The following is a 72,089-nucleotide window of genomic DNA, read 5'->3' as shown; positions in this document are numbered from 1 at the left end:
ACATAACAAGACATTTTTCCCCATCAGAAGATTGAACAAAGGGCAAATCCCTGAAGAAAGAACAAAGGGAAGACAGACGACAAAGAGACAACAAAGTAAACAACTCAGCTGGGCCAGTGGGCGTGGTTTCCACTTACAATGGCCAGGAAATTCCCCATCAACTCACAAAATATCAGAGTTGGGAAAGAACACAGAAACCATCTAAGCCTGCCTCATTATTTTATAGGTTGAGAATTGGATACTCAGAAAGAGTTAAATAAATTGTCCAAGGTTATTTATCTTTGGACTATTTCTGGTATTTACCAAGGAAGATCTCATTACATACTTTGTTCAACCCTAAAGCAGTGGATGAAGTATACATAGTTCACAATCAAACTGTCGTACTTTGAAGTAGAGGAAATGGACATTTTTTTCTCCTACAGGACAGGAATCAGCACATTCCAGCCTGTGGGCCAAACACAGCCCACCGTGTGTTTATATGTGCCTCCCCCTCACCAACCCCCAACCCTACACCCAAGAATGGTTTTCAAAGAGAGAAGGAAAGGGAGAGAGAGAAAGGAAGGCAGGGAGAAGAATATGCATCAGACTCTATGTGGCCTGCAGTGCCTAACATATTCACTATCTGACATTTACAGAAAAAATGTGCCAATCTCTGCTACGAACACTCAATATTGAGGCACAAAGAACACCATGCAATAAAACCCTGAGACCTATTTCTGGATCTATATCCATTCTATTTATGGATCTATAGCCTGACTCGTGCCAAAAGAAAATGTGAAGCAGATCTGTTTCACCCTGTAAAAGACTTAGTGTGGTGAACATTACTAATATGCAACATTATGCAGTTCTCTCCCACTCTGAGTATGCAGAATTTGCTTTCTTGCCCTCTTGAAGTTAGGCACGGACATGGGACCAGCTCTGATCAGAGTAAAGTGGTAAATATTACATTGAGGCTGAAGCTTCTAATTGCCAGCACTGAATACGCCAGCCGTCGGTCCCCAGGCTGACAAGCCTGGGGCATCTGGTGAGATGGTGAGATGGTGGCTGAAACAAAGACTGCTGTGCCCCCTGCTGACAACACACAATGGAAATGCAGCTTGAGCACAAGAGAAACTTGCAGATAATAAACTACTGAGATGTAGAGGATTGTTGTTACCACCACACACCTTGTCTAACCCTACTGATACAACTAGTCTTTTTCTGAGTGAAAAATGAAACTGAAGATAGTACAAGGAAACTAATCATCCAAAATCAGCCACACAGAGATTTCATGCTGGAGCAAACTCTGGATGTTCATGACTTAATCCCATCACTGTGTTTTTCACAAAAAATAACCTTAAAGAAACTACACTGAATTAACACAAAGTTCATGTTGACTGTGTCTGATTAAAAAAAGAACTATGTTACAATCACCCTGTATTTCTAACCAATTTTTCTTGCCAGCTGCACTATTATCATAAAGTATTTTATTGCAGCTTTTCCCACCAAAAAAGAGGATTTATGACTTATCTTCTCTAAATAAAAACACCTGATTTATTATGGTTTTAAAACCAGTTTTTAAAGGGAGAATCTCTTTTAAAGCCATGGTATGGGAAAAGCAGCTTCCAAGTTGATACACAGGCACTTCCATCAATTTCATGGCCATCATGACCTAGTGAGAGCCCATTCTGTGACATGTATCTGTTCCATTAGCAAAAACACTTACCACGTGCTCCCAGAAGGGTCACCATCCCCAAAAGCACTGAAAGAGCCATCTTCCTTCTGATAGAGAAGTTCTCTCTGGTAACCTGAAGACATCAAAATAGACAATTAATGTATCAACTTGCAATGAATGGAAGCTTCTCATCATGACATCATATGGGGAAACATGGGCAGAGAATGAGAAAGAAAAAAGACATCAAATCAACTAATATTGAGTATTTTCTATATTATGTGCTGTGGGAGATTAAAAGCATTAATAAGACTTTTCAGACAGAATGCATAAAATAAGAACTGCAATATCCCCAAATTAGAATAAATTCAGAAGAATACAACATAGACAACTATTCTAGCCATTCCAAAGCAAGTAAATTAAAGGCAGAGTACTTAACTCTGTAGAGCTAACTACGATGGTTTCAAATGCTACCTATGAAAAATGCTAGCTATAGTATCATAATTAAATTTTAAGGCTAAAACAGGAAGTAAAAATACTTTCTATTCTTAGGAGAGCAATAAAGAGGAGAAAGTTGCTAAATAATCTAAGACAATGGCTCTAGGACTTTTTGGTTATGGCCAACTGAGGTAAACCCCAAAACCAACTGGTCTGCTCAAACATCAACTCAAAGTTCTCACTAAAAAAAAGGAACATGGTGGTGGTAATGAAATCTCACTACAGAACTAAATTGGGGAGGGGTTTAAGGCACCTGTATCTGCTTTAATAAAACCAGATGCTTCATATCTGCAAAGATGGTTGCAAATAAGCAGATGCTTCATATTTGCAAAGCAATGCATGCAGATCTCAAAGTCCAGTGACTGGGAAGTCACAGGCCAAAGACTGAAAGATTTACCAATCTCAACAAACCAACCTGCTAAAAATGAAATGAAAATAAAATGAAATTAAAATTTAATTTATCATTAAAAAGCAAGCATAAGCAGGAGCAAAAATATTTCCAACTCAAGGCTTTACCAATGATTCTCTGATCACCAAGAATTCTTCCTGCAAACTACAGGATTCCACCACAGGAGGTGAGTGCACACAGAATGCACCCTGCAGCCCAGCCATGGAGCACCTGGCACCAGGATTATTTGTAAAATGTTGAATTCAATCCCTAATAAACTCTAGTAACAAAAAAAAAATTTACTGTATGAATACCTCATTTTAGAGGCATCAATAACTATAATTAATTATTCATATTTGACTAACAAAACATGAGCATTAATAGTTGAAAATTACAGTGCATCTGCTCTTGCCATGTCCAAAACTTTTCTCCTTCAGCCTTTCCACCAGAAGCCGCAGATCTGAGTATCTGACTTAAGCTACTATAAGACAAAATGGACAAAAAACAAGACCCTGTTTCATGGTGGATCTTTAAGACTGGTGGTAAAAGAAATGTAAGCAGCATTTAAGTGGTGACAGAATTTTCTTAATTGAAGAATGGGGTGTTGGGTTATCATCTTTACATTTAAAACTGAAATATCATGGCACAAACTTAAATAGCCAACCTGTATCCAACATTATGTTATCAGGAACTGGTCATAGCCCTTTTCCACTATGAACTCAAGTGACTCTCACAACTCTATGAGGTGGAAGCTATTGTTATTCCCTTTCTAGAGATGAAGAGACTGAAACTCAGAATACACCCATGTGCAAGGTCATACGGCTGGTAGGGACTGAAGATAGGCACCTGCCAAGGCCCACCTGTCTCTTTCAATGATTAATATGTGAGAAGTCCTTCACTGAGTAACTTTTACACACTCTCAATAAACAATAGGTATCACTCCATAACATGGGTGTAGAAAAAGGCTTTCTAACCATCCAATTTTTAAGAAAAAAAATTGACTACATAAATTTTGTTTTAAACTTTTCCATGGCAAAACACTATAAGAAAAGCTAAAAGACAGATGACAAATTAGGAGAAAATACTTGCAACTATGTAAGACAGATAAATGGCTAATCTCCTTAATATTAATATTATATAGATTTTATGTATATGTTTATGTATATATTTAAATACAATGTCTACATATAGATTATATAAAGAATTATTTTTTAATTTAGGGGAAAAGAAAAAATAGAAAGAGAAAAAAATGGACAAAAGACAAGTACAGACATTTCACAAAAAACAAAGACAGAAAGATAGACATTAAAGTAGGAGAAAATGTTCAACTTCATAACGGGTGAAACACAAATTAAAACTACATATTGAGATACCATTTCTCACCCATCACATTATTAGCAAAGATTCAAAAGCTTGACCATACACTCTGCTGGGGAGGCTATAAGAAAACCAGTACTTATCCACTGCTAAAGGGAATTCCAAATAGTACAGCTCCTATGTAGGAAAATGTCTATAACTTTTGACCCAGTAATCCCACTTCTAAGGATCTAACCTGAAGATACACCTCCAACATGACAAAAACACGTATACATTTGCTATACTTCTAACATGACAAAAATGATGGCAACGTTATTCATAACTGCAGAAATAATTTGTAAACTACTTAAATGCCCCTAAACTGGAGACTGGTTGAATAAACTGTGGTACAAGTATACAGTGGAATACTATGCAGCTGTGAAAACAAGAATGAGGACTATCTTTCTGAAATCATGCAGAGCCATTTCCTGGATATACCATTAAATGAAAAAGGCAAAGTCTAAAATAGCACACACAGTATACTATCTTTTGTGTACAAACAAGAGAAAATAAGAAAACACATGTTAATTTCTGCTGAGAGAGGAAGAGAGGGAGAAACTAGAAACTCATGCAGAAAGTTACACAAAGGGCACAGAGAAGGGATCCGAGAGGGAGAGATACCCCTTTGCATACACATTTTAGAATACGTTTGACTTTTGGAAGCATGTTAATGTTCTACACATTCAAAAAATAAACAAGAATGGAAAAGGATTAAATGGCAGGCACTATTAACGTGATCTTAGTTCACTCTAACATGTTTTAGTTTTCATATAACCTTAAAAAACTCAATATATAATCTCTTCCTTTGTCAGAGCTGGTTAAGGATCACAGAAAAGCAGACTAATTTTCTAATGTTCACAAAGGAAATGAGCGAAAGAGTCCAAGACATTCTCCCTTAATTTCCAATTCAGGACTAAATCCACCAGGTAGCAGAGTTTAACAGTGAACTCAATCTGATACAGGCAGGAAGAGGAGGGGAAGGGAAAAAAGAGAAGGGAAGTTGTTGAGCTCCAGGGCCCTCCATCCCCAGAGGAGTTGCTTCTGTGAGAAGATGGACCAACCCCGAGGAAAGGACCAAATGTCCCCAAGGCCCTGAATCACATCAGCAACTGCAATTCCAAGTGTGAGTAATTTTAAAACCAGTCAGAGAGATAAGATCAAGGAGATGAGATCAGTGCTCACGGAAATTACCCCTCAGGTGGCTGACCTCCAAGAGTCTCAGTTAATACCAACAACAAGCACAGTTCTCCCACTGGGCAGCCAGCCCAGAGGAGGGGGAGGGCTCGCAGGCAGTCTCCAGGTATGGAGTGCATTTCTTGAGCTAGTTTAGATAAGACTGAAAATCCTAACCTCCAGCTCTGCTCTCTGGGTAACACAAGGAGGGACTCAGAACTGAGCGAGGGGGCCTATACAACTCTCCCCATGAGTCTCCTGGGAGGCTTCCTTCCTCATCGTAAGCCAGCCACGCATGTCAGTGACTTGAGAAGGTTTCTAGGAACATGACACACTAGTAAGAGTATCAAGCTGCTTCTGCTACAGTGGAAGGTAGAAGAAGGTTCCTAGAAAAGGTAAAGGACACAAAAGTATTACTACGAATAGAATGAGTATTGCTGTGGGCATCAGGGTTCGGGAAGTAAACACGAACCAAGGTGAGTAAAGGCTGAACCTGACAGAGAGAGAGTGGGAAGGCTGTCTAGGAGAGATGATTACATGAGGACAGCTAAATGGGCCACACGTCTTTTAATACATGCATGATATCACAGAGTCTTTATAAAATTGTTCTTTTAATTTCAGGACAGACACTCAGCTGTCCAGTGGTGGCAAGAACCAACCTAAAGCTGGAGAGCCTGGGGCTCAGTATGCAGTAACTGGGAACATCTAACAGAATCAGGGAACTCATGGATAGAAACTAGGAGAGTTCTAGAGCCTTTCAAGATGACATTCGTATAATTTTACCTAAAAGAAAAGAGAACAACTTCTAGAATTAACCTTTCTCATTGATACATTTCCTTCAATCAAACCTTTGCATGACTTCTTCCTAAAAGCACACTTACTATTGTTAGTTGGGTGGTCATCTCCACTTACCAATCCAGGGAACTAGGATGTACAAATGTGACCCTGCCCAGGAAGAACTCAGATTGATGGAACAGTGTGTGTGTGTTTAATTCCAAAATTACAGCATAGTTTGTAATACAAATTGGAGGCAAAGGATCTTACAATAGGTCCAAAAATACAACCACATCAAGAAATAACAGAGCACATGGAAAGCATTCATTACAAAGATCTAGACAGTAGCCAAAAACACTCCATGTCACGGCCTGGATGTACTTCCAAGTACAGTAAACTCCACACACTGTAGGATCAGAGAACAGAAAGTGACAATCACAGTATCCATGTTCAACCAGGAAGTACTCACACCTGCATAAGTAACTTTAATACCTGAGATGAAAGACCTAAAGACTTTAAGTCACATTGCCAGGTTTGACTTACAAACACCATCAATGTCACCCTTCGCAAGGTTTGCATCTGTCAATACCCAGGGCCACACTCCTAGAAAGAATAATTTTAATTTCCTTTTAAAATATGTTTAAATGTTCTCTAAATTATTAGTCACCCATACTCCTAACTCACTGCTGATCACTTGTTTTTGTGCAAAACGTGAAGATATTTCCCCCCTTTTTTTTTTACAGTTGCTCAGTTTTGAGAGTTTAGGCACACACATGAGCATACATTCACTCTTACCCAAAGACACAGACACACATCCTCTCACTCTCATAAGCAGAAAAAGCCATTTCATAAAAGTTTAATAAATAAATAAACTGTACATCAACAACTGACTTTTTAATCTTAAATGAAGGATACAGTTCACTTCAAAATAGAAGACAAACATAACTAGCTCCCTCCCTCCTGCCTAAAGTGCCCACTCCCAAGGGCACTGTCTGGACCCCACCGAGGAGGGAGCGCTGGGGGCTGCGCTCCCCACCGCCGAGCCCTCCCCCAAGAAGCCCGGCCGGTTCCCAGCTCGCCCACCTCCCCCCGGGCCCCACTCCCGCCGCACCACACGCACCACTCACACCTCTCGGGCGACTTCTGCCGCCAGCCCGGCCCGCCCGCCCGCGGCCCCCTCGCCCGCGGCCCCCTCGCCGCCCCGGGAGCCCGCGGCGCCCTCCACCCCAACCCGGCCTGTGGCGCCTTCCCGCCCGCGCCTCGCGCCGCCCGCGGGGTCCTCGCCCCACATCTTGGCGGCCGCCGCCGGCGGCGCTGCCCCCCCGCCGCACCGCACCCAGCCCGGGACCCCAGCCCGCCTGGCCCCACCCGGGCAGGGGCGAGCCGGCGCCGCGAGGCTGCCGCCGAGCCGGGCCGACCAACCCCAACGTGGAGCGAACTTTACCTCAGAGGCGCGGCCGCCAGCAGCGGGGTCGGTCCTGGGCGCGAGCGGAGCTCCTCAGCCCGATCGTCAGTCACCGACGGCGGCGGGGGCAGAGGCGACGGCGGCGGGGGCAGAGGCGGCGGCGAGCGGCGGCTGCAGCAGCGACGGTGGGGGCATCGGTAGCAGCGGGGGCTGCTGCATCGGCGGCGGCGGTGAAGGCAGCGGGAGCAGCGGCAGGGGCAGCAGCGGGTCTGTATCAACGGCGGGGGCTCCATCAGCGGCGGCGAGAGCAGCGGCGGCGGCACATCGCACTCGCCGGCGGCGGGAGGCGGCAACCGAGCCAGGCAGGGAGGGCGCGCCCCCAGTCCCCTCAGCAGCCTGCGGCTTCGGCCGGCAGAGCCCGCACTCGGGCGATGCGGCGGCGCGCTGCTCCGGGTGGGCTGGGAGCTCGGAGAGCAGCCCGAGCGCCGGGGCCCACTGCGCGGGGCTCGACAGAAGAGCGAGGCCTTGGCGGGGACCCGGGAGGGGGCTGGGCCGAGGGGCGAGACAGAGCCCGAGCCGTTGGGCGCGCAACCGCCGCCTCTCCCGCGAGGCCGCTGACCTTCCACCTGCGGGGAACGCTTTAGGGGTGGGGGAGGGGCTCTGCCACCCGCCGGGAGCGCAGCGCGCGGTCCCGCGCCTGAGGGACGTGGGAGGGGCCGGCTTGGCCTTGAGTGGCCACGTGCCAAGGCCCGATCCCCTCACCGAGCGCCTCTTGCTAGTTCTCCTGCTTACACAGGGGCCCTGCCCTCAGCTTTCCTGGTGAATGGGGTGGGGGTGGGCTGCCTTTGGACATGAATCTTTTTTTTTTTTTTGGTCTCACATTGCAGGTTCATCATAAAAAGAATTAAAAGATAAATCACATATTTTAAGAAGACAATTCTATCACACATAACAAACACAGGATTAATATCAGGAATATATAATAAAATTTGTAGATACTGACAGGCATACACAGACTAGACAAACAAGACTATACTGTAAAGCACAGGGAAATATATACAAGATTTTGCGGTTTATGTCAATGAATACATGTATGTTGATGTATAACTGAAAAATTGTGCTCTACACTGGAGACTGACACATGGTAAACTGACTATAACTCAATAAAATAAAATTTTTAAAAAACATTATAAAAAGATAAAAATTATTAAAAATGTTATCACTTATATGTGGAATCATCGTGTGTCAGCATGACAGTGGAGGAGGAGCGTGCCCAGCCCTAAGACCCCGCATCAGGCCACTGGAGCCACCACTGACTTGGCTGAGCGGTGTGTTTTATGCAACCACCGTTTAGACAGTTTTCTGTCACGCGTGTATTTCTGTATTTACAAAAAAAAAGGAGAATGAAATAAGGTAGTGTTTGGAGTAAACCTTCCTGGGTTCAGCTGTCACCCCCACCACTTACTAGCTGTGTCACTAAGTTACTCGCTCACTCTGGGTCTCACTTTCCTCATTAATGAGGCAGCACATATCGGAAGTTCCCTCTGTGATGGTCTCTATTCAGGCTTCAGTGATATGCCCTGCTTGCTACCATGCCTGGCACAGGATGATTCAATAAATGCTTGTCATTTTTATGACTATCTAAATAATTTGCACTTTCAAAGCACATAAGGAAAATCAAAGACACTGTGTGTGATTTCCCATAATAATGTCCTACAATAAGTAAGATTCTTGGTATCGCACGTGGAGCATGTAATAGGGATTCCATAAATGTTGTGAATTAAATTGGAAGCACAGTTATTTTGAGGTATAAAGTAAGTGAAGGCAATTTTAGCTTCAGAAACAAAAGCATTAAAACAAAGAATCATGTTGGAAAAAATCTGATAAATGCTATAATATTAATGGCAATGATATATTGCACAGCTTTGTCAAAAACTTCATGAAATATAAATGACATTTCCATTAAATTCAAAGTATATCATGTAGGTTTGCTGAACTGGCTGATGGTTGACAATTTCTGGAATATATCAAGGTAAATCAGAAATGTCTGAAGGGGGAAAACCAAAACATATTGGGTGCTATGAAAATGCTTAAGAGAGAACGTCCTGGCAATCTTCTTTTGTTTAACCTTGATTTCTAATTCCTAAATTTAAAAAACACTTTGGGTATCAAATAAAAATGATTCAAGACATGTTTTTAATGTGTTTTTACATGACAACAAGCTAAATAATCTCAATATTATGGTTTTATTCTCCACCCCACCCTGGGCATTAAACACTTAACCTATACTTTCAAATTTCTCACTTTATTTAGCAAGTGGAAACCAAAGAAGTCCTGCTTAAGATGCTCTAATAAAAAAAATTGATAAACCATTCTCTGGTATCTAATGCAAATCAGACCTGCTACTTAATTACTGTGCTTGCATGTAAGCTTCTATTGCTAGGTCTTGTTTAGTGTGTGTGTGTTTGTGTGTGTGTGTGTGTGTGTGTGTAAAGCCTTAATGTCGATCTGTTTCTATGTGTTGCTTTGTTTGTTTGGTCTCGGCTCCTTCTAGTCCAGTATTAAACTACAGGAACACCCCTCAGAGCCCAGGGTGGTTCGCAGCGGGTGCACCTGGAGGCAGTGCCGGGGTAGCCAAGCCCGTTTTATAGACTTGAGGAACCCAGCCTGCTTGATGGGAAGGCAATCTCTGGAGCTGGGCTGTTTGTGTTTTGCAGACTTGAAAAGCTGGAGAACGAGGTCAAGACCAGACAGGACAAAATGGATGAGATCACCGTCAAGTGTGAGGAGGCAAGCAGAAAAGCATCCCCCAGGAGCTGTGGGAGATGCTCAGCGCCCAGCAAGTGCACTGCGCTAGGCTGATAGAGGATAAGAGCCAGCTGATCAACGAGGTACTACAGGCGAGAGCCCAGCCCGGCCCCGCCCCAGGGCATCCAGCTTGCTTTCCCTGAATGGAAAAAGGTGGAGGTCTGACATCATTACCCCGCAGGTGGAACGGCTCAGGCAGTACAATTCTAACCAGAAGAAAAAGCTCTGGAGTCATTTTAGAATTATTGGCAACCTGCTAGAAAGATGTACTGTCAGAGCAAATGCTGTTCCCGATTTTATGTGTTTAGCCAAGGAATGGAACTTAGTCTGCGGTTGGTGCTTTCCCACCTTGGAACCTGGGCATTCATTGCTCAACCGGAAGACCCTAAGCTTTCCGGGAGCCTGCAGGGAGATGTGCAGCAAGTGGTCATCGAGGGGGAGGAAACCTGTGCTGCTCAGAGAGGGTCTGTCCTGAGCTGAGCCCCCTCTGCCTGACAGGATGGGTCCAGGTGGGGTGTGCTTCACAACCTCTTGCTTCTGTGTCAGTAGGTGACCGACCTTTGACATGCTCTCTTTTAGGAGTTAAAAACAAAAGATGACCAGTACATGAAGGATTTGAAAAACAGTCAGATGACATCTGCCTGCTCCTGGAGTGGATGGAAGAGCAAGTGAAGAACGTGATGAGAAGCTTTCACCAGGAGCGCTGTCACATTGAGGTGACTGATGGGGTCTGAGAGAGCTGCCCTCTGCCCCTGGGAGGAGGCTGGCTCTGTCCTAACCACCAAGGAGGGCCCCAGATGTCTTGGTCTTCTGATTTCTATGCCTGTTCTAGGGTTTCATTCATTCAGTTACTCATTCACTCACTCACTCATTCATTCACTCCTCCAACAAATACGTGTCCGGTGTCTATCATGTGCTAGGCATGGACCAGGGTTCTGGGGATACAGCCACGGACAAAAGAAAGTTTTCAATGGAGCCTGTATTCCAGCAGGAGACAGCTAGACACTAACCAGATAAATGGCTCAGTATATAATGTGACAGGTGGTGATAAATGCTTGGAAAGGAAATAAAACAGGGTAAGGTGAGAGGAGTGGAGGGGGAAGATCAGTGCTCCAGACCCATCAGACCTCCTGAGCTGTTTGTCTGACTGATTTATGACAGTCAGGGACAGAGCGGGGTGGGAAAGGGGCAGGCCAAACAGGACCCGGGAACCTATACTTTGAATTGGAATGAAATGTTAAAGATTGAGATGGAGACAGGCCTTTCCAAAATGGAAGAGCCAAGATGGTGGGGCCTCTCTCTTTGGACTGCTATAGATCCATTTCTGCATTCCCGGGCCCACCCCATCCACTGCCCCACTTCTGTGAGCTCCATGCTGCCTTTGCTTTGTGGGAACCCCAGCCAGAGCAAGGCACCAACCCGAGTTACAGCTGAATTCCACGCCAGGGCTGGCCCTGGGACTGCAGGACACCAGCCTTCCCCCAACGTACAGACTTCGTAACAGTTTCCAGGCAGCTCCTTCCTTTGGGTTGCACGAAACTTGGCGAGTATGCACTTGGATTTGACTTTGTGTCACTTGTGCTGTTGTCTGAGAGTTCTTTGATGCAGTGGGTCCTGTCTAATCCAAACAGACAGGTCGTACAAAGCATTTGAAGTGCAGTGGCCAGAGCTGCTGACCAGTAACGAGAAGTGGGAGCGAGCCTGCAGGCGCACAGCACCAAGGAGGAAACAGGGCGGCCGACAGTGGAGTGGGCAGGTGTGTCTGGGTGATCAATGGAGTGACACGGGTGGGTGGGGACCCATGACTGGATCAGGTCTGCACTGCTGGCGGGAACTCCAGTGTGGCCCAGTGGCTTGTGGGTGAGACAAGGCAGCATCCTTCTGAGGTGGCGGGAACTAAATCTGTCACGAGGACTGGCTTTGTCCCTGGGAGGGGCTCTTAGGCATCCCAGGATGATGTTCCTCTGGGGACCCCACTCCCCAGAGTGCCAGCCCTGCGGTTCTGCTCTGTGGAGGCGTGCGTGGCTGGTTACCCAGAGTGGGGCTGAGGAGCCGGGGACTCATCCTGAAACCTGTCTCTGGATGTGCCGCCTTCCTTCTCCTCAGGGTCTCCTCACGGGGAAAAGCTGCTGGGCCTTCTCCTGCCCCTGGAGAAGGGCAAGTGTTACCTGCTGAGGGGGTGCCGCCTTCTCAGTGCATCTCCCAGCATTGCCTCAGCCCCGGCAGTGGGACGGCTCTCCTGGGGCTTCGCTGGACCCACCGTGTCCTCCTTCCCTTTACCTGCTCTCCTCGCAAAGCACACGGGCCTCAGAGCCGCATAGCTGCCGCCTGTCCCGCCCCTCCCTCTGCTGGGACCCTGGGAGCTGGGGATACTGAGGGGAGCCACTCTGCCTGCTGCTCTCAGGGGCGGGGGCGGGGGTCTGGTGACCCTGGCTCCGGAGAACTGGCTGCCTTGGTGTCTGAACGGTCCTTCTGCTGTTGTCCATCAGGCCCTTCGGATTGAAAATGAAGATGACTTGTCTAAACTTCCTCACATGCCAAGCTCATCACTCACCTCCCCCCCATGTAGGGTGAAGCTCAAGGAGAAAGAGAGTGTAAAAAATTCTGGAAGTTCTGAGAAGACATCACTGCTTTTGAATACTGCTTCTGGAGGCATAGAGAAACAGCAAGTGTTTTATGTCAGGGACCGCCAACTTAGCATTTCCTGCATTATCATAATGTTTTTGTATTTGCAAAGGGCAAGATGGCTGGGGATGAGATGCTGTTCTTAGGCTGAGGCCCAGGGGGTCTTTTGCTGGGACTCCCTCAGGGCCAGGTCTCAGCCACATGAAACCTGGGCTGACCAGGCCCTGAATATTTTGATCTGTAACACTTTCCTGCAGAGCAAGGCCAATTTTTAATGCCTGTCTTTTTCATTTTTGTGTATATGTGCATGGGAGGAGGTAATTAGGCTGATTTATTCATTTATTTTTAGAGGAGGGGCTGGGGATCGCACTCAGGACCACGTGCATGCTAAGCATGCGCTCTAGCACTTGAGCTCTATCCTTCCCCTAATGCCTATCTTTTTTGTTGTAACTAATGACTATTCTGAGGATGCGATCATGTTAAAAATAGTACATAATTTTAATTTTAAAATTAAAAACTTGAATTCAAAAAATGTTTTTCAGTATTGCTAGCCCCAGGGTACGTATGCTTCCAAAAAGAGTTGGCTGAGTGGACAAAACCCAGAAGCCATAAAGAAAAAAAAAGGGACATATTTGACTGGCTTGAAAAAAAATTCTATAGGGAGAAAATCACTAGAAGCAAAGTTAAGATACCGATGACAGGAGAGAGAAATATTTTTAATTCACATCAGAGTTAAGGGCTAACTTCCTTCACATACAACGAACTCACATAAACCAGTAAGAGTAAGACCCACAACTCAATGGAACACACCAAGGATATGAACAGACACCTTTTAGAAGAGACAATACAAGTAACTTTTTAACATATGAAAATACATCAGGCTTTCTTGTAAGAGAAATGTGAATTAAAAGTGCTGAAATTCCATTTCTTCTGTCAGGTTGGCAAAAATCTCCAAGTTTGGTAACATGTAGTGATGGCTGATGTTTAGGAAGTAAGCATGCTCATAATTTGCTGGTGTAAATGTAAATTGTTGGAGCCTCCATGGAGAAGAGCTTAGCAGGATAGATGACCAAACTGTATAGTACACTTGACCCTGTGATTCCTCTTCTAGGATTCTATTCTCTGTATATCTCAGTACAGTTGAAATGATGTGTTTGTCCTAGCTTATTCACTGCAGCATCAGGTGAAATAGCAGAAGACTGGAAATGACCTAAATTTCCATCATTAAAGAATTGATTAAATAATATATGGGGCATCTGCACCATGGAATACTATACAGGTGTAAAAAAGAACAAAGAAATTCTGTATATACTTATGTGAAAAGCTCTATAAGGTTTATTGGCATGTGGAACTGTCCTATGTCTGTAGTAGAGTATCATTCATGTGACAATGGGGAGGAAAAGTGTGTGTGCTTCTGTGGACATGTATTTCTTTGGAAGGATGCCTAAGACATGGATAACACTGGTTTGCCCGTGGGAGGTAAACTGAATGAACTGGGAGGCAGGAGGAGGAGGAATACTTGTTTAAATTTTAAAATTCAAATAAAATTTAATTTGTATTATGATTTGATGATATTTATATCGTGGAAGCATTACGAGTGTCAGTAAAGTGAACACCTGTGATCCGGATTTAGAAATAGCACATTATCCCTGTTTAGATGCCCCTCCATGTGCCTCTCCCTGGTCCCATCTTCCTTCTTCCTCAGTCTTCCTCCTTGTGGTTTCTTCCCTTGTGTAAAGATCTCCTCTGCATCTTTGCTGTAAATTCTCTAATCTTCTGTAAACTTTTCTCCATTTCTTCTCTTCCTGTCTGTCTTCATGTACTCATGCAGGTGTACCTACAAACCCCTTGTACCTTTGTCCAGATCAGCCCCCAGCATCTCTGTCACCCCTGCAGGAGCAAACCAGTCTGGCCTCAGCATCGGAGCCAGTGGAGCAGCTGGTCCTCCAGAGAGAGAGTCAGGGAACCACAAGAGCAGGAGCCCCCGCCTTTTCCCAGGCTCATCCACCCCAGTGACATCCTCAAGATCCTGCAGGCCTTTGTCATGGGTCTGAGGAAGCCCAGGTGGGCTGCGGGGCTGGAGGGCTTGCCCGAGAAGTTGGGGAGCTGGTTGGGATGCGCGGCCCAGCAGATGCCAGCGAGGGGAGAGGAGGCTGCTGAGCCAGGTCTTGGGGGAGTGAGTGGAGGGGTGCCTGGAAGGAAGGCAAGAGGACTCTGTGGACGTTACAGTGAAGGACATGCATGTAGAAGCGATTTGCCTGTTTTCACTCAGGATTGATTCATTCAGTGAACATTTGTTGGGTCTGCTGTGTGTGCAGGCCTCTTGGGGATCATGCCTTGTGGTCAGAATAGTGTCAAAGCATGTACGAGGTGTCACGTGCTCTGAGGAGGGTGCAGTCACCTCCATTTGGCATGTCACAGAGGGCTTTAGGAGGGGATGGCACCAGAACCGGGCTTTCCTAAGTGGACAAAGTAGGGGAAAGGGTCTTTCAGGATGTCACAGAACAGGGAAAGGCCTTGTTCAAGAATCATGACTGGAGAGAGGTGTGGCTGGAGTGTCAGGATCTGGGGAGTGGGACCAGCTTGGCTGGAGGAGCCAGGCCAGGTCCTGAGAGCCTTCCCCAAAGTGCCCAAGGTCTTGATCTTCCCCCTTCAGTAGACCGGAGCCAGAAAACGATCTTAAGCCACGGGACTGTCATGGTAGACTTGCGTTTTAGAAAGATGTCTTTGGTGGCAGGGAGAGGGCTGATGCTGGGTGCAAGGAGAGTAGTCGGAAGGTCTGTCTGGGTGGGAGGGGCTCTCCTGGATCAAGGCTGTCCTAAGACGAGGTGGGGAGCAGATGACAAACTTTGAGAGCTGTTTTGGCTGCATTTGCAGAGGAAATGGGCAGAGTAATGAGCTGTAAAGCCAGTGAGGTAAACTGAGTGAGAGAAAGAGGGTGAGTGAAGCTGCAGGGGTGCTTGCACAGAAGTGACAGTGGTGCCAGGAATCAGGAACGTTGATGATAAGCAGGTGTTCTTTCTGAGAATCTCCCGCACAGCCTGCTGAACTCATACAGCTGAGAGGGAAGGTGACAGGTGGAAAAGCAGGACGTCTGCGAGGGGCAGGCACTGCTTGGGCACCTGGGTGAAGGCAGGTGAAGACGAGCGTACCAGTGCTCTCAACCTTCAGGGCCCTCCGGGTACCAGTGAGGTTGCTGAAGGTCGTATGCAATGACTCAAAGGACCCCAAGTACTGGAAGGCCCTGAGCACGGTGCTCCCTCCCACCAAGCAGAGCCTCTGGGCGGCTGTATTTACGGCCTTGGAGAAATGCCAGTAAGTGTGCATGTTATGCCCAGGAGGAGGAGGGAGCCGGGCAGGTCGGTGGGAGGAGGATCGTGCTTGGAGTGGCCACATTTGCCACCTCCCTGTCCCATGAACACTTAGAGAGAACAGCTGCCTTTGGCAACCCCTGCTGTGGAGGCGGGGTGGGGGGTGGGGTGTAGTGTTGGGGGCGAGCCCTCTGGCACTGCCCTCCCTGTCCTGTTCCAGCTCACCTGGCTCCTTCAGTGCGGGAGGACTGCTCTGCCGGGCGAGGCTTCTGGGGTACCCTTCCACCTCCAACCAGAATAGAAGTGCAGAGATCCTGGCTCCTACTTGGTGGAGGATGGAGGATCCAATGGGCCGCTAACCGATTTTTCTGCCCAAGCCTCTTCCTGACCCAGAGGGTGGAGCTGCTGGTAGAAAACCAGCCTCCGGAGAGAACTGGCAGGACACGGAGCTCCAGCAGCCGCTGCAGCGGTGTCTGGACTGCAGGGTGGGTGACAGAGCCCTCCAGGGAGGGCGGGCAGGATGCTAGGGGAGGCAGTGAGACCGGAGCCGACATTAGGAAGTGAGGTGTCCCCTCCCCGGCCCAGCCCGAGGCAAGGGGCTCTGAGATGCGGGCTGCGGTTGTGCCCCATAGATGTCCGCAGTTTTTGGCACCAGCTGCTTGTGGGACCGCTCTTCAAGGCGGTGACAAAGCCGGGGATGGCTTCAAGCTTAGAGCCCTTCCTCGTGGATTCTTCTCTTTGGTCCTAACACCCAGTCTGTGAGGCAGAAAGGGCAGAAAGGATTCTCCCCTTTCACAAATAGGAGAATCAAAACTCGGAGACTCAGACTTGCCAGGAGTGAAGGCTCTTCACTCTCTGCCAGCCAGGCTGTCTGGCCTGGAACGTGGGGGAGGGGGAGGCTCCAATGGGGGCCAATATACCCCTGCCCCCACTCGCGCCTGCTCCTGTGACAGCTGGGACAACTTGTCCACGGCCTGGCAGGAGGAGGAGTCTCACCTCCTGCTCCAAAGGGAAGAGCCCATTGGCCACACAGCTCCGGCAGGTGGGGCTGCAGGGAAGAAGGGACTGGGTGGGGGCCAGTCTCCTCCCCATCCTACTGTGAGGTTCCTTGTGACGGAAGCTGAGGATGTGGTTCTTGGGAACCCGGGCTGTTCAGCTTTCCCTGTCTCCCCAGGTCAGATGGCAAATAACTCATCAGGAGAGGGAGCTCTCCCCAGGCTCCCCAGGCTAGGACACTATGTCCCCCATTTCCCAGATTGGACCAGCAGGGAAGGCCAACCTGCTGCCCATCAATGGTCCAGTGGACGTGGACCGAGGTCCCATCATGCCTGTGCCTGTGGGCATCCGGCCCGAGCTCAGAAACTACCGGATCGAGGGATGTGAGGACTGCGCTGGGCCCCTGCCGTCCCTGCTCGCAGCAGGCCCTGCTGTGCTCCGCTTCCCAGCCCCCTCGCTCTCTCCCTATCAAGGATCTGTGCACATATTACATGGTTGGCATCAGACTCCAGCCATCTTTGGCAACCTCAGGCCATGCCTCATTTTCCAGATAAGGGTGATGAAGGCCAAGGAGGGGAAGTGACTGGCCCCAGCTCACACCCAGGAGCCAGCAGCAGACCCAGGCTGCTGCCCACCCAGTGCCTGCCCCTTCTGCACCATCACACTGCCGCCATCCAGGACCTATCCCAGCCCTCCGTCTGCCCCCGACACCCACCTCACCTTGAAGCCCCTTCAGGACACCCGCCCCTTGTCAGCTTTCCCTGCCTGGTCCCCACCCATGCACTGCCCACCCAGGGGCCAAGTCCTTCTCAGGTGGCCTGGCACCCACAGCTGGTGCCCTTGACTGAGGGGCTCTCCTCTTAGCCCATCTCATGCAGGTGCTGTTCTGGGGCCTGTGGGACCTCAAGCACGTGAACCTGGCCCAGGTGGACCGGCCAAGGTGGACATCGAGTGTGCAGGGAAGGGGGTGCAGTCATCCCTGATCCACAATTACAGGAAGAACCCCAACTTCAGCATCCTCGTCAAGTGGTCTGAAGTGGTAGATCTGGGCCCCGGGGTCGCTGGGCAGAGCTGGGTGCAGCCGGGCAGCTGGGCAGGGCCGGGTGCCTCTGGCCCTTCTCTGGGCTCAGGCCGTGCCAGCCCCCACCCCCAGGACCTCCCGGAGAACGAGCTCCTGCAGCTGCCCTCGGACATCAGCGTGGCGGCTGCCGGGCCTTGGCTGCAGCACCCTGGGGGGCTCCCAGCCATCAGCTCCCTGCAGTGCTTCCTCTCCCGGCCCCCAGACCACTCAGCCCCCACCTGGAACAGCACAGGGATGGCCATGCCCCAGAGGCCCACGGATGGGGCTCCAAGGATTTCTTCCTTGGGCTCATCCCCTAGTCAGAGTCAGGGAGGCCAGGAGGGAGGACCCACCCAGGGGCCAAGGAAGGCTGCCCGGGGCTGCCCCTCACTCTCAAGCCAGAAAGGTCCAGGGCCAGATGTCCTTAGAGGGCCTGAGGGCAGATGACTTCCTCTGCCAGGTCTTGAGAAGACCCAGGACCCCTCCCAGCCTCCACTGTGTCACTCACTGCAGCCCACCCTCCTCTCTGGCCACCTCGTCCTCTGCCTGTGCCAATCTTTTCTCCCTCAGCTGTCGCCTCCCTCCCTCTCCCCTCATAAAGCTCCAGAATCAGCTTTAACCTCCGGTCATTTCATCCACCCCTGACTCTCACCATTACTCCTGCTCTTCCCTGTCTGTCTGTCCATCTCTCTGTCCAGGCAGACTCCCCCAGGGCTGCCGTGTGCTGTACAATGGGGGGGCCCTCCTCTCACCCCGCAGGGGAGGTCGTGGTGAACATGGAGCCAGAGGTGCCTGTCAAGAAGCTGGAGACCATGGTGAAGCTGGACGCAGTGAGGTGCCTGGGGTCAGTCCCACGCTGGCTGCGGATGTGCACTTGCATGTGACACTTTACCAGAGCCAGGCCAGTCCACACCTGTGAGACAGTACATTGATAAAGTCACTTCTCCTTCAGCATGTGATGGGACAGGGCCTCCCCTGACTGCATGTACACACAGCCCTGTCCTAGACTGTCCTGGGATGGCATGCATCTGGGGACACATGCCTGAAAATGTGGTGCGCATGTATGAGAGGCAGGGAGAACAGTGACCATGTGAAGTCATAGCCTGCAATTACTTTTATTCCAACAAACACCATAAGCAATGGATTCCTTGTGTGAACAACAGGGTTCTTTCCAGAGGGTCCCTGGGTTCCTTCCCAGCCATTCACAAAAGACCCTCCCACACCTGGCTTGGGGACAAATTTCCGGGTGGAAGTTCCTTACTCGTCCTTTGGGACTAGGGCTGTTTAATTGCCAGAGGGAGACCTGGGGGTTCAGATGTGGAGGTGGCCTCTGCCGAGGAGGGCAGGATGGAAGCCGGCCTGGAACAGGACATCCTGGGTCCAGACAGTGTGGAAGAAAGCGGTCGGGCCTCCCCCCAGACCCCCATCACTTGCTCTGTACCCCATTCCTCACATCACGTGCTTCATGCAGCCTGGGGTGCCCCCCAGCTTCTGAAGCCTGAGCTGGGTCTGAAAGGATCTTCCCTTACCCCCATCATCCTGGTCCCCAGAGAGTCCCAGCTGAGTTAGTGCGGGTGTGGCTCTGGGGAAAGGGGAGCAGCTGAGGCCCAGGCCTGGCCCACAGGCCCGGGTGGCACGGCCAGGGCTCCAGGGCTACACCTGGAGACCCCACGCCCCCCTCAGCTCCCAGCCTCCTGACCTCCCCCTGAGGGTATCCAGGCCATCAGTGAACAGAGGACATCACTTGCCCAAGCTTCCCCATCATCCCACAGGCCCTGGGCTCCTGTGGGGCCGTGTCACCAGGATCCTCTTCAGCTGTGTCACTGAGTGTCCACTTCCCTGTTGAGGCCCTTGCCCCCCTGTAGCCGACATCACCAAGCGCTGGCCTCATACCTTGCCAGCCTCCCCTCCTGACGCGGCCTGTGCACTGCAGGGATCCCCTGGCCGTGCGCAGCCATCCCAGGGCCCAGCACCCCCATTTAGACTCGGTGGAGCCCTGCAACTGGTCACTTTTGAAAGCCCCAGTGATTCTAACATGCAGCCAGGGTTGCCAGCCACCGCCCTGGAAGGACTGAGGAAACATCTGCAAGGCAGAGCCTTCACGGCCTCAGAACTGGCTGTGTGAGGACAGGCGCTCGCAGCGCACAGGGAGCGGCCCTGCATCAGCTCCCTCTCCTCCTCCCTCCCTGGCTGTGCCGCTGCCTTCACGTCCAGCCCCGTGGCTAAGGCCTGTCCCTGTCTCCTTGCTTCCCCCCTGCAGACTTCTGATGCAGCCATCACGGTGGACGTGGTGAGTGTGGGGACCACAGTGGGTTCTGGGGAGAGAAGACCCTACACCATGCAGGGTATCAGGCCAAGGGGAGCAGCTTCAGGGACTGAGACACCCCCAGCCCCTGGCGCTCTGGCCAGCACACCCCCCCGGAGAGGCAGCTGGAGAGAGCTGCTTGGGGAGCAGGGCCCCCGGGTGCTGGTTCTGCCTCAGCTGGTGGTTCACGCTGGCAGGTCACGACCCTCTGTGGGCCGTGGCATCCATTTCCACAAATCAAGGCCCTGCCCCTTTGACATTGGTGGCCCCCCAGAGCCTCCTGGAGCCCAGGGCTTCCGGGGAGCAGATGGTCAGAATGGATGGGGGACTCCCAGATGGTCCAGGGCTCTGGGAATGGTCAGGTTGCGGGGACGTATGCAGGACTCCGGACCTGGCCAGCCCTTCAGGCTGATGAGGACGAGAAGAAGAAGAAGGAGAAGGGCATATCAGAAGAGACGGAGGAGGAGGAGCTGGATGAGAGCATGCGGGACTGGCAGTCCAAGTGCTTCGCTGCCATCGACACCATGAAGGAGCTGAGGCCTTGGGCCGGGGTTGAGGCCCGAGGAGGGACTAGGCTGGGAGAGCTGACCACATCTCCCCATCAGACTCTCCAGTCCAGCTTCTTTCCCGGCCCCTACTCTATCAACATGAGCTTGGAGCAGCCTTGAAGTTCTAGCTCAAGACTCACTTTTTCCAGAATGAAGGGCCAGTCCTCCTTCACAGGCTTGGTTTTCTCTTGTCTTCATTCATTTTCTGCACAAATATCTCTTGAGTATACATGATCAGACACCAACCTGGATGCTATGGGAGCCTAAAGATAAGATGCCGTACCTGCCCTGGGTATTTCCTGGACATGCAAAATGGACATGTAAGCAGATCCATCATGGTGCAATAACAAAGGCAATTCAGTGCCTGGGGGAGTCAGGGAAGGCTTCACAGAGGAGGTGACCTTTGAGGACGAAGAGAAACATGCACTCAGAGGCCAAAAGGGAACAACTTCTCAGTAGCACCTGCACGTCTATTTCTATCTAACACCTCACGCTACTTTACTTTACACCCCTCGGTCACCGTTGCTGTGAAACGTTCTTCCCTATCGTGTGCACGTGGGTTCTGTCTGCTGAGCCAGATGGCAGTTTCCAGAAAGAGCAATTCTCCTCGTCCTCGTTTGTCCCTTCTCCACACTGCTGACCGAGCTCAAGGCACCCCCTGACTGACTGGCTGACCAGGAGGGACGTGTGCCTGTGGTGGTGTTTCCTCAGCCGAGCTGATCCAGCCACACTCTCCCCCCAGGCCCTTTCTGGGTCCCAAGTTGGGTGTACTGCTTACCATCCACGTTCGTCAGAGCACAGGCTAAGCTGCTGTAGTAAGTTAGATTGGTGTAAGCAAGGAGAAGGTGGTGTGGTGATTCCATGGTGTCAGGGAGCAATACCCTGGCATCTTGTTACTGGCATCTGTGTGGCTAGAGATGGCTTGCCATCACATCCCAACACCAGTGCACAGGAATTGTCAAGACAAGAGGAGGCTTCTCCCTTCCCTTTAAATGCCCAACCGAGAAGCTGCAAATACCACTTTCACTCATGTTGGCTGGAATCTAGACCCATAGTCACACTTGGCTGCGAGGGAGGCTGGGAGATGTCATCTTAGCTTCGCTGCTGTGTGTCCAGAAACATGTTTGAAGGGCAGGAGAGCTGATAACTGGGGACACCTAGTAGTATCTTCTCCCCCCATCACCTCCTGGATTCAAGTTGGCCAGGCAGGAGCTCCATCCATCCAAGAGGCGGCCTTGTGTCTATTCCTGTCATTTGCACAGGCTACCACCAGGTGGCGGTGGCACCTTGGTTGAAACCTGGTGATTTAGTGTCCAGTGTGTACTGACTGAAGCACATTTTCTTTTTCTTTTTTTTTTTAATTGAAGAATAGTCAGTTTAAATGTACAATTTCTAATATACAACGTAATAGTTCAGGCATACATATGTATACACATATTCGTTTTCATATTCTTTTTCATTATAGGTTACTAGAAGACACTGATATAGTTCCCTCTGCTATACAGTATAAACTTGTTTTTTATCTATTTTATATATAGTAGTTGGTATCTGCAAATCTTGAACTCGCAGTTTATCCCTTCCCACCCCTTTCCCTCCTTGGTACCCATCAGTTTGTTTTCTATTTCAGTGAGTCTGTTTATATTTTGTAAGTTCATTTGTCTTTTTTCCAGATTTCACATATAAGTGACTTCATATGGCATTTTTCTTTCTCTTTCTGGCTTACATCACATAGAATGGCAATCTCCAGATCCAACCATGTTGCTGCAAATGGCATTATTTTATTATTATTTATGGCTGAGTAGTATTCCATTGTAAAATATACCACAACTTCTTCATCCAGTCATCTGTTGATGGACATTAAGGCTGCTTCCATGTCTTGGCTATTGTAAATAGTGCTGCTATGAACGTTGGGGTACATATATCTTTTTGAATTAGAGTTGCCTCCAGATATATGCCCAGGATTGGGACTGATGGATCATATGGTACATCTATTTTTAGTTCTTTGAGGAATCTCCATGCTGTTTTCCACAGTGGCTGCACCAAACTACATTCCCGTCAACAGTGTCGGAAGGTTCCTTTTTCTCCACACCTTCTCCAGCATTTATCATTTGTGGACTGTTTAAGGATGGCCATTCTGACTGGTGTCAGGTGATACCTCATTGTAGTTTGGATTTGCATTTCTCTCATAATTAGCGATATCGAGCATTATTTCATGTGCCTATTGGCCTTTCTATGTCTTCACTGGAGACTCGCTTGTGTAGGTCTTCTGCCCATTTTTGGATTGGGTTGTTTGTTTTCTTTTTATTAACTTGTATGAGGTGTTTATATATTCTGGAAATAAGCCCTTGTCAGTCTCATCTTTTGCAAACATTTTCTCCCAACCTGTAGGGTGTCTTTTTGTTTTGCTTATGGTTTCCTTTCCTGTGCAAAAACTTATAAATGTAGTCAGCTTCCATTTGTCTATTTTTGCTTGTATTTCTATTGCCTGGGTACATGGCCCTCGGAGAATATGAAACACATTTTCTTATTTAGTTGTATTCTTCTACATTAAAAAAGTACCTCTAAGAAGCAACATTAAAGGGCACATGTTTTTCAGTGATACACAATTTAAAGAATCATAAACTTCTAAGAACGGTTAAGCCATATTGTACATATAATAAACTTTTTTAACCCACTTAAGCAAAGCTCATGGTGGGTTTGAAACCCAGTAGGAAAGAATTTCTGCTTCTAAGCATTGAAGACTGGTCTGAGACCACAGAGTGGGGTTAACAGTCCCCTCCTTAGGAAGGGGACTGTTAACCCCTTCCCTGTTCCTCATCTCATCTTTTGGCAGCAACTTCAACAGCAAAAGGCCCCAGGAATTGACTTGGAGGAGAAGGAGGAGATGGGCAATACTGAGGGTGAGCCCTGGAGCCCTGGAGCCCTGTGGGGTGGGAAGCTCCCCTGCCTGTCACACCCCGGCTATTTCTCTTTCCCCTTCTCATGGGCCCCTAAAGCTGCAGCAGCCAATAGCAGATATCAGGCATCCTTGGCCACCAGGAAGCAGGCTGAGGCCCTTATCTACAGTGGCTTTTACTCTGATCAATTCAGCAGAGTGATGGACAGACACTTAAAGCCACAGAGCATCAGAGCTGGAAGAGACCTCAGCGCTCATTCCATTCAGCATTTCTAGACATTTTCCATGGAACACTATGAGTGGGTATTCTGGAGGGAAAAGGGAGTTCTTGGGTCAAATGGGTTAAACATGTCCTTGGGTACAGGACTTCTCAGTGCCTTTAGTATACAAATGTTATTCTCAATCTCTAAAAGGAAGACACAGGATAAATTATTTCACCAACTTATTTTCTGTGTGTGTGTGTGTGTGTGTGTGTGTGTGTGTGTGTGTGTGTGTGTGCCCGCGCGTGTGTGTATACTTTCTTTTAAAGCATTCCAAGAACTCCTACACCTGGTGTTCCACTGAATGCTGTTTGCAAAATGCTCATATAGAACAATTCTCTTAATGTTAAAGACAGGTGGACTGAGGCCAGAGAGCAGAGCAAGCTGGCACCAGAGCCAAGCTTCTTCCATGCCCCTGTCAAAGGGCACAACGTAGTCTTTGCACATTCCCGGCATCCTGGGTCCCGGCCCCGTGGGAGGCAGGCATGCCAGGCAGCATTGTCTGCATGTTCCAGATGAGCACACAGAGACCTGCAAAGTTAACCTAGCAAAGCGCCGGAGCTGGGTGTCCAACCCTGGCCTTCCTGTTCAGATCATCTCCACCTCCATATCTGTTTCTGGCCAGGCCTGAAGGGGCTGATGAAGGGCAAGGAGAAGGCGAGGGCTGCAAAGGAGGAGAAGGAGAAGAGAACCCAGAGCCTAGGCCCCAGTCAGGTGTCTTAGGCCCCCGAGAAGAAGAGACTCAAGATTGATGAGCTCAAGGTGAGGGTCTGGAAGCAGATGCCATCAGAGTGTGGGGGTCACACCTGGGGCACCAGGTGGCAGATGGGGCAAGACGGAGGTCCAGGGACTGGCCTCAGTTCCTGATGGCCAGGCCCTGCTCAGGTGTACCCCAAAGAGCTGGAGTCAGAGTTGGACAACTTCGAGGACTGGCTGCACACTTTCAACCTGCTGTGGGGCAAGATGGGAGATGATGAATGGCTCGACTGAGGAGGAAAGCATTGTGGGCCAGTTGAAGGTCAAGCAGAGGGTGTGGGTCCAGACCCTGAGCCCCAGGCCCTGAGTCCTGAGCCCCTTACCAGCTCCTCTCCCCACAGCCAGGTGGAACCATCGGCTATCCTGCTTGATAAAATATGAAAATAATTCCATGCTGATTGACAAAGAGCATCTGCCCTGAACCCAGCTCCCCACCCCTCCTCTCGTAGAGTTGCCTCCCTGGCCACTTCTTCCAGAAAACCTGACTCCCTGTGATCCAGCAACTAAAGGGTTAAGGCCCCACCGCAGCAGGGCACAGACCCTCAGTGCTCTTGGCTGTTTTGAGTGCCACCCCTGCCTGTGCCCATGGGAACCTGCACCCTGACCCACGCTTGCCTCACCCCAGGGCTCCCTCTGCACGAACAAAGTGCCCCTCCCAGAGAACGTGTCTTGGAAAGCCGGCTACAACCCCACCTATGGCATGTCACAGGGCATCCCCAGCAATGACCCCATCAACGTGCTGCTCCAAGTCTCTGTCACCCGGGTGAGAGTCCCTCACATCCCCTCCCTGCAGCCCCACAATCCTCCCGCCCAGGAGGGGCTGAAGCAGCTGCAAACTGACAGCCTCCAACTGGGAGGCACCCTAGAGGTCAGTGAGTCTGGTTCCCATAATTTATAGGGGAGGAAGCCAAGGCCCAGAGAGGGTTGGCATCTTGCCTAGGGTCACAGGAATCTCTGGTCCAGTGCTCTGCCCTTCACCATCACGGGGCCATCAGGGAGGGAGCAGGGGCACTGGGAGATGAGGAGGGTGTGGGGAGCCTGCTCAGGACCACCCCTCCATCCCAGGCCAGAGACCTGCACCTGCAGACATCAGTGGCAAAGCCGACCCCTACATCATTGCACGGCTGGGCAAGACAGATGCCCGTGAGAAGGAGAATTCCATCTCCAAGCAGCTCAAGCCTGTCTTTGGGAAGTAAGGCCTCTTGCTTCCCCACCGCCACCCCAGCCTGACCTCCTCAGCCCAGACTACCTCCCACCCTACCCTGACCCTCAGCCCTTCTCCCAACCCCTCCCACCAGGTCCTTTGACATCAAGGCCTCCTTCCCCATGGAATCCATGCTGACAGTGGCCATGAATGACTGGGATCTTGCAGGCGCTGATGACCATATCGGGGAAACCAAGATCGACCTGGAGAATGGCTTTGACAGCAAGAACTGCACTGCCCGTGGCATCGCCCAGAACTATCCACATGCACGGGGCAGGGTGGGGTGGGGCCGGCCACACCTGCTGCACCTGGACTCTATAAATGAGATTCAGACCATGTGGTTTGGGAAGGGAGACCTATTATGATTTCTGTCCCAGCCAGGCCTCCACCCCTACAGGCTCTGGGCTCAGCCTTCAGGGGCCAGGACAGCAGATTCCAAGACAGAGGGGGCAAGATGAGGAGAGAAAAGGGGGCTGAGAAGAGGGGCAACACTGTGTGCTGGGGAGAGTCCACAGGGCATCTGGCCGGCCTGTGGGCTGTGTGACCCTGATCAAGCCCCTTAACCAGTCTGATGATCAGTTTCCTCATGGAGTCTTTGACACTGTGGAGGAGTGGACACAGTAGGGGAATGGTGCAGGCCGCACCTGGGGAGACAGGATGCTCGTCCTTGGGACACTGAGCACGTGGGGTTGGAGCCCAGGGCAGGAAGCCCTAGTGTCTCAGCCGATCCTGGAACACAGGGCAGGACTCACTGACACGCAGCAACAGCCAGCCCAAGAGAACTGGCCGGGACCATTTCCCCCAGCAAGCCCGTGTGTCTCCTCCCACAGACATGGCTGCAATATCTGGCAGGACCTCATGAAGCCCAGGCAGATCCTGACCCATCTCTGCAAGGAAGGCAAAGTGGATGGCCCCCACTTCAGCCCCCCTGGGAGAGTGAAGGTGTCCGACTGCGTCTCCACGGGACCCTCTGAGATCGAGGATGACAATGGTAACAGGAGGCCGGACGCAGCCATGGGGATGTCAGAGGCCGAGGAGGGGCCCACAGTTCCCTGTGGTGGCACAGCCCCCCTGATCATCACCCTAGCATCCCCCTTCTGTCCCCCCAGCCACTGCCCTTCCACCCCACCCCACACAGCCTTGCCCACTTGTTGCCTTTTCTCTTCCTCTCAGCATCCCTGTGGGGTTGGGAGGGTCTCCCCATTCTGCAGGTGAGAAAACCGAGACCCAAAGGGTTTCAATGACTTGCCCAAGGTCACACAGCTCTTCGGAGGCAGAGCAAGGGTGTGGGCTCTGGCCATGCTCTGCTCTCTCCCCTTCTGCTCCTGACTGACCCTAATCTGTCCCCATGTAGCCCTACGTGGTGGGTCATGCCTGTTTCTAGGGATCTGGGAGTAGAACTTCCTCCTTTATGACAACCATTACCATGTCTTCATGTCTAACCATACCTGATTAAACAAATCCTGGGCACATTTTAATACAGTACCACACATACTTGATGCCGTATACACAGGTAATGATGACTTTAAAGCGATTAAATGCTTTAAGTGAACATTAGACTGTCAGGATTTATTGGCCATAATACATATGCTGCATTTGACAAACATTAAAAAAGTTGTGTTAATTTTTTTTTAATTGATCAGTATGCCTCTTTTTCTACTTCTGCCTATCCCAAAAGTATCCGTTGGGTTTCCATACTATAAATTCCCACGTGAAATCTCCAGACTGATCATTTATAGTTTTGTTCTTGAAATCCTTGGGATTTTAAAAAATGGCAGTATTTGTTTTGGAACCAGTACTTGTAAACTAAACAAATTCCTACGTTTGACATTAAAGGGTAAGTGAATACTTAACTTTAGTGCTTGCAATCAACTTCTAATAATTTATTAGGCTAGGTAGTGTCTATGGCATAATTTTATTTTAAATGTATTGACTATTCACTGAATGAAAGATAGGCTTGGTTTTTTGTTTTGTTTTGTTTTTGTTTAGACATGATGCTAATTATAATGCAATGCATTATCCTTTTTGTATTTTTGGTGCCAGTATTACTTTGTCAGATTATCAGAATGTTTTAACCTTTACTTTTTTCAATTTAAAGAAATTAGATGGTACTCGTTTTTCATTTAAATGACTGTGTGCAGTTTAATGGGCTAATAGTTTTTATGGGTATTTGGCAACTTAATGTACATGATTACATATTTAAAGTTTTAATAACAGCTGTAACAGAATGAAGAACTGTAGGTTTGGGACATTGTGGGAAAGATTATCCCAGGGTTGCTAAGGAAACCAATCTAGATTTTTATTCTTTTCTGCATAAAGTCCTCTGGAAAAGGGAAGCTGTAATCTGTCTCTAATGGCCACCTTTATGAAGCACCCACTTTCCCCCTTAGTCTCCTCCTCCTTTTGCTTCCAGAGGACCTCTAAGTGATGGATTGTGTGCTCTATGCAGTGGTCAAGGCTGGCTTCTTTTTTTTCTGTCTTCATGTATGTGAGTCTGGGGCCAGATTCTTCTCTTATTTCCTCTTCTTTGAGCACTGGCTTTGAAAGCCCAGGACAGCCACAGCATCTCCTTTTTATCTTAGCCTGGAGACTAATCAGCAGAGAAGCAAGAAGGAGAGGAACCAGTGGCAGTAAACGTGCCAGGAATTGACCAAGCAGGCAGAAGAGCGCAGAATCTCTGGAGAGGAGGCTGATGGCAGAGCTGGGAGCCGAGGCAGCTTTACCCTCTCTCCTTTGCCATCCATTCCTTAAGTAAGGCAACCAGAGGAACAGCTTTGGTGTCTCCTTTTTACCGTGCCTGCTGTGAGTTCCACTAAATAGCCAGAAAGGAAATGGGACTCAGGGAGTACCTACTCATTTAAAATAGAAAGGGCAAGAAAACATTTTTCCACCTCTGAATTAAGCAAATTGAGAAGATCTACTATGTTAAATTAAAGAACAAAAAGATCAGCTGGGGAAGGAGCCACTGTCACCATGGGGATGTTTTATACTTAAGACCTTGAGTTTCTGTTGAAGAAACAATCAGTTTTATTCTTTAGAGATTGCTTTGAAATAATCAGGATCAAGAATTCACACATGTAGCAATGTAACAATGTTAATCATTTCTTGTAGCAACCTTGTGAAGCTGTATAATTTAATGCAGAATTATATGGAAATAATTTAATGCAAAATGATATGAAAAGATATGAAGGTATAGAATGAAATAGATGTGCTTTCCCTCTCACAAGTGAAGTCAAAATTTACTTCCAAGCCACCTCCTCTCTTTACTCCTGGCTCTCCTCCCTGAATGCTACTTGAGCATCTACCACAGTATATGGTATAAGTAGGTCCTTTGTAAATTATCTTTGAATGAATGGAAGAGCCCTTATTATAGCCTTTATTTCATCTCAAAGTAACAAGCACTGATGGGACCGTTATGTCAGGTCAGGTGTCTAAGAAGTGGCACTATTGACGTTTTGAACTTGATAATTCTTTGTTGGGGGAAGTGGGGCTACCTGTGCATGGTACGATGTTTCACAGCATCCCTGGCCTCTACCCACCGGATGCTTGCCCAGTTCTGACAATTAATAATGTCTCCAGACACTATCAAGTGTCCCCTGAAGGCAACTACTCCCCTTTTTAGAAACTGCTGATGTAGGACAATTTGGCAATGATCATGTACTACCTTAGGGATATTTATAACTTCTGATGTAGCAATTCCAGATTGCCCTAAGGAAATTTTTGTAGGTATGTGCAAAGATTTGTCTATATGAATACTCACTGCTGTATTATTTATAATAGTGTAAACATATCAACCCAAACATCCAACTAGAGTGTTGGATAAATAGATTATGGTACATCATAAACTGGAATATTTAATCAGAGGAAATTGCTCACAAAACATTAAGCAAACAAAGCGTATTTTCAAAACATATTTATGAAACAATAGCATCCCAGTTTTCTTAACAGTAACAACAACAAAAGCAGGTCGTAGTTAGGTATTCAGTACGTACTGGTTATATATATAAGTGAGGAAAAGGAATGTAGTTGAGAATTTGGTCACAAGGGCAAGTGGCCTAGGTAACAGTACCAGGTTACAAAGTCAGATTAAGAACAGGAGTTTAGCTAATAATGCTGAACTAGGCCACTTGTAGGCCAAGGGTCCTTTCATTAAACACAGGGAACAGTTGGGTTCCCAGATCAAGTAGTCAGGTATGGGGCTTTAGTGGTCCAGGCTGTGAATGTTGGAGAGATGAAGGCACGGGGAACCAAGCAATTCCTCTATTATCAGTAGAAAAGAGGAATTAGCAGAGTTGGGAGGATGAAAGCAAGAGAAAAAAAAAAGATAACAGCTATGATTAATATAACAGTCCAAGGGTTTTGGAAAAATAGTGATTATATAGTTAATAATGGCAATGTTGGAGCAAAGGAGATATATTCTGCTTTTCATATGTTTATTTAAATGGTAGTAGTGATGTTTTAGGCAAAGCAGAGGATTCGCTAGGGAGAATGTGAAAGGTCAGATTGGGAGCTCTCTGATTTAGGAGTGGTAATTTAAACCAAATTCGTACATGCAGAGAGCCTAGCACCAAGCCTCTGATGAAAGCAAATGCACCCCTTCCCTCCCTACCACCACTTCCATTTCCCCCCGAAGAACCAGAAGTATTTATACATCTCTAGTCTGTATTTGTTTCCAGGAAGCATCCTCCAAGATGGTCAGTTTCTTTTTTGGACTCTGGATATTTTTATTTGGATTATCTACCATTACCTTAAAAAAGATTCAGTCCTTTGCCAAATATGTAATTCTTCTAAAGTCATCTGTGACCAGTTGTGTTAAATAGTTAAATGACATTCCCAAAGACAGTGATGATAATTGTTAATGCTTCAGACTCAGTGGAGCAGTAGTGTCCACTAGTGCGTTTAAGGAACAGAGTTCAGAATCCTCTGAACTGCTAGCTTGCCTCGCCTCACCTGCTATCCTTTCCCTCTGTCTTCCTCTGTTTCTCTTCCTCTCTCATGTCTTTGTCTTGTGCTTTCCATTTCTGCTTTTCTGACACTCCGCCCCTGTTTTCCATTTGTGTAACTGCTTCCCCTTGTCCCTCCCAACTTTTCCTCTCTTTTCCTCCCCCATCCCACCTTCCTCTGCCATTCCATCTTGGCCTCTTTTTCCTTATTTTTCTTCTCTTTTCTCTGTCTTATTCTTGTCTTCTCTGACAATACTAGCCTTAACATAAAACAGATATAATATGAAAATGTTTTTCTTCCCAGTTTTTAATTTCCAAATCAAAATTTAAAATCTCATAGATCTCTCTCAGAAAGCAACTGAATTTCTTTTTCATTTCCATGTGGTCTGTGATTAGTATCTTTCTTTTAAATTTTAAAATCAGATACATGAAATATTTGTCTTTCTTTTAAAACACACAGATTTTAATTACATTTCAAACTGTTACCCTATGTGGTCCATGGTTGTAATTTAGTTCCTGTGGGTCAATGCCTTGCAATGTGAAAAAGACCTTGCCCCGAAGTACATTCTAAGCAGGACAAGTGACAGGGAAATTGGTATTTAAACACTTGGTATACAACATCCAGGCTTTTATTAAAATGAGAACAATGATAAATATTATTTCTTTGGTATATCTCTTAGCCTCTGCCACTCCATCTTTGCCTCTAGTGTCAACCGAGAATTCTTAGCAACAGCAATGCAGAAGTTACAATGCCAGCAATTCTCAGGCTGATTGATTAGTTGAGGTTTTGCCTCTGTTAATCTAAAGTTCCTGTTGGTGAATGTCCCCTGCAGGGTTTTTTCCCCCCCTTTTGTATGCAGAAATCTTTCTCATCCTCCGGAATCCACCAGGAAGCATGTGGGATTTAATCACCTCTGTTATTACATTGCTTCTCCCTCGATGTATTAATGCTCTGAAACTTGCTCAGTCATTTGTAAAATTCAGGCACAGGACTTGCTGCTGCCCTTCTGTGACAATCCTTCAACAGGAAAGCCCACCAAACTTTACAAGCTGTGTGACTCTGTTTCCTAGAGCTGGCATTTTCTCTTGACTGAAAACCACACTGAACCTTAACCTGTCTTGCTTCATTAATTCCAGCAGAACATAGTGCCTGGTTTGTGAGTGGAAGTGTATTTTTTTAAAATTGTCATTCCAACTTTATGAAAGATAATTTTTTCTCATCCTTGATAAAGGAATCTATTCATTATGAAGGTGTTTCTAATTTATAAATTCTGTATAAATGGACAAGCTAAAGAATAGGGTATTTCAATATTCGAAACAGGAAAATTTGAATAAATAAGCATTAGACTACTTTTTTCCCTTTGTTTTCCTGCATGGCTGTCATCTTTGATAAACCGCCTTTTGCCTAAGGAGACATGTCTAATAAAATATCTATAACAATTATTATTACAATAGAAGTATTAATTTGTCCATTTTTTGTGTTCTCTTTGCAGAAATTCCATCTGTAAGTTCAGTAATCAGTGCATTTGGAACTAAAAGTAATGCTTCCTATATGGAACAGTAATTTGAGCCTGGCACTTTTACAGAATTATCTCATGTGATCTTCATCATAATCTGGTCAGAAAGAGGGAGCGGGTGTTATCCTCTTCCTTTTATAGATAAGGAAGCAAGTACTGAACATTCTTCTGAGGCCACAGAGCCATAAGCATTAGAGTTAGGATTCTCCATTCTTCCAGAGTTCAGTCATGCATTGTTAAATATTCATCTCAGTTTTCCTTAACTCTGTATTTTTTGGAAAAGATGTATGCTGTAAATACACATATACAAGCATACATTTGTATATACATCTCTTGGATATATACTCTCATGCTGTCTGCTTCATATTTGGACAATTTTCTTGATTTTGTCTTTACCTGTTAAGTCTAGTTTGACTAACACAGGAGTAAAGAGAGAAGAATATGACACGTTTTTCAAAAATAAATGTCAATCATCTGATGTTTTCAGATCTGGTGATTACAGTAACCATGCTTATTTCTAGGTCTGTAAATACGATTATGTCAAGATTTGGTGTGGTCTTTTTTCTGAGTCTAAATTGTATGGCAAATTTTGTGGTGCTGAAGTGCCTGAAATGATCACATCCCAGTTCAACAAAATGAGAACTGAATTCAAATCTGATAGTACTGTATCCAAGAAGAGCTTCAGAGCACATTTCTTCTCGGGCATCAGTATCCTCATGCTGCATATGTGTATTATGGATTTTCAAGGTGGATTGGCTTAAATTGTATGCTATCCATTGTTCATAGTTTTGGTGTAAATTAACTTGGAGGTGCACAGAATGCATGAACATTTATTCTAGTTTAACAATTTTCTACTTAAAGTTAGGATATTAACAGTAAAGTCCCTGATGAAATGCAGCTCTCAAAAACTGGGATCGTAGATAAATTCTAGTCAAATATTTCAAAGGCTAGTAAAAATAACAAAATTATTATGGTAATATTTTCATACAGTGACTGTCCTCTTTACAAGTGTATAAGGATAGTGATAGGAGACTTCCGAAAAGTGGCAGAATTTTTCAAAATAATTTATCTTTGTTTTTGGAATATGTGGTTTCATTTTAGCAATGTATTTTTTATTCATACTGCTTAGCAACATGTTTCTTATTCCTCTTATCTTGTTTTCATTCTTATTAAATAGCTATTAGAATCATACTTCACCTCCTCACCATAGAAATGAGTGCAGTAAGAGAGGTAGAAATATAGGAATTATAATTTTACTAAAAATAATGTTATCAGATATATTTAGCAGTTGACATGTCTTTGTCGGAATTTAATGTTTAGTTGAACCAACTTACAGTAAAAATTCCCTCTTAAGAAGTGAAATTTGTTTAAAGGTCCCTAAATTTTAAGAAAACAGAAACATCTTTGAAACTCCCTTTTCAATTTCAAGATTGTACCTCTAAAAATTAATATTCTGAAACTGTTAAAAATAGACAAAATTGTGATAAGCCTTAGTGTAGCGCCTTTCAGACTGGCAAGCAATTTAAAGCAACTGAATTCCAATTATGTTTTAATTATTAGGTACTTTGGATTAAGTTCATTCAAAATCCGTTTGTTCCAGTACCCATTTACTTAGAATTAACGAGATTTACAATGCCCAGAGTCTGTCTGGGGCTTTCAGTGTAATTGAAATTAATGGTTCACAAGTTCCATTGAGGTCTAAGTCATACATGAAAATACAATCAAAATACAATGAATCTTGGCTCTCTTGTTCTCATTCCTTCCTTCCCTCAGATTTATCTGCCTTTTAAAAATTCTCAGATACGGAGGGGAAGCCTATCCTTTTAGGAGCTGAGGGAGAACTGGTGGACGACGGGCTCCTCCAGGGCGCAGCAGCAGACACAGGGCGTGAGAGGTGCGCCCTGGGGTGCAGGCTGCTGGCAGAGGGGTCCGGCCAGAGAGCCGGGGGAGGCTCCTCCCGGGGCGAACCCGGTACTTGGTTCTCCCCGATCTTGGCGCGGGGGCATCTTCCTCGCCGCCACTGCCTCTACTCTGCAGCGTCGGCCTGTCCCATCCGCGCGCTTTCTTTTTTGGCACTGCCCTTTGCTCTCCCGTGGAGCCATCTGCTTACTCTCTCTCCTTTCACTTCTAGTCACCCACAGGTCACCCTCCAGTCACCCGTTTTGTCCCCTCTCCCTTCTCTCCTCACTCTTCACCTCTCCCCGGGTCGCCTTCTCAGACGACTCCGCCGAGAAATGCCGCGGGCCCCGCGGCCAGGGTCTGCTCGCAGGAGAACCCTCTGTCCACCTTTGCCCCCTCCCCGGGGGCGCAGAAGGCAAGTTTCCGCCCCGTCCTTTCCCCGGTGACAGGACTTGGCTGCGGCCACGGCCACGGAAGCGCAGGGAGGGGGTAGCCTGGCTCCCGAACCACCTCCGCTGCTCGCGAGCTCGCGCGGTCTGCGTCTCTCTCGGCAAGTGCGGAGACGCGGCGGCGGCGGCGGCGGCGGCGGCGCAGGGGGGCGGCGGCGCGGCGCGGGGGCCGGGGAGGGATTGGAGGGAGGGTCTCCATGGAAATAACCAGGCAGCAGTTATTAACACGGGAACGCGGCGGCCGCAGCCACAGCCACAGCCTCGGCGGCGAAGGTCAGCGCCGACCGAGCCGGTAACCGCGCCTTCCCCGGGGCCCGCGCGGGCGGCGGGAGGCGGGCAGCGGGCGGGGGGCGCCGCGTCCCCACCCCCGGCCCCGACTGCGCTTCCTGCGCCGAGCCGGGCAGAGCCGTGCGCCGCGGAGAGGGCTGTTTTGTGTGCGGAAACCGCTGCCCGAGTGCGCGGAAAACGAGACTTGCATCCCAGAGGCGCAGCGAACCTGGAGAGTTGGGGTTCGGGGGGTGGGCAGAGCGGTAAAAAAATTCTAAGGTATAGAAAAACAAACTAGGGGTTACCAGTGGGGAGAGAAGAGGGGGAGGGATCGGAGAGGGGCAGGCGACTAGGAGGTACAAACTATTGTATATGAAATAAATAAGCTACAAGGATGTAATGTACAGCACAGGGAATATAGCCAGTCTATAAAAATGTTGAGTCACAGTGTTGTACACTCGAAATAAACGTAGCATTGTAAATCAGCTATACCTCAATAAAAGTAAGTAAGTAAATAATAAAAAAAAATTATTCTCATTCACTTAAATTTTGTTATTCAATGTAGAATTTTAATTTTATTTCAATGAGAGGAAGACTTTCTTAGACTTCAATATTTTATAAATATGTATTTTACAAATTTTAAGTGATCCAGTGGTTAGAGATAAGGCTTCTTAGAGGCACCTAAATATTTATTTTAAAAATATTTAAATTTTATCATAATATTAATATTTAGACTCCTTTACTTTAATTATTCATTTCATTTAAAAAAGATGCATGCTACGTATACTGGTGACAAAGTATGATTAAATTAATATTTAAAATTCATTCTCTGATATATCTTTTCACGCAGAACTTTCCAAATCGTAAAGAGAGGTTATTTGTCTGTGTCTTTAAGACAGTAATATTGAAATGTAATTAAGTAAACTGAACAATGAATTTCAAGGGGAAATTAACCCTCCAAACTCTTACAGTAGCTGCCATTCTGAGAACTTATTATGGAGTCATACATTATCTCTTTAAGAATCAAAGTAAAGCTGTAATATTCTTACCGTTATATTCATTTGACAGATGAAGGCACTGAGAAGATAAGTAAACTGCTAATTCACAAAGCATTTAAACCCCAGTTTGTCTTAGTTTTAACCATAAGAGCTGATCATGCCCTTTATAAATGGTGTTAGTTACATGTTACACTCAACATATTTGTGACCTGGAAAGCAACAGATAATACTTTTCACTTCTTTATTAGATTATTATTTTATAAAGTCCAAGATAATTAAGTATAAACATTCAGTGTTTTCTTTTTGATTCATTGAAAAGTCTTGGCAGTTTTTCAGATTCGTATTTAAAACACTGTAGACCCAGATAAGTAATTAGATCTATTTCACATTTAAATTCTTGGGAGTTTCTGTTAGTGAGGAAAATGTTTGCTCAGGAAAAGGGAAGATAAAAACATATTTGTGAAAAAGAGCTGGTGTGGTACAATAAAGAGATGGCAAGGTTATTGAATGTCCTGATTATGACCATCTTACCAAATTATAAGTTACAAAAATTGCCCACTTGAGAATATAGGTTCTATTCACATTTAAAATATTATTTCAGAGCTCTAATAATGCTGTAAGTGTAATATATGATCATGTATTAAAAGCTAAATAACTCGTCATATTTATTGGGAAGTAGGCATGTACACCATGGGAATATTTCACAAACAAAATTACAGGATTTTTTTAACGCTAAAATTCACTCAGGGGAATTGATAAAACATTACTGGGTTTACTGTGACAAACTCTCTAGAAATAAATTTAGCATAGGAATCAAGAGTTATTACAATGACTATCCTATTTGCCTCAGAAATTCCATTCCTGGGGCTCTCACACAGAAGTATTTCAAAATCTGAAAGAAGGATTTTCAGTGCACTGTGATAGGGACAGAAATTGGAAACGAGCTTCAAATGCACTGTGCGGACTCTTCACGCCATAAAGATGGTTTAATGGTTTTACGGTGTCAAAAGCTGCATGTGGTAAGATAATGAAAATCCAGGATTAAAGGTGTCTGTGCACTGTGCACACAGCTAAGCACGTGGCTGGGGCAGCTCTGAAAGCTGCTATGTAAAAATACCAAGAATGTTTGTGCTAAGGTGGGAAGGTAGTGTAGTGTAGGTTTTCTCCAGTTTTCTCAGTTTTCATCTAATTTAAATATAAAAATAACTTTCGGAGAAAAACATCATATTTCTACCTGTTACCCCAAATATTTTCTAGATTTGAAAACATTATCTAGTAGACTTTGATCGCTGAGAGTGAAGAAATTTTTTAAATTTATGTTTATTAATTAGTCAATAAATAGTAATACAAGTGTTTTGAATGGAGCTAAACTTTATCTTTTTTTTATATAGTTTATAATATCTTACAGCAAATTTAGTAAATGTTTGCTAGATTGTGTATGGTAATCCAGAAATATTTTATGAGACTTAACTCTTAAGTGGCTCTGTTTGCAACCAATGTTCTAAAAATTTTAGAAGGGGTTATGAATTTATGAAAACACAATGAGAAAAATAACATTTAGCTATTTTTCCACATACTTTTTCCAAGAAATCTTATCAAGAAATTCAACTGAAAAGAAACTATTTATTATAGATGATTCCACATTACTTGTAAAGGAAAACTGTCTAAAAATAAATTCTAGATTTCTTGCAGTTAAGTGATGCATCAAGGAAGAAAAAAATACCAGGAAATATATTTAGATTTTTAATGAATACAGTGAAACAAACAATAGCATTATTTTTTAAAAATACAATTACTTAATGAAATAATCATATTGAGATTTTAGTTACTTTTGCACATAGCCTCAGATTTTAAATAAGCACTTTATAGACCTAAGAAATGGAATTGGAAGAATGACTCTCAGAACTTAATAGCAGAATAATTAATATCAATTTCTGTCACTTCTATGTTCATCAAAGTAAGAAAATATCACATATAAATTCTTACTTAATATCTTAAATTAATCATGAAAGTGCTGTAGCTTAAAATCTAGATGTTACTTGTTTATACCGCAGAAAATCCACAAGTTCCTCTACAAAAATCAGTGTCATATACTTCTGATTCTAAGGGTATATTTATAAACCAATATAATAAAATAATATCAAAGCAAATAAGGAAATTAGGACATCAAAGTAAAGCTATTTGGACACGATACAGAATTATGTGCCAAATGTATTAGGTAGTTTAGAACACAATGGCGTAGCATTTTCTAGAAGATATCTGGTCCAACAATATATTACTGTTTTTTTTTTTTTGGATGGAATGAAGTTTGGTTTTAGATTAACAATAATTACTTTATATGACAGTCAAACCAAACTTCATTTTGTATGACGCTGTATTTGAACACAAGTATACAAATCTGCACAGGTATCCATGGTATAGTTTACTAGTTGAAGTGATTAAACAAAACTAACTGTATTCTACTCAGAACAAAGTTATTTTTCTTAAAACAGATTAAACTTAGAGGAAATATTAGTAGGATTTTACGTATGTACAACCAGCAACATTTGGGGAACTTGGCGTGCGTGTAGCAGTCTAACTGCAGTGTTCATTATTTGGGAATAATGTGACAGATGACTTCAGGCAGTGGGAACTGGGTGCGCATACATGGCCCACCTTCCTGAGGCAGCCCCGCAGTGGTGGCCTCAGTGATGAATTCTGCAGCTGCCAGAGCAGAGAATTTCAGGGATAAACCTCATTTAACGGCAGTCTCCCTCACGGGTAACTTAACGGGAATGTGACCTTCTCCTGATGGACCTAGTGACTTGCATGGTTGCAGAAGTGCAGTAAAGCCCTGATCTCTTGACTCCCAGTTTATTTCTGTAACAAACACAGATGTCAGATGAAATGAGTTGTGCAGTTTTTCTACCTTGAAATTCAGGTGGTTTCAACTAACCTGCTCCTCATCTTATCCACCATTCATTATTTACAGACATTTCTTACATTGTTCCCCCCCCCCCCCACCGTACGCCGTTTCTCTCGTGGAATAGTCATGGATATTTTTAGAATAAATTCAACCTGATATTATTCTAACAAAACTTTGAATATTAGTGTGATTAATTTCAAACAGTAACACAATTAAAACTGTCCTGTGATTCTGAATCCTGTTCCAAGTTTCATGATTAATTATATTTAAATATTTGCATATTTTTGGAAAGAGCAAATTGTGTCATAACTCTCACTAGACCTTATTTATATGTGCTCTTTGGAAGGTGATTATTTTTCAACAGTTTTGTGTTGAGACCTTGTACGTGGGCTCACATGCATGGGGCGTATGTGTGTGTGTGCATGACGTATATCTGCCCATAAATGTTTCTGTTCTGGTGTATGGAACCTTTACTTCTTTTTCCTACAGACAAGGAAGCTTTCTGCAAAGAGAAAATTTTTATTTTTGAATCTTGCAAGAACTTGATACAGGTTGCCACTTCAGTTCTGTCCAGTATGGATTATTCATAGACTGATGGCCTCTGATAGCCTCAGAGATCCTCTGCAGGCTTCTGATGGGGAAATGCCACCTCCTTTCCCCCTAAAGATGGACCTTTCCTTCATCTCACACGAAGGGATGGAAATCAGGTATGTCCATTCCGAAGAAGGAGGCTAATTTCCATCTTCAAAAATAAATGTTTTTATTTCTACTCAATACAACATTTGTTTCTCTTACTAATAAAATCTACTTTTAAAAACCATGCCCACAGAATGAAAATGCTAGAAAATTTCAAATGAATCATTGATAGGATTCTCAATTATTGAATTGTTTATGCAGACATTCTGAGAAAATTTTAAAACTCTGTATCCTCCTCCTTCCTTCTCTCTTTCTTTGGATTTTCATTGTTCAAAATATTTGTAGTTTGTGTCCTAAGAGGAGAAAAGGAAAGAAAGTGAAAACAATCATGTTGGCTATAATTTTTCCCAAGTTTGATGACCTTTCATAGTAAGTCCAGAATATATTTGTGGAATTCATCTTTTATGATCTTGCTGTTTTCTCATCAACATAGATAACCTGAAATTGCCTTCACTTTAATTAGAATAGTTTGTTTTTTTTACTACTAAAGCATGTCTTTTAAATAACCGCACTGTATTCGCTACTCCCTAGACAACTTAAAATATTAAGTTAAATAAATAGCTTTCTTTGTCTGCATGGTGTAAAAAGTCTGGATAATTTCACATACTTCAGTGTTTGCTGAAATTTTCTCTTTTCATATGGAGTACTTGGCTTATGCAGGCACAGTTTTACTTGCTACTTTGCTGGGCAGGATGACTTTTCTGCTTCTAGTTACTATTTTGATTTGTCCAATTTTGAATTTTAGCTAAACTTTTGATTAGCTTATACATATAATCTAGCAGTGTATTTGATAATTCTCAGTTTTCATGTGACATTGATTATATTAAGTAATGTTAGATGTAGGAATGAAGACAGGAAACATTAATCAACTGGGAAACTGAAAAATAATACTTAGACAATAATGACGATATAAAATAGGAACCCTTCCTCCTCTCCTCATTTTCTTCTTCCTCTAGAAATTATTTTTAAAGTATTATTTTTCCAGCACAATAGAAGGATGAATAATTGGCTACAAAAAACTACTATCCAAATATTAATGGCTTCACTTTCAACTTTATTTCACTTTATTTATGATTGCCAAGAGTCAGATTATGTTCTGTCAAATCTAAAGAAAAGAATTCTCCTTAGAAACATAACCTGGTACCTTGAGATTTCTACTAGAATGAAGTTTAAATGTTAGACATATTTTAGGTTTTGGAGTTTTCATTATAAAATGACTATGAATTTAAAATTTGAGCAATACTAACTTGTGTTCATGTTTGTCCTTACCATTTTTATAGCTCCCGTGTATGGCAGTGTAAACAGATCCAAATGAGTGACTCAGTCACTTTCTTGATAGGTTTGTCACTGAGCAACCTGTTTACTAGTCCACTGCAAATGTCAACTCACTTTCTCTAAACTAGTTTACTTACAACTCTTAGATGTCCAACGAATTCTCAGATATCTGGTTGACCCAGATTACAACCAAAGTTCACTATACCAGGTATTAAGTTCATCAAGCAATCATTATATAAACATTTTCATAGAAATATGTGTACTCCAGAGTAAGAAATTCTAGCACCAGAAATTTTTAAATTGGCTCTTTTATTTAACAATGATGAAGGGTATTTCAACATCAACGCATGAGGAAGTATGTTTCCAAAGCATCTTAAGTAAAGAGCCTCTGGAAAGGTGCATTGAAATAAGACATTTAAATCATTTACTGCTTGACGGTCTGAATTAGGAAATGGAAGTAGCTGACAGCATAGTGGCAGGAAGTGCTGTTCGCCAGTCCCCCAGTCTGCAGTCCCAGCTCGTTCACAGCTCATCGTCTGTAAGCTTCACTGTTGATACACTTATGGTGATAAGACTTCCAAATTATTATACATTTCTCTAAAATTAATTTAAAATTCTCTAAAAGAATTTTCTTTATTTTTATTTATTTATTTATTTTTTTGCTTAGTCTATAGTAAGTATTAAGAATGTGATGAAAGTGTTAAGGGCAGGCGATATCAAACCAATCACAGACATATAGATGCTGATATGTTCTTTAGAGCTCTGGGACTGCCTGTGTGTGTTTGGAATATTCTGATATTGCCAGTGCATGAATATACCCCAGAAGAATGTATGTGCTCTGTCATGTGATGTCTCCAAAATGGGAAAAACACCTGTATCCTTTAAAATTACTATCAGATTCTTGGATAAAAAATGTCTTTCGTAAACCTATCTCCATAGAGAGAATCTTGGTTTGCTAAAAAGGCAAAAATAACATTTGCTCTTTGTGTGCCACCATGAGCTCACAAATTCTCACTAGAAAAATCAGTTGACAGTGTAAAGTTTGAATTCAGCGTAAGCTCTGATGTGACTGCTCTGTGTGCTTTTCCTTCTCTGTGCTATGGGTGTGATGAAGGTCTGAGTGATGTGTCATCATATGTCTGTGTCAGGAGCACAGGCCAGTTTTGACTTTAATGTACAAGCCAGTCATGGAATGACGAGTGACATAATATGGTGCCTGACGCCTCTCACTGACTGCCTGCTAAGATAGCGGCACTTCTTCCCCTGCAGTGAATTTGTTGGCTATTTCTTAAAGCTCATCTTTCCTATTCTAACTTACTGGGGTATTACTTATTAATAAACTGGTCTGCTGGAGTAGATTAAAATATTTAAATTAAATTTCTTCTTTAGGATAGTCTAATGATGACTTTTTCTGCCTTGGAATATTATAAAGTGCCCAGATTCATTAATGCTAAGCATAAATGCAAAGTTAATAAAAAAAATCAACTACAGTATTTATACCGAGTATTTTTAAAAGTGATTACACACAAAACTTGGAACCTTGTTTAGTGTCTGTCTATAAGCCATGGTTAATGTAGTGAAGGATTTTTCTCCACTTAAATGCCATTTCTTGTGTTTATTCAAACTACCTACAATTTTTCATTGATTTAAAAAATTGGCAGTAAGTGGTTAGGAGTATTTGGAAAAATATTATCTCATCTCCTCTGCCCTACTTAACACTTCTCCAGCATAGAAGTGAAATAGGTGCAGTTAAGCCAATTTTCTCTTCTTCATTTCTTAATAGTTACAAGTGGAGATTAAGACTGTTTATGTTACACAAAGGTAATAGAAGCTGACGGAGTAGCTTTGCATGAGAGGCAGAAAACCAGAAGTTTTGGTTTGCCACGTCTTCAGTGCTCCTGTCCATGGGAATGGCCATAAACAGGGTGTAGGTAGGTACGTAGATGGACAGACAGACTTATCCAGACATCCAGCCAACCACCCATGCAGGGTCTTCTATATTCCATGCACTGCCTGTCTACTCTGCTTCACTCTCTGCCACTAGATTAAGAGATTAACAAGTGACAAACCTGAAGTGATGATGTACTTTGAATGTTGTGCCTCAGATTAAATAAACTCTGCTAAAGTCTCCTTCTTCACTATATTTTTCTGCTCCAGTTTGTTTCCAGTGAGATCCTTCTGTGCTGTACTTAATCTTTTTTGCACCATCCAGTGTCTTTGATTGAATAAAATGAATATTCCTTTTTACTCATAATAATTATAACAAATCAAATGGGACCTAATTAAACTTACAAGCTTTTGCACAGCAAAGGAAACCATAAGCAAAACAAAATGACAACCTAGGGAATGGGAGAAAATATTTGCAAAAGATGAGACTGACAAGGGCTTGATTTCCAGAATATATAAACAGCTCATATGACTTAATAAGAAAAAGCAAACAACCCAACTGAAAAATGGGCAGAAGGCCTACACAAGCAATTCTCCAGTGAAGGCATATGAATGACCTAGGCACATGAAAAAAATGCTCAATATCGCTAATTATCAGAGAAATGCAAATCAAAACTACAGTGAGGTATCACCTCACACCAGTCAGAATGGCCATCATTTGAAAGTCCACAAATGATAAATGCTGGAGAGAGTGTGGAGAAAAGGGAACCCTCCTACACTGTTGGTCGGAAATGTAGTTTGGTGCAGCCATTATGGAAAACAGTATGGAGATTCCTCAAAAGACTAAACTTACACTGACTGCCTGCTAATCCCTGTGATCCCACAATCCCACTCCTGGGCATATATTCAGAGGGGACCTTAATTCAAAAAGACCCCTGTACCCTAATGTTCATAGCAGCACTACTTGCCACAGCCAAGACATGGAAACAACCTAAATGTCCTTCAACAGATGACTGGATAAAGAGGTTGTGGTATACTTATACAGTGGAGTACTACTCAGCCATAAAAAATAAAATAATGCCATTTGCCACAGCATGGATGGACCTGTAGATGTCATTCTAAGTGACATAAGCCAGAAAGAGAAAGAAAAATACCGTACGATACCACTTATATCTGGAGTCTAAAAAAAAAAAAAAGGCAAACAGACTTAATTACAAAACAGAAACAGACTCTCAGATACAGAGAAGAAACTTGTGGTTACTGGGGTGGGGGATGGGATAAATTGTGAGTTAGAGATTTGCAGATAGGTACTGACATATATAGAATAGATAAACAAGTTCATGCTGTATAGCACAGGGATTCAATATCTTGTAGTAAGTTATGGTGAAAAAGAATATGAAAATGATTATATGTATGTTCATGTATGACTGAAGCATTGTTGTGTACACCAGAAATTGACACAACATTGTAAACTGATTATACTTCAATAAAAATATATACATATACAAAAAATTAGATTACATACACTTATGATCAGACAAATTATATTAAAAGTAAAGATATTCTATACTAAAAAAAAAAAGCTCTCCATGGAAAAATCCTGACTAAGGATAAAATACATGGTAATTAGAAGGCCTCTCACCTTGCTTACTGAAAAGAAAGTACCTTTGAAATATGTCAGAGGAATGAAAAGCTCTAATCAAGAGATAGACAATATTTCTGATACAGAAAATAAAACAAAAAGGAAAAATAAAGAAATGGGCAATGAAGAATCCACAGATAAAAATATCAATTCTTATGGGAAAGGGGCTTATGATAAAAAATAAGGAGGTTGGAGATACCCTAAATTACCATTTGAATAGAGAGATATAAAATTAAGCTAAATTCCTTCAGATTTTGAATTTATTAGCAGAAAGTTTATTTACAATAAATGTATCTAATTTATAAAAAAAAAACCATTGTCTTGGCTCTTAAATATGTTGAAGCTTTGGGTTTCAGTATATTTCATCTTTAATTGTCTTAAGTAATGCAGTGGTTAGTATTTTAAAGATCACAACTGTGTTTGCATCTTCTGAAAGTGATTAACAATATTTTTATTACACTCATAAAAAACTTGGTAGTCACCTGAGTATTTTTAGTTTTAACAGTACAGGTCACATTGGAATCCTGCAAAAGATGGTTCAGTGAGCTAATATTTATAAATACTAAGGATGGTCACTGTGTTGTGAGAAAATATCAAGCATGGTGATATTTTAACTTGAAAACACGATAAGCTAAGAAGTATATCTTAAATGTATTATAGATAATTTGTATTCCTTTAAAGCCAGAAAGGTGAAATTAAAGAAAATTCTGATTTTGACATACTTAAAATATGAAATTTAAAATAATTTATTTTAATACACCTCTATTTACTTTTTCAATATTTTCCAACTAATTTTACATTCTAGGTATATTGTCCACATATAACAGGTGTTTTGTAAAGATCTTTTGCACCACAGAGTAAGTGAATAGTTCAGTGCCCTTGAGCATAAGGGGAGGCAAACACTCTTCTGTGCCATGAACGCAAGTAGACAGTTTTATAACCTTTTGGAGGGCATATAATGAAAAAATAATTAAAGTGTGTTCTTAATTGTAAATGTTACCCCCTTTTGCCCAGAGACTCTGTACGTCTCAGCAGGCAGGCTCCCGTATCCCCAGCTTGCCCAACTTCCTGGTCTGGAAGGTTGCTCTAACTTGTGTTTTTCATTTCACAATTATACACATGGTTCCGTCTCTGAATCTGTGCAGGGTTTTCTCTGACAAAACAAACCCAAGTCCATGACAACCCCCATAGCATGCATTTCCTCCCACCAAGCCCTTAAAGATGGGCTCCTGTTATAAAATAAACCTTAGTAAAATGCTACCTGCAAAAGTAGAGAGTAAACCATGCGAGGGTGTCCAGAAAAGGAAGGCTCTGGGCTGCTATTTAAGAAAAAAATCTCCTTGGACAAGCGCTCCACAGCCCCTCCTCAGATGTCCGGGCACAGACAGCAAGCCCCCTTTTCCTGCAGGCGTGGCCACACGCAGGCACTTGTCCCAAAGCCACTGTGGTGCCTTCACAGTGTGTCCGGAGGAAGAAAAATCTCTCGACCTCAGGGAAGAATGGCCACCAAGTACGCGGCGGATTGGGCAAGAGCTCCGCACACGGCCGAAAGGGCGGCTTCTAGCTCCACCTGCTGGCCACTGAGGGCAGAGCAGGATGCTCAGAACTAGAGGAGGACAATGTGCCCCCCGCCCCTGGATGTTACATTGCTCAGTATGTCAATGTCCCAGCCTCTTTCTTGATGGCACTGGTGACAGATATCACTGCTGCAGCCATGCCTGCTCTCTTGACTGGGACTGACCTCACTCTTTGGAGCCATAGCCTGGAGAACAAGAGAGTCATAAGCCTTTTGGGCCACCTGAAAAAAATCCCATCTATTCAGCCCCTAGAAAAGAGCTGTTAGTTTCCACTATTGGATTCTCCACTGGATCATCAACCTATTAAGCACAGGGAACCGCAGCTCCGCTTAGAATAAAATCCTCCGTGATACACTGCTATGCAATCTTGTTCGTAATCACAAGTAACCGAAGCAGAAGATGAACATGAAAACCCTTTGAACTTGTCCCCATCTGGGAATTGAGACCCAGAGGAAGCAGTAGGTATCTGGAGCAGAGGCATGCAGCTGTCATGCCTTGGAGCTTATCAGAGGGAATCAAACTGCTTTCCCCTCATTTAGCAATGCCTCTCAAAATATGAAGAAATAAGGAAGAACATTATGCTCATGACCCTTTGTATTCAACTATATTTTTATGCACAAGAAAGTAATCTGCACTCATACTAGCTATAAAATAGATGAAACAAAATAATGGTCATAGATTTAAAGTATGTTACATCTTCAATATCAAAAAATTACAACATGATCTATGTTTCTTTTTTTATTGAGTTATAGTCAGTTTACAATGTGTCAATTTCTGGTGTACAGCACAGTTTTTCAGTTATACATGAATATTCATATATTCATTTTCATATTCTGATCTATGTTTCTTAAATAAACTTAGGAATTATATTTTTACTTTATCCTTTCAGAACTTCAAGTGGTATTTGCTGTTTTTAGATTTTGGCATAGCCTTTTTATTGAAAAACTTTCTTCACAACATTCTTTTATTTCTGACTTTAAGTTCAGGTTAGCTGCTGTAACAGATATACATGAAGGTATCTGTCATCTGATCTTTTAATAAACTTCTGTTTGTTTCACGTAACACCTCAACATAGGCTTTCAAATAGCACATGACTCTGTTGATTTCCCTCCAGTCAGAGACTCAGGGGCCCAGTGACCTTCAATGTGCGGATTTGCCATCATCAACATGTTGCTTCAACTCTTGGTAGATCCCTTGGGTTTATTCCACTCAGTTGTAAAGGGGAAATGAACTTGTACATGGCAAATATCACTTCCACCCTTATTGAATTGCTGAGAACCACTTCGGTGTGAATTCTCTTTGCCCTCAGGGTACCAGAGGATGTGGGCGCTTAGATGCTGCAGGCGGGAGCATCACCAAGAGCTCACCTCCTGAGCAGAGCCCTTAGTCCACTGCACATGCTTGTGCAAAGAGGTGAGTCTCAGAGGCACTCGCTGTTCTGGGGCCTGCCTGTGGCCACTTGTTTGTCCTGGGACCTCGGCAGGAGTCCCGACCACTCTTGCTATATGTTCACCTTTATCTGTCCTTGTGAGGGGTCATGTGCACCTGTGTCTGCCTGAGTCCACACACACCAACAACCCATCCAGGGTTGATGATGGAGCCTGAGGACATGCCCACCCATACACGTGCTTATGCAGTTATGCATCCAAACTCTCTGGGGAAACCGAGGCCCAGAGGGAAGTAGAGACTGGCTTAGGGTGTGATATGTGGGCAGAATCCAGAAGAAAAGTGATGATTTCAGCTTCCTAGGCCAGTACTTAATCCCTCCTATCATATTTAGTTTGGAAATAAAAGACCCTATGATCTTGGTGAACCCCTACCATCACCTCCCAATTCGGACCATTTTTCTTTCTGTATTTCCATAATCACATAGGCATGCACAAACAGAAACAGACTGCAGTCAGGGGCCTTGGGAGGAACAGACACAGTGTAAGTGACAAGGGAGAGAGGAAAAGGAGGTTGGAGCAGCTCTGCCATGGAGCAGGGACATCCATTCCCCCGGCAGTGTGTCCAGCGGCCCACACCACGAAGGGAATTCTCCAAGTTCTTACAGCCCCACCTGGGCATGGGCCATTTCCACAGTGTCTCCAGGGGACAGGGCCTGGGGTCATAAAGCGCATCACTCTCAAGGCCGAGAACTGGGCTGGCACACGTCCCATCTCCCGGTACACTCAAAGAGCACAGGTGAGAGGGACCACTTCTTTCTTTACAAATCGAATCCTTGCCTTGGCTGCCCCAGGGGTTCTGCGCGCTTGGGAAGTCGGCTGACCTTGATTCTCCACCAGTGACCTACTGTGCTGTGTGAGCTTGGGGAAACGCTTTCCACACACAGAGGTCCCTCAGAGGAGACAGGAGCTTGGGGCTTTGGGAGCGAGGACGTGTGGTGGAGCAGAATGGGTCAGAGCCATGGACCAAGAGTCATGGGTCCAGGAATGAGACCAGTTGAATCCTTAGGGTCCTCATTTGGAAGTGTCGGCTTAAAGAATAATACACAACATAAGATGTTGGGGGACAGTTGGTGGAGCCAGTGAGATGGGTTGGTAAGAATTTACCAGAAAGGGAGAATTTCAAGAACAAAGGAGAGTTTAATAATATGCTGCAAAAAGCAACAGTGAACCACACAGGCAGGAGGTCCCTGAGTGTCCACCAAATGTGAACGTGCGGCATCTTTTATTGAGGAAGGGGCCGTGAACACAGGGGCTAGGGGAACAGATTTCTGATTGGCTGTAAGTGAGGTAGGGGGTTTGGTATATGAGAGGATAGTGGATTTGTAACTCCAGTAAGATGGAGACATGGGCTGGTGCAAGCAAGGTAGTGGAATTTATAATTCTGTTAAGGAGGGGGCGTGGGCTGGGACAGGTCAGCCTGAGCTGCGGCGAGACCAGTCACTTCCCTGGGCTGTTAACTGTGCCAAGGTGAACACCCACTGGGGTTTATCTCCCAAAGAGGAGCAGGCAGGTGCCTAAGGGCTGGCACCTCAGCTGGCACCAGTTTGCACTGCACAAAAGTCACGAGTGTAAGTTTTATCAGGGTCTTACTGAAGATTAAGCCCAGGAGACAGCCGCTCAGGAGCTCTGAGTAAACCGCTCCAGAGAGGTCGGGGAGGAGCCAGTGTGGATGTGAATTTTTTGGTTGGGGAAATACATGTGGTCAAGTATACATCTTGGTAAAAGATTACTGCTAGTCACAAAGAACAGATATCTCAAAATAATTATTTTATTGCTTTTCTTTTTTTAAAACATTTTTAATTGAGTTAAAGTCAGTTTACAATGTTGTGTCAGTCTCCAGTGTAGAGCACAATTTTTCAGTTATACATGAACATACATGTATTCATTGTTGCATTTTTTTTCGCTGTGAGCCACCACAAGATCTTGTATATATTTCCCTGTGCTATACAGTATAATCTTGTTTATCTATTCGATATATGCCTGTCAGTATCTACAAATTTCGAACTCCCCGTCTGTCCCTTCCCACCCACCTCCCCCTTGGCAACCACAAGTTTGTATTCTATGTCTATATCTATGTGTCTGTTTCTGTTTTGTATTTATGTTTTGTTTTGGTTTTTGGTTTGGTTTTTTTTTTTTTTTTTTTTTTTGGTTTCCACATATGAGCGATCTCAAACGGTATTTTTCTTTCTGGCTTACTTCACTTAGAATGACATTCTCCAGGGACATCCATGTTGCTGCAAATGGCGTTATGTTGTCATTTTTTATTTTACTGTTTTTCTATGTGTGGAAAGATGCAAGAATCTGGGGGTCATTGAAATTCTTCCTAACATATACATCTATCTATCTAAGGGCCTATTTACTCACACCACAGAGTGCCTCATCCTGTTTTTTTCACCCTGAATTCCTTTCAGAATTCACCATTGGCGGACAGCTACAGTGGGCTGCAACTTAACCCTTGATGAGCAATGCTCTTTGCTTTTGTTGTTGTTGGGTACAGAAGTAGCGGGTATTATTTCCATGTTTGAGGTGAGGATGTCTAAACACGACATCCCAGAGGTGGGAGACAAGGAGGGGAGAGAGTGGCTTCTGACATCCAGTCCACAGCCCAGAAGCCTGCAGGTTGTCAGCCCTGAGGCTCTGGCGAGCTCAGCCCTGAGGACATTCAACGAAGATTCAGGCCGGGGGCGTCAGTGTTAGTGCTGGCCACTAGGGGGAAGCCGCCTCCCGGGGCAGAGCTGCGCGCTGAGCGTTCCCGGAGCAGACACAGCGCTGCCGAGGTGACTCTGGCCATGCCCCCGCCTCATGAACCACAGGCGCCTCCTGTTGTGAGAGGTCATCTCTGCAGACTGAGGTGGGCAGACGCAGGGGGAGAGCGCCGCGATCTTTCTCACCGTGCTCTGAGCGCGCGTGCTTGCCAGGTGAGCCCCTGTGCAGAGCTGAAATGGCCTCTCCCAGGGGTCTGGGGGAGGGGACAAGAGCTCACAAGCAAGACGAGGAAGAAGAGAGCGAGCACTGCCCCGAACTGCAGGGCGCTGTGAGGAGGGCTTGGCAGTCACCGGGTGGGAGGGTCTGAGCGTCCTCACTGAGGTGGCATCTCCTGGGACCAGAATGGAAAATGGGAGCCAGCCCTGCACACCAGTCAGGAAGAAGGCTCCACGGGGGCGGAGACTCCCAGGCAGAAGTGAGCTGGCCAGCGGGGTAAGTCAGTGGCCGGTGTGGCTGGAGGCAGCCCAGGAGGAGAGAGCAGGAGGCGGGCTGGGTGCTGGGGATCAGGTGCTGGCCCGCACCTGTCTGCTCCTCTCTCATAATATTACCGCCAAACTTAGCGCTTACGAAGCATGGATATTTAATAGCTTCCAGTTCCCGTGGCCCCGGAGCGGCTTGGCTTGATGCCTCTGTCTCCGGGTCTCCATGCGGCGGGGGCCGGCGCCTCAACTGAGGCCCAGCAGTAGAAGGCTTTTCTTCCAAGCGCGGGCACTTGACGCCTGTCGGGCTTCAGTCTGGACCCACAGCCTTAGTTCCTCTCATCCTGTTGTCAGCGGCGCTCCTTCTGTTCTTCCCTGTGTGGGCCTCGCCAAAGGGCAGCGCTTAATATCTGTGCTCTGCCCCAGATCCAGGAATACGACAGAGAGAGAGACACAGAGATATAGACAGAGACAGAGACAGAGCGAGACAGCAGGAGGCTGACCGAGAGAACACAGAGAGAGAGAGAGAACAGCAGAGGGAGGGAGGTCCGGGGACGGAACACGAGGGAATGCGTCAGAGGGGAGGGACAATCCCTTTGTTATTAAAACTTAGATGTGACACCCCGTCATCTTGACATATTCTCTTGGTCAGGAGCCACTTACTAACTAGTGGTTACAGTAGCATGTGTATTCCAGGACTGGAGCCACTGGAAGCCACTGTGGAGTGAATACAGCGATATATTCACTGCAACTCACTCAGAGCAAGAAATTGAGGTAAGACTTTGCATTAATGGGTATTATTGAGATTAAAAGTTAGAATGTGCTCTTTGGGTGTCATAATTAGGGTCTCATCAGGCCCAACATAAATCTACATTAAATATAATTTAAAAGCCCAAGGGCAGCAGTGAAGTACAGCGACAGCAGCAAAGGAGCCGTGTTCTCAGTGTTCATATAAAAGGCAACTCCCAGGACATTTTATGTGTAAGAGAATTTTGCTTAAATAATTCATATTAAAGCTATGCTCCCCTGGTTTTTAAATTCTACAAGGTTATGTGTCTTAATAAAGTAATTAAACAACTTCTTTCATTGCTTATATGCCCATTGAATGTCAGAGCTGCACAAGCTTTTTGGAAATATTTAGCATCCCTTTCTATCTCCATTTTACAGATAAGTAAGCTGAGGCCTAGGGAGGTCACCACGTGAACAATGACACAAAGTTCTCTGACACCTGGTTTACATTCCTTGCTTATTGAGGAAAAAAGAACTTTCCTTTCTCAAAGTTCAATGGACAAATTCTGTGTCATTTTTAAAGAAGAGTGACATTAGTCAACATTTGAAAGATACAAACAAACTTATTATCTTAAAGTTAGGTTTCATGTTTTTTTTCCCAAAATGTAAAATACAGGATAATTATTGTTCTTCCTGTTAGCATCGACACGTTAGGTTATTTGAGATGCGGGAACTCTCTTGGAATGTTGACATTTTCAGTTCAGCCCTCAGTAGGTTTTTAAAAATGTCCTCAGCTTCAGTGCTTTTGCCCGTCTAGTCAATCCTGGTCACCGTAACTGGGTTGCAACACATTTGTTTTTCCCACAAGTCACTTTATGCAGGAGTATCAGGGCCAGCGGCAAGGCTTCCTACACACGTACGAGCCTCTCTCTCAGGTTCCTGCCGGGGTGGCACAAACAGCAGTGGAGGATGGTTTGGTGACACTCACTGGGTCTTTCGCCTGTTGGACGGCCGAGGTCAGCATCCACATCTCATTCACAGAAGGGAGGTAGGACTGCAGCGCGCCTGTGCATGTCTCGTTCATCTCTCCCACGCGCAGACTGGAAGGACTCCGTGGGAGTGAGCAGGAGCTGCAGAGAAAAGGCCTCAAGTTCTCACCTGAGTCCAGTTCAGCTTGTGGATAACAGACAGTTCAATCTTTGGGTTTGGCCCAGTCTCTCCCAGTAATTCTAAACTCTTCTAAAATTTACTCCAGACACTGCATTTACCACAATGAGAGGTCCTATGAGTTCCTGGGTACAGAGGTCACCCCACACTCTTTATTACCCTGTGGCTACAAAGTAAGCTCTCTCCTGGGACTGAGATACTGTAAACCTCAGTGGAAACAGTGAAATGAGTGGCTACCTTTGAAGGTGAGCTGACCTCGGGGGTAATTCCAGCCTTATTTCTCACTGTTCCCACCTGTGCCTATGTAGACAGTGTACAGATTGAAGAAGGCATCATGTCATGTGCTCATCTCATCGTGTCATGTGCACATCTCATCATGTCATGTGCTCATCTCATCGTGTCATGTGCTCATCTCATCGTGTCATGTGCACATCTCATGCTTGCCCACCTGCTGTAGTCCTCTCACCTGCCTTCACATTATCATGGCCCCCTCCTCATGCTGTTGCTCCTAGGGTTCAGGCTGCTGTCTCACTCTACCAACCAGAGCTTTTTTACCTCTAAAATTGAAGCTCAATAGTAATCATTTTTCGCAACTTGACAAAGCAGATTTTGGCAACGATTTAATGACACCCAAAGCAGAGGCTATTTTTTTTTTTTAACTTACACATTGGATTTCATAAATATTAAAAACTTTTGTGTCTCAAAAGACATTATCAACCAAATGGAAATACAACCCATAGAATGAGAGACCATACTTGCAAGCCATGTATCTGATAAGGGATTAATATCTAGAATAGATAAATAAATTTTAAACTCAATTGAAAAAGCAAGCAACCCAAATGAAAAGTAAGCAAATGATGTGGAGGGACATTTTCTTTCTTTTTTTAATTGAACTGTAGTCAGTTACAGTGTGTCAGTTTCTGGTGTACAGCATGTTTCAGTCATACATATACATACATATATTTGTTTTCATATTCTTTTTCATTACTGAAAGATATTAAATATAGTTCCCTGTGTTATACAGAAGAAATTTGTTTTTTATCTATTTTATATGTACTAGTTAATATTTATAAATCTTGAACTCCCAATTTATCCCTTCCGACCTCCTTCCCCTGGGTAATCATAAGTTTGTTTGCTATGTCTGTGAATCTGTTTCTGTTTTGCAGATAAGTTCATTAGTGTCTTCTTTCTTTCTTTTTTTTTTTAGATCCTTCTACATATAAGTGATATCATATGGTATTTTTCTTTCCTTTCTGGCTTACTTCACTTAGAATGATGATCTCCAGATCCATCCATGTTGCTGCAAATAGCATTATTTTATTCTTTTTTATGACTGAGTAGTATTCCATTGTATAAGTATACCACAACTTCTTTATCTAGTCATCTGTTGATGGACATTTAGGTTGCTTCCATGTCTTGGCTATTGTTAAATAGTGCTGCTATGAATGCTGGGGTGCATGTATATTTTCAAATTAGAGTTCCCTCCAGATATAGCCCAGGAGTGGGATTGCTGGGTCATATTGTAAGTCTATTTTTAGTCTTTTGAGGAATCTCCATACTGTTTTCTATAATGGCTGCACCAAACTATTCCCACCAACAGTGTAGGAGGGTTCCCTTTTCTCCACACCTTCTCCAGCATTTATTGTTTGTGGACTTTTGAATGATGGCCATTCTAACTGGTGTGAGGTGAACGTCATTGCAGTTTTAATTTGCATTTCTCTCATAGTTAGTGATATTGAGCATTTTTTCATGTGCCTGTTGGCCATTTGTATGTCTTCATTGGAGAACTGCTTGTTGAGGTCTTCTGCCCATTTTTCATTTGGGTTGTTTTTTGGTTTTTGTTTTTTTTTTTTGTCATTAAGTTGCATGAGCTGTTTATATATTCTATATTCCATATATAGTCCCGAAATTAAACCTTTGTCAATCACATCATTTGCAAATATTTTCTCTCATTCCATAGGCTGTCTTTTTGTTTTGCTTATTGTTTCCTTTGCTGTGCAAAAACATATAAGTTTAATTAGGTCCCATTTGTTAATTTTTTGCATTTATTTCTGAGAGACACTTTCTTAAAGAAGATATACATATGGTAAATGAGCATATGAAAAGATGTTCAACCTCACTAATCATTAGGGAAATATGTCATTACACAGTGAGGTACCATTTCACATCCATTAGAATGACCCATCAGAGAGAGAGAGGAGAGAGAAAGAAGAATAGGTATTGACAAAGAAGTGGAGCAACTGCAAACTTCATGCATGGCAGTGGAAATGTAAAGTGATGTAGTTGCTGTAGAGATCAGAATGGCAGTTTCCAAAACAAAATGACAAATAAAGTTCCACTTCTGGGTATATACCCAAAGAAATTAAATGTGGTCTTGAAAATGTATATGAACATATCTGAACACGTTCATAGCATCTTTATTCATAATAGTTAAAACATGGAAGCAATCCAAGAGTCTTTCCAGGAATGAATGGATAAGCAAAATATGGTATAGACACACATGTAATTAAATATTATTTATCTTGTAAAGGGAAGGAAATGTTGACATATGCCACAACATGGATAAACCTTTAGGATATTATCCTAAGTGAATAAGATAGTCAAAAACACAAACCTTATGTGATTCCATTATAAGAGGTACCTAGATAGTCAAATTCATAGAGACAGGAAGTAGAATGGTGTTTGCCAGGGATGGGAGAAGGGGGTAATGGGAAGTTACTGATTGATGAGTACGCAGTTTTCATTTTGAAATATGAAAAGAGTTCTGAAGATGGATAGTTGTGATGGTGGCACAACATTAATGTATTTAATACACTTAAAATGTACTTAATGACATGTACACATAAAATAACTAAAATGATAATTTGACATTATATGTACTTTACATCAATAAAAATATTTTTTTTAATTTAAAAAGTGAAAATACAGAGAAATGAGCAGAGGAAAATTTAGTCTTGCCATTTTTAGTCTTCTATTTTGACCCTGCTATTTTGTCTCAGCCATTTCACCTGATATAATTTTGATCAAAAAAAGTATTCTGAGTCTATGCCTACTAAAACTTAGAAATCAAAATTATACAAAAGAGTAAAACATTTGTTGAAAAATTATTTTTCAGAGGTAACTTAATAAGACATTTTAATTCCTGGATCAATTTTTCTTCTTAGCTAACATTTGCAAATTAAATTTAATATAGAATAAAATGTAAGTTAAAGAAATTGGACTAGAGACTCAGTAATACATTCAATACACCAAAAAGTTAATAACAGATCATACATTCTAATATGATGTGATTTTGTCCTCATTATTAACATATGTAATTCTGGCCAAAGTATTTAGTTAACACTTGAGCTTGAAGGAGTATAAAGCAAACTAACAAACTGACGTCCCTGATGCAAAACTGTTTGCTGATTCCTTCTTTACTGAGAATAACTTAATCCAGGTGCTGTGCTCCAGGAAGGAGATGACAGGCTGGTAATCTCAGAAGGAGGGACAGACCCTCCGGAGTTCCTCCCAAAGGTTCATTGAGGTTGAGAGAAACATAGCACCCTGACTGTTAGCACCTTTTCTGTTCCATCCAGTTTTTTATAAAACCTCGAATCCCCAGCCCTGAGACGGGCTCACAGCCGTTACGGTATTAGCCTGCTATGACTCCCTTTGCTGGGCACAGCAGCAAAGCTGCTCTTTTTTTTGCTCCCAAAACTCTGCCTCTGAGTCTGAATTCGCTTTTCGGGGTACAGAGGTGGATTTTTTTGGCAACAGCTCATAAAATATTGCAGCAAATTCTAGATTAATAAGGTGGCTTTTTTTTTTTGGTATTACTTTTAAAATATATTAGATAAATCTCTCCTTTACTGTTCTTTGGATTGGGGAATTTTCATTAACCATATTATAAGGCTTGATTTATTATTGATTTATTATTTGTTTAGTGTTGCCTGGAAGCCTGCATTAGCTTCTAGATCCTTGGGGGCAGGCAGTGGGGCCCCAGGCCCACTCAGGTAACTGGGGTGGTTCTGGCTGGGGTTCAACAATGTGTGTTAAGCACTGACTGCATGCAGGCACTTTTCTACATGCTGAGGTGACTCAGTGAGTGAAGCAGATACAATTCCTGGGGCTCAGGTCTAGTATGAGAGTCGGGCAGTCAGTCCAGGTACCATAAGCATCCATGTCCACAGCACATTAGCTGTGATGCCCTCCTGGCCTCCTTTAGATATGGATGTGTCCTCCCATGTTCTGACCTTGATGATGAACCACAGGACCAACTAAAACTGTGAGAGGTTTTTAAGTCCACAAGGAGGGCCCCCTATCTTCACAGAACAAAGAAGGAGAGTGTGGGATCTGTGGCTGAGCAGGGACTGACAAGCCTGGATCTCACACATGTCTTGATTGTCCTGGGAGAGTTGAGGTCTGGGAGCTTCCCCCTGAAGAAACAAATGACTTAAAGGGAGGTGTGCGTGGGCCCCAGCCCCTTGGGGGAGCAGCAGGGGAGGTGGCGGAGTCAACCCCTGAGAGACACGTTCCCTGCACAGTCTGTCTCCCTTTCCTTCCTTCTCCACATCCATCTCTTCTGACCGCCACACCGAGGCCCAGGACAGGAGGTGTGGTGAACAGCCTGCTCACAAAACTGTCTCACACTCAATCCCGATGTCCATGTGCTTGGAGGCTGGGGTAGGCTGTGCCCATGACCTCGGGGAGAAGAGTCTCAGTAGAAAGACTGGACTCACACAGGATCTCTGTCAGACTTGCTCCATGACTGGGCCTCCGCCTGCCAGGACAGCCACAGAGGGGCTGGAATTGGACGGGGGCCATAATCGGGGTTCCAGACCCAAAGAAAGGTGCTGTGGGAACACACTGTGAAGTAAAGGGCCAGGTCCCTGACTCTGCCCAATACATGACTCCCCACAGAGTCCCTCTCCTTGGGCCCCTGGCCAGAGCAGTATGTGCAGCATATCTCGCAGCCCCTGACCTGTCTCTGTTTCAAGCTAAAGCTGGCCTATGTGTAAGTCAGCTTTCCTGGATCAGACCTGACTCACCACGCTCCCCTTTTCCTAGTCAAGGCGTAACTTCTAGACCTCGCTGAGGTAGAGCCAGAGGGTAGGGGGGCTGCAGGCTGGGCTGGGGGCACGGGCTGGGTGCTCCTTTACAGGCAGTGGGATCTTTACTGTTTTGGGAAAGGCACAGGGAACGTCAGTTATGTGGTTGAACCTTACTCTCTTTCTTGCTCCAGCATTAGCTCTAAGGATGTTTCCTGCTGCACCCTTAGAGCGAAGTTTGGACCTAGAAATAGTTTTACCTCCATTCCTCCCACCACATCTAGTGCTGGAGTCAGGCTCACCTCCATCAGCTGCTCCAGAGGTGGGACAAGCCCTACCATCTGCTCAGCCTGACTGCCAGGTCCTGAGCCAGAGTCAGCTGGACAGTCTTCTCTAGTGGGAATTCCATCTCCAGCTCCAAAAAGAGAGACAGAGCCAGCTCCAGCCCCAGCGTGTCCCTGCCTCTAACATGTGACCAGAAAAACCTGGTTGAGTAAGGAGAGGCCTGACCTCAGGGCCTTCCCTCCAAGGCTGGTGGCAGAGCAGTTGACTCTGATGGCTGCGATGGATGTGGTGAGAAGCTAGGTTCTCAGTGCATGTCTGGGGCAGGGCTCCCCTATTCCATCAGCTGCCCCAAGCTTGTCTTTCCCTGATCCAGATCCCTATGAAATGTGTCCAAAGCCCAGACTCACCACTTATCAGCCATGTGGCCTGGGCAACTTCCACAAAGCCCAAGCCTTGCTGTCTGCATGAGGCCAGCAGAGACAGACAATAACAGGCTTGCTGCGCAGAGTGGCCGTGCAGATTAAATGAGCTGGAGCAGCTAGAAAGCCGTGCAGGGGGACGGGAGCTTACTGTGTGCAGCCGGGTCCATGGATCACTCGCTCATCTGCTCAGCAGCCTCAGCACTTATTAGGCACCTGAAGTGTATATATAGTTACAAACAAAGCCCACAGTTGTAGCTGCCACAGGGGAATGTACATATGAATGGGGAGTCAGACCAGAGGAGCAATCAGCATGGGTGGAAGATGCCCCCTTGGGTTGAGCAGAACTGAGTTGCCTTCAGGAGCTTGGAGTTAGTGAGTATGAACTGGGTGAAAATACCCCTCTCCTTTCCTCATCAGTCTTGAGTCCTGGGTGCTTCTGTGCTGAGTGCTCTCAGGGGACAGAGAACAAAGCCCAAGGACTCAGACAAGGCTCAGGCCACATCCTTGGCCTCCTGAGCCCCAGTTCTGACCAGTGACCCCTGACTGGAATGCAGATATGGGGTGACACTCCCCCTGTTCCCCTGGGGCTGTTCAAGAAGGTGGTTCCCTCCCAGTTCCCTGAGCTCCATCTGATCCCATGGGATCCAGCCTTGCAATGAGCACATGGCACCCACTGTGCCTGCCACCACCACCCAGTTCAGCAAAGTGGCCAACCTGCCTCGATGACCTGAGAAAGACAGTCCAGGACAGGGCCAGGGTGAGGAAGCACCGAGTCAAGGGTTTGCCATGGGGAGCCCGGTGTGTCGCCTCTCCAGAGCCTTGGTACTGTCTGCTCTCTTTTATCAGCTCCGAGATTGAAGTCTGTGATCTACGGCTCCACACAGCCCTTCCTACCAGGGCCATGTGGACCTTGACTCAAATGTCCCAGCGGTGGGTTAGTTACTCCCACGTGGCTCATTTTTTGGATGGAGCTAAAATCTCCCTTCCTGTAGATTTTTAAAATCCTCCTTTCTTACTCACTGGATCTCATCTCTGCCCTCCCCAGGCTCCCTGGACATCTGTATCACTCAGGGCAGGAGAAGACAGTGAGGGTGACTGGAGCCAGAGCAAGCAGGGCGGCAGCTTTCCACCTCACGTCTTGTTCCCGTCTCTTCCCGGGAGTGCCACGTCCTCTGGACTTCTCCTCCCTGCGTGCTGTCCTCTCTGCCTTGTGGGGCACCTCGGCTCACTGTCTGCAAGTGGCATGGGGGAAAGCTGCCAGGTACTAAGTGTCTCCCTACAGGAAGTCCAGGGTGGATGTGGGACCTGTGTGCGTCACTGCCTTCTAGGTCAGGCGGGACCTCCTAGACAGCAAAGGACAAGGACAGGGGCTTGAGCGCCGAGTCTCTAAGCCTTCCCCAGGTGATAAAACAATATTCCTACTGCTTTTGGAATCAGTTTTGTTAAATGTCAGATACTGGGCTGAGCCAAATTGGAGATCTTCAGTTGACTCCTTTATAGCAACAGAGCTATGTCCAGTTGAAAGTCAAACTCATCAAAAACAGAGCTTTTCAAAGGAAATGGAAATAGAGTCACCTGGTGACCAACATGAGCGCTCCATCCTTAGTCCCACAGAGTCTTAGAGGAGCCCAGTGAAAACCCTCAGCCAGCAGTCTGATTTTTTTTTAGGTTCTCAAATGAAAGGGTTTGTATTTTAATGCCCCCCTCATATATTTTTCTACATCTCCTTTCTTCTTTCCTTTCTGCTTAAGAAGAGTTCCTGAAAAATCTAAAAAGCTGTGTAGCAAAGACAACTCACTGAACAGAGAACTACTCATCACAGTAGCATAGAAGCTAAAGGTCTGAAAAAAAAAAATAGGAGCGGTGAGAGGAACAGGGGACTGAGCAGGATTTTTTTTTTTTTTTTTTTTTTTTGGTTTCTCACTTAAAGACTCTTGGAAAAATTCCAGTCTTCTCTGGATTAACAGGAAGAAGGACCTGCTTTGTCCACAAGTGGGTCAGGAGGCCCTAGTAATGAGATACAGTGGTGATGCTGGGCTGTTCCAGGAGGGGACTGATAGCAAAATCAGCAGGTCTCTGGCTTCCATGCTGATCCATCCTGCTGGCACTTAGCTTTCTCCAGGCCGCTGAGGGGATGGGATGGGGAGAGGTAGCTTTCCTCCCTAAACCAGCCCAGTTGGTCCTCGGGAGCCCTGCTGCTCCTCTATCTTCACCACACTTCCAAATGGAGGACACCCTTCTTGCCCCAAGGATGGGCACTGCAGGGGAATCCCATGGGCTGGATTTACAAATGTGCTGCCTGGCCTTGGGTCCAAATGGCTGGACCAGAGACAGATATGTGTGCACGGTGTCCCTGTACAGTCGCCACTGGTCAGAGCCAGGATTCCCACCTGGGTGCCTAGTCAGTAATGACACGTGCCCTGGGGGCTTATGAGATGTGTCTCAGGGACTTAGTGGATGAATTCTTAGTAGATCCTTCCTGCAAAGGACCTCAGAAGCTTCACGCAGAAGAGGAAGCAAAATGGCTGTCACCCTCTACCCTGTCAGTCAGTGGTGGCACCTCAGGGGTCTCATTCCTGAGTGGATGAAAAGAAACTGCTATGCGGGGGGGGGGGGGGGGGGTCCTGAGCTGTTCCTGGGGAGGCGAAGGTGTTGATGTGACTTTGGTGGGTGGCAGAGACTCCAGGCAGAGAATTCAACCAGGCCTTCAAGATACCTCATCTTGCTCCTTCCACGGCCCCACCCAGATGGGGGCCTGGACACAACTTGAGAGCCCAGAGGACAGGGCATTTCCGTCTGGGTGGGGCTGTGATGGCATGAAGGAAGCCGTAACATGTGGGCCTCCAAGGTGGGTGCAGTCTCTTCTCTGTGGGCCCCTGAGCAACCCATTGCTCCTGTTTGGAACTGTGTCTCCTCATCTGGGAAGCAGAAGGATACGGGTCCTCTGGTACAGGCCTCATGAGGCTATAATGAGGTAAAAGAGAAGAAAGGGAGGTGGGGGTTCTGTGCCTGCCCCACCTGCAGGGCTGAGGGCAAGAACAGTGCTGATGGGATGACAGCAATATGGCACTGAGTTCTCAGGAGAACCTGTGTGGCAAGTGGAATTCCCACACTTTCCAGATGAGGAAATAGGCTCAGGGAGGCCAGGCCACGGGGCCAAGGCCACGTACAGAATGAGTGTTGGAAGTGGGGTTAGGCTAGAATCAGAGCATGCTGGGAGACTTGGGTCAGATGTCCAGGTCTGTGGTCAGGGATACTAGGGGAAGATGGGGTGAGGGGCATACAGCCTCAGTGACGCTGTCCTCAGTTCTGGCAGGAACGACCCTCTGCCTTTGCCACCCTGATGATGACATTCCATCATGCACAGAAGAGGTTGCAGAAGAAGACAAATGTCCTGTAGGGGAGGGAACTCCCCCACTCAGCTGGAGGCCTCCGAACTTAGACAGGAGGGGACTTGCTCCTTCATCCTGCCTTCTGTTGTCGCATTGCCTGAAATCCTCTTTTAAGATGACCAGCGGGAGGATCTGGAAGAGCTTGTGCAGGATGGATTTTGGGGTGGAAAAGGGGACAATGATCAAATACCATGTGATTTGTCAAAGGCAGGCCTTGGGAGGTGATTATGGGTCTGGTATTCTTGGAGGTTATTAAGGGTCTGAGACCGCTCCATGAGGAACCCCTGGGGTGGGGCCCAGAGCTGAGGGCGAGAAGTTTTCAGGGGAGGGTCCGCAGGGGAACCTGAGACCAGAGGCTCATCCCACCCCCTCCCGATGGCACAAGATGCTGTCCCCTTAGCACAGTCCTCACTGACCTGATGGTGCTGGACACGGTGACGGAGGATTATCTAAGGAGAGTGAACTTGGGAGCTAGACAGAGAAGACCAGGATTGAGGCTTGGAAAAACCCCTGAGCTGTCAGCACTTGGCAAACTTCCTCTCAGGAGAGCCTCACAGCCGCCCCTGTGGGCTGGAACATCATGTGAGCATTAGGGATGAGTGAGAGGAGGCTCCATGTGAGACACTGACCCCAGTTCCCAGGGCTGGTGAAGCAGCAGAGCTTCCTGACTGCAAAGCTGCAGGAGGTTTTGTCTGACCTGGACTCAGCCTCTGCCCCAGGTGATATCCACGGGGCGAGAGTGCAGCGGGGGCCTCCCCATGTCCACCAACACAGAAGAGATCAGTTAGCCTCTTCCTGCCTGAAGGCTCAGACTCCTGGAGAATCAGCAAAGAGGGTTGTGCTACAAGGTCCCTGAGACTCAGCCCACATGTCACACTCTGGGGCCAAGGCTCGGCCTAGGTCCACACCCTGTTTGCTGTGCATTCTGGCCCCTTTGTGAAGCCTGGTGGTAGTGAGCCTAGGGGGCTAGGACTGACTGGAGGGCTCCTTCTTGTCTGTCTGTCTGTCTGTCTTCCAAGGAAATGAGATTAACAGCCAGAAACAGAACAAGGTGAACAGCTGTATCTCTCCCTGTGGAAGAGGGCATAAGAATGGAAATCAGAAGCACCCCTGGGCAGAAAACTCCTTGGCTTCATCCCCTGAATCTTACATTTGCTGGGAGAATTTGATAACAGAAGGGTGGGAGGCCCAACCAGCTGATGGGTAAGGGAAAGGGCATGGCATCAAGGAAAGCTTCCTGGAGGAGGGGCTCTTTATTCCATCTCTGAGAACAGGTAAGGCCTGGATGTAATTGTAGGGAAGAAGGGTTCCCAAGTGAGCAAAGACGCAGGACCAATCCCCTGCCTCACTCTTCACCCCCTTACATCATCCACTACACAGGCCCTGTCTGCATCTTCTCCCTCCCTCTGGTCCCAGAAATACAAAATCATGGCAGAGATCATATTGCTCCAGGTAGCTGCAGAAAATTACAGCCTAGAGCCCAAGGAGCAATTTGGTGTCTGGTTCTGGGACATGGAGCGGCTCAATGAGAATGAGAGGTGAGGCCAGGCAGGAGACGGGAGAAGGCAGCGGTGGACTCTTCCTGCCAGCCAGTCCAGAGAGCCTGAGCCCACATGTGCCTGGTCAGCCCCACACCTGGTTGGCCACCACTGGGACACCCAGACTCCAGCTGCTGGGCGGACACTGTGAGGGATACCTGACATGTGATGGATACCACTCCCTCCCATAACTGCATCCTGTCCTGCTGGCTGGAGCCCCGGTCACAGCTGGGCAGCAGAACACTCAAGGCCAAGAAGAACAGGCCACCATCAAAACCAGGAGGAAGTGTGTGTCCAGGAGCAGCGTGGTCTCCACTGTGGCAGGGACGTGGCAGGAGCACCTGAAGTCAGCTAGCTCCCCCTCCCTGACACCTCATTCCGAGGCTCATTTACTTATTTGGAAAGGCAATATTTATTGTCATCATAGTACAGTGAGATTTGAATATTGTTATATTAAAACTGTTTAATTCACAGACTGGGAGTTGTGGGGTGTTTTTTTCCTGTGCTAATTCAAATGATGTGCAGACCCTGACATTCTTTCTAGAATTAAAATTAACAAGTGTTACAGGACTGCTAAACAGTTCACGACATGGGTCACTGACTGGGTGTCACTTCCTTTCACTGAAAAAAACACTGTGCCAACAGTTTCCTTCATAAGCTTGTAAGAAATCTCTCTCTATATCTAATATGTGAACAAGTCTTTATGTGCAGGTGGAAAGAGCTTCAGTTCCCTATGCTTTCAAAGCCCTGGGCTGAGCCCAGCTTCTAAGGAGCCTTAGAAACACCAGTGCTAAACAGCTCAATGCGTGGACCACACGTGGGCACAACCGCTTTTTGCCAAAAGACTGCAGTCCCCCAGATTTCTTTCATTAGCTACTAACTGCGTCTATAGGTGCCCTACGTGGGACAAGTGTTTATGTGCAGCGGGAAAGACTTCCGCATCCATTCGCTGTCGGAACACTGGGAGTGCTGCAACTGCTAAGGAGTCTCAGCAGCACCGCTGTTGCGGGTCTGTTAAACAGCACTGCCTACGGCTCCCACTGACTAAGAACGCTGTGCCAACAATTACGTCATGTAGCTTGTATGTATGTATGTGTATATATATGTGTGTGAGTATATGTATAAAGAGTAAAAGATGTATCTTTATAATATATATATAAAATAAGGGAACAAGCCTTTCCACGCAGACAAAAAGGATTTCACATTTCTCACTATTAGAACTCTGGCCTTTACTCAGCTTCTAAGTAGCTTTAGAAACACTAGTGTTAAAGGTCTGTGAAACAATTCAAAAATGCGTAAGTCACACATATAACTTGCTTTCACTAAATGAACACTGTTCCAAAATCTTCTTTCATATGACTTATAATAAATATTTATATATGTAATATGAAACAAGAATTTACATGCAATCAAAAAGTCACATCCATTCCCTGTGAGAAAACTGGCCTTAACCCAGCTTGCCGTATTCTTAGGAAAGCTGTTGTTGCAGGGTCCTTACACAGTTCAGCTTGTGACTCACTCACTGAGTATAACCACCTTCCACTAAAGAACACCTTGTTAAAACTTCTTCCACACAGCTTGTAGTAAGCGTCTGCATACATCTGTTGTAGGAGCAAGTCTTTATATGCAGCCAGAAGGGGTTTCATATCCACTGGCTTTTAGAACACTGGGCATAGTGCAGCTTCAAATGAGCCTTAGCAACACTAGGACTGCAGGTCTGTTAAACAGCTTCACTACACGTATCCCTCATTGGAAATAACTTCCAACGATATGGAAAGAAGCCATTCCTTGCAGATGGAAAGTAAAGTACATGCTTTCCCAGTTAGAAAAGCAAGCTTTGGGCAGCTTCTAAGTAACCTTAGAAACACTCTTCCTACAGGCCTGTTACATGATTCACTACGTGCGTGACTCACTGTCCTAATTCCTATCGCTGAAAGAACAGTGTGCCTGAAATTTCTTTCACGTGACTTGTAAGATATATATATATATAAAGTGTTTCATTCAGACTTGAAGGCTTTCAAATAGATTTGGTTAGAACGCTGTGCTTAAAACACCTTGTATGTAGGCTTAGAGTCACCAGTGCTGCAGGTCTGTCACACAACTTAGCTACATACATGACCGCTGTGTATAACTTCCTGTCACTAGAACGACTCTGTGCCTAACATTTCTGTCATATAGTAGCAAGCCTTCACTGGTAACAAACTTCTGTATATATCTAATATAGGAGCAAGACTAAATCTGTGAATGTGAAGGCTTTGACATCTATTCATTGTTAAAGTTAAGCTTTTCAAAATCAAAATAGACTTAGAAACACTAGAGTTACAGGTCTGTTAATTCACGACATGCATCTCGCATTGGATATCATCTCCTTACTTACAGAGAAAGAACACTGTTCCTAAAACTTCTTTAATACAGCTTGTAACAAACTTATAAACAAAGCTAATATGGGAAAAATGATTTCCTTGTGGATGGAAAAAGTTACCTCATTTTCCTGTGAGAAAACGGCTTTCACATCATATACATAGCCTTAGAAACACTCAGGCTGCTGGTTTGTTAATATTTCATGTAAAGACTTGTTCCCCATTAGATTGATACAGACTTTTCTAACAAGTGATATGAAAGAAATTCTAGAAAAGTGTCCTTTTAGTAAAAGGAAGTTAAACTCAGTAAGTCATGCATCTAGTGAATTGTGCAACACATCTGAAGAGCTAGTTTTTAAGGCTACCTTGAAACAGGGAAAAGGCTAGGCTTTAAAGAGTAAAAGGTGCATCTTTCTTTTCCTTTGGTAACTATTTTTCTCTCTAGTTTTTTATAGGAATTTCTTAAAGCTACATGAAGGTAATTTTGGACACCGTATTCTTTCTGTGAAAGGAAGTTATACACAGCAAGTCATACTTACAGTGAATTGTATAACAGACTTGTGACACTGCTGTTCTTAATGCTGCTGTGAAGCTGCAAAGTGCCCAGCTTCCAAACAAGGAAAGTGTACTACCTTCCGACTGCATGTAAAGATTTGTTCCCAGTCACATTCATTTAGGCTTTTTCTTTTTATATCTATTACCATAAGTTATTATTTTTATTTTTAACACCTTTATTGTGGTATGATTCCTATATGGTAAACTACACATATGCAAATGTACAATTTGAAGAATTTTGATAGATGTATATACATCAACGAAACCACCACAATCAAGATAACTAGCATTTCCATCACTTCCCAAGAGGTGCAAATTTTGAATTCCCAATTTATTTCTTCCCACCCCCCCTTACTTCCTGGTAACCATAAGTTTGTTCTCTATGTCTATGAGTCTGTTTCTGTTCTGTAGGTAAAGTTCATTTCTGTCCTTTTTTCTTAGATTCCCCATATAAGTGATATCATATGGTATTTTTCTTTCTCTTTCTGACTTACTTCACTTAGAATGACCATCTCCAGGTCCATCCATGTTGCTGAAAATGGCATTATTTTATCCTTTTTAAATGTTGAGTAATATTCCATTGTGTATATATATATACACCACATCTTCTTTATCCAGTCAACTGTCGATGGACATTTGGCTTGTTTCCATGTCTTGGCTATTGTATGTAGTGCTGCTGTGAACACTGGGGTGCATGTGTCTTTTTGAAATCTATTTTCCTCCAGATCTATGCCCAGGAGTGGGATTGTTGGATCATATGGTAAGTCTACTTTTAGTTTTTTGAGGAATCTACTTACTGTTCTCCATACTGGCTGCACCAATTTACACTCCCACCAGCAGTGTAGGAGGATTCATTTTTCTCCACAGCCTCTCCAGCATTTATCCTCTGTGGAATTTTTAATAATGGCCATTCTGACTGGTGTAAGATGATACTTCACTGTAGTTTTGTTTTACATTTCTCTAACAATTAGTGATGATGAGCATGTGCTTTTTGGCCATATGGATGTCTTCTTTGTAGAGCTATCTATCTTCTTGGGTCTTCCTCCCATTTTTTGATTGGGTTGCTTGTTTTTTATATTAAGCTCTATGAGCTCTTTGTATATTTTGGAAAATAGTTGCTTGTCAGTCACATTATTTGCAAATATTTTCTCCCATTCTGTAGGTTGTCTTTTTGTTTTGTTGATGGCATCTTTAGCTGTGCAAAACTTTTAGGTTTAATTAGATCCTATTTGTTCATTTTGCTTTTATTTCCATGCCTCCAGGAGTTGGTTCAAAAAAATATTGCTGTGATTTTTGTCAAAGACTGTTCTGCCTATGTTTTCCTCTAGGAGTTTTATAGTATTTTATTTAGGTCTTTAATCCATTTTGAGTTTATTTTTATATATGGTGTTAGAAAGTGTTCTAATTTCAGTCTTTTACAAGTACCTGTCCAGTTTTTCCAGCACCACTTATTGAAGAGACTGTCTTATCTCCATTATATGTTCTTGCCCCCATTGTTGTAAATTAATTGATCATAAGTGCATGGGTATATTTCTTGACTTTCTATCCTGTTCCGCTCACTGATCCATGTGTCTGTTTCTGTGCCAGTACCATACCACTTTGATTACTGTACCTTTATAGTATAGTCCACATTAACAAATTAAAAAATAAAAACCATATGATCACCTCAACAGTTGCAGAAAAAGCTTTTGATAAAATTCAATACCCATTTATGATAAAAACTCTCACCAAAGCGGGTATAGAGGAAACATATCTCAACATAATAAAAGCTATTCATGACAAACCTACAGCCAGCATAGTACTCAACAGTGAAAAACCGAAAACCTTCCAACTAAAATCTTGTCCACTCTCACCACTTCTATTCAACATTGTCTTGGAATTCTTAGCCACAGCAATCAGGCAAGAAAAAGAAATAAAAGGGATCCAAATTGGAAAAGAAGAGGTAAAATTGTCACTATTTGCAGATGACATGATACTATATATAGAAAACCCTAAAAGGTCCACACAAAAACTACTAGAAATAATCGAAGAATTCAGCAAGGTAGCAGGATACAAGATTAATGTACAAAAATCAATTGCATTTCTTCACACTGATGATGAATCAACAGGAAAATGAAGTAAAGAAACAGTCCCTTTTAAAATAGCACCCAAAATAATAAGATACCTAGGAATAAATCTAACCAAGGAGGTGAAAGACTTTATACATGGAGAACTACAAAACACTGATTAAGGAAGTTAAAGAAGACTTAATAAAATGGAAATATATCCCATGCTCCTGGGTTGGAAGAATCAATTTTGTTAAAATGGTCATTCTGACCAAGGCGATCTGCAGATTTAATGCAATCCCTATCAAATTAACCAGGACATATTTCACCAAACTAGAACAAATCATAATAAAATTTGTATGGAATCACAAAAGACCCAGAATTGCCAAAGCATTACTGAAGAAAAAGAACAAAGCTGAAGGAATAACCCTCCCAGACTTCAGACAATACTATAGAGCTAAGTAATCAAAACAGTATGGTACTGATACAAAAACAGACATAATGGATCAATGGAACTGAACAGAGAGCCCAGAAATGAATCCACACATTTTTGGTCAATTAATCTTTGACAAAAGAGGCAAGAATATCCAGTGGAATAAAGACAGTCTCTTCAGCAAATGGTGTTGGGACAACTGGACAGCAGCATGTAAAGCAGTGAAGCTAGAACACTCCTTCACACCGTACACAAAACTGAAGTCAAAATGGCTTAAAGACTTAAACTTAAGACAAGACACAATAAAACTTCTAGAAGAAAATATAGGCAGAACATTATCTCACATACATGTCAGCAATGTTCTCTTTGGGTAGTTTACCCAAGCAATAGAAATAAAAGCAAGAATAAACAAATGGGACCTAATTAAACTTACAAGCTTTTGCACAGCAAAGGAAACCATAAGCAAAACAAAACAACAACATTCAGAATGGGAGAAAATATTTGCAAATTATGCAGCTGACAAAGGAGTAATTTCCAGAATATATAAACACCTTATAAAACTTAATAACAAAAAAAAACCAACCCAATCTAAAAATGGGCAGAAGACCTAAACAAGCAATTTCCCAATGAAGACATATGAATGACCACTAGGCACATGAAAAAATGCTCAATATTCCTAACTATCAGAGAAATGCAAGTCAAAACTACAATGAGGTATCACCTCACACCAATCAGAAGGGCCATCATTCAAAAGTCCACAAATGATAAATCCTGGAGAGGGTGTGGAGAAAAGGGAACCCTCCTACACTGCTAGTGGGAATGTAGTTTAGTGTAGCCACTATGGAAAACAGTATGGAGATTCCTCAAAAAACTAAAAGTAGACTTAGCATATGATCCCGCAATCTTACTCTTGGGCATATACTTGGAGGGAACTCTAATTTGAAAAGTTACATGCACCCAAATGTTCATAGCAGCACTATATATAAGAGCCAAGGCATAGAAGCAACCTAATGTCCATTCACAGGTGATTGGATAAAAAAGTTGCCGTATATTTATACAACAGAATACTACTCAGCCATAAAAAATAATAAAATGATGCCATTTGCAGCAACATGGATGGACCTAGAGATCGTCATTCTAAGTGAAGTAAGTCAGAAAGAGAAAGGAAAATACCATATGATATCACTCATATATGGAATCTAAAACAAAAGAGATAAAAAGAGGACAGTAATGAACTCATCTCCAAAACACAAACAGACTCACAGACATTGTAAACAATTTTATGGTTACCAGGGGAAAGAGGGGTGGGAAAGGATAATTTAGGAGTTTGAGATTTGCAATTGTTAGCCACTATATATATATATATAGAAACAGATAAAAAAACAAATTTCTTCTGTATAGCACAGGGAACTATATTCTATATCTTGTAATAACTTTGAATGAAAAAGAATAAGAAAATGAATATATGTATGTTTATGCATGACTAGGACATTGTGCTGTGCACCAGAAATTGACACATTGTTACTGACTATACTTCAATTAAAAAAGAAAAATAAATAAAAACAAAAAGCACTTGTAAACTTAAAAATAAATCTGATCATTCTTTTTTACTTTAGACACTAATGAGTAATAATTTCTGATTACCTCATAAAAATTTACTTGGCACATGTTTCCTGATGGTCTCAGAAAGAAATTTAGCACTTTGTAAGATTTATTTAATTTGTATATTTTGTAGGTTTTACAGTCTGATTCATTTCCATAAACCTTCAAATAAGTAACAAATTAGAACCAGATTTTTTTAATCATTTGTTTCATAGTTTATTAAATACTAAACATTTCTTCTTTAGTCATTTTCAGGTGTTTTATTCCAAAATTCATTGTAGAGTAATCCAGAATTTTAAAAACCTACATTAATTTCAGGCATCACATAATGCAACTAATATTTCCATGGTTTCCTATTTCTAATGGCTTTTGAATATACCCTTCAGTATTAGTAATATTAATGCTTTATTCTTCCAATCCTCCTCTCTCCTCTCCCCTCTAATATTGAGCCTGTACTTAATATGTCAGCCTAAATATATTCAAATATAAGTCATGTGATTGGAAATCGTTTCTGTTGTTACTATTTTTAATACATTGTTTATTTTGAAGTATAATTGACCTACAACACTATTTTAGTTCTTGGTACACAACATAGTGATTCAATACTTTCATGCATTTTTAAATGATCATCATGATAAGTATAGTTACGTTATGTCACCACACAAAGGTATGATGCAGGTGTTACTATATGTCCCACACTGTACATTTCATACTCATGACTCAACTATTCTGCAACTGGAAGTTTGTATCTCTTAATCTCCCTCACCTATTTCTCTCCTCCTCCCACGCCTCCTCACCTTTGGCAATCACCTGTTTGTTTTCTGTATCTATGACTCTGTTTCTGTTTAGTTATGTTTGTAGATTTGTTTTGTTTTGTTATATTTCACATATAAATTAAACCATACAATATTTGTCTTTGATTTACTTCACTTAGCATGATGCCCACCAGGTCCATCTATGTTGTCACAAATGACAAGATTTAATTCTTTTCTTTGTCTGAGTAATATCCTGTTGTATATATATGCCACATCTTCTTTATCTATTTATTTATCAATGGGCATTTAGGTTGCTTCCATATCTTGGCTATTGCAAATAATGCTGCAGTGAACATAGGGGTGAATATATCTTTCCAAATTCGTGTTTTTGTTTTCTTTGGATGAATACAGGAGTGGAACTACTGGATAATATGGTAGTTCTTAATTTCGTGAGGACTCTCCATCCTGTTTTCCACAGTGACTGCACCAATTTACCTTCCCACTTACAGTGAATGAGGTTTCCCTTTTCTCACATCCTTGCCAACACTTGTAATTTGTCTTTTTGACAATAACCATTCTGACAGGGGTGAGGTGACATCTCATTGTGGTTTTGATATGAATTCTCCTGATGATTAGTAATGAATCAGCTGATAATACTGATCTTAAAAGGAAAAACTCTAAAAAAAAAAAAAAGGAAAAGAAAAAACTATTTCATTGTGTGCCAGGTTCTCAGCCGATTCCCTTTTCACTTCATTTTACACTTTCTCCCTTCAGGTAAGTTGCTTTTTTTAAAAAAAAATCAGTATACTTTCTTATGTGTTATTCCTTCAGCACCATAGAGGAGTGGCAAATCTTTTGTGCTCTCAGTGAATACAAGACTACTTCTTGCCAGAGAAGATTTCTGAAGGTGGGACAAAATAATTTCAGTTTAAATTCCAAAGACCGTTAGGGATTTCAACCAGGTATCTTTATATTCAAAAAATTGTAAAACTGTTCCTGGCTTGAATTACTATTCTTCTCTGAGAAAAGTTCTGAATGTAATATAAATACTGCTAGAGCATCGCATTCCTTTTT

At 44.3% G+C, this 72,089-nt stretch overlaps 1 protein-coding gene and 1 long non-coding RNA gene across 3 annotated transcripts; both read left to right on the top strand.

Annotated features, from left to right (window-relative positions):
- Positions 1 to 18,821: 18,821 nt before the first annotated feature.
- Positions 18,822 to 46,076, top strand: LOC105103876 (otoferlin-like). Its single transcript, XM_064486432.1, is given in 14 exon segments — positions 18,822 to 18,875; positions 20,306 to 20,335; positions 20,758 to 20,901; positions 23,732 to 23,798; positions 24,680 to 24,816; positions 24,940 to 25,031; positions 25,033 to 25,072; positions 25,436 to 25,579; positions 25,881 to 26,002; positions 26,109 to 26,297; positions 26,845 to 27,071; positions 34,275 to 34,445; positions 34,606 to 35,352; positions 45,901 to 46,076. Coding segments are annotated over 14 exon segments (2,340 nt in total).
- A 4,189-nt stretch (positions 46,077 to 50,265) lies between these two features.
- Positions 50,266 to 63,072, top strand: LOC116154302 (uncharacterized). Of its 2 annotated transcripts, none has more exons than XR_004138118.2 (3): positions 50,266 to 50,715; positions 51,399 to 51,476; positions 59,381 to 63,072. It is a non-coding gene; the product is annotated as an uncharacterized LOC116154302 (long non-coding RNA). The 2 variants fall into 2 exon arrangements; XR_010381334.1 differs by lacking the exon at positions 59,381 to 63,072 and adding an exon at positions 52,367 to 53,531.
- The last annotated feature ends 9,017 nt before the right edge of the window (positions 63,073 to 72,089 follow it).

The sequence above is a fragment of the Camelus dromedarius genome, chromosome 6, assembly GCF_036321535.1.
Source record: "Camelus dromedarius isolate mCamDro1 chromosome 6, mCamDro1.pat, whole genome shotgun sequence".
In the NCBI taxonomy this organism is placed as follows: Eukaryota; Metazoa; Chordata; class Mammalia; order Artiodactyla; family Camelidae; genus Camelus; species Camelus dromedarius.
The sequence above is the reverse complement of the archived record's forward strand: the minus strand, read 5'-3'. Positions and strand labels throughout refer to the sequence as shown.